A 72,089-nucleotide genomic window follows, 5' to 3' on the forward strand; every position below is an offset into this window, starting at 1 on the left:
CCTCATATGTTCTCCAGATCCAGGATTACCCATTATAATTGCTTGGCTTCATTTTTAACATTCTTTTTATTTAAATTATTGTGGTCTTTGTATACATTGCTTTCTCATTTCTGTTCACTTCATGCTGCAGCAATTCATTCCTAAGATTCATAAGTCTTCCTATTTTCCTATGATTTCATCATATTTTTTTCTAGTAATACAATAATATTCCATTGTCATATATTATAATTTGTACAGCCACTCCCCAGGGACCAGCACAACTTTGTTTCCAATTTTTTTGCTTTTGCGGGGGGGTTTGCTGCTGTAAAAATGCTGCTGTGAATAATTTTGTGTCTGTGGTAGCATCACTATTGTCTTTGCTCTTCTTGGAACATATGCCCAACAGTAGAATATCTTCCAGGCTAAGAATATAAACAGATTAATGCTGTTCCTTATTATTTCCCTAGAAGAGTTGGATAAATTCACAGTTCTAGCAACAATAGTTCAATGTTCCTTTTTTTCCTTTACCTTTCCCAGCACTGACTATTTTGTTTTTGGTCATCTTTGTTAACTGACTGAATGTGAGGTAAATTCTCAAGATTATCTTAATTTTCATTTCTCTTATCAATGATTTGGACCCATCGTTGTGTTTGTTCATGTATTTCCTTGTAACTTTTAAAAATGATCTAGGACAGCTTTTTATTAAGATACAAAGGACTCACAATGTGCTTGAACAAATACAGGAAACAAAAACACTCCAATAGCTCATTCTACTCCTTTCATAAGGTAAAGATACTTTACAATTATCTCATACTACCTATTTCCCTCAGACCTGCACCTGAGCAGCTCACAGTGAAAATCATGGAGTGCTGGCAAAGTTCAGACTCCTGAATCTTCATGGCATGGCTTTAGCCTTTCACCTACAGGGTGATTCTGTTTGGACTCCTCTACAAAGTGTGCTGTTAAGGCAATCTCCCTTTGGGTAGTTGGTGCCACGACTTAGGAAACCTTAGAACTCTGAGGACTTTTTAAAAATATGTAATTTAATTATTTTCAGTCCTTCACATTCACTTCCACAAGAATTTGAATTCACGATTTCTTTCCATCTCCCCCCACTCCCTATACCAGGACAACATGAACCCCATCCACTACTTCTTCCAATCTGTCCTCCCTTCTGTTACCCACCTTTCCTCAATCACCCTTCCTCTCTATTCTCCTGTAGGACAGAATAGATTTCTATACTCCATTGCCTGTATAACTTCATTTCCAGTTGCATGCTAAAACCATTTTAAAAATTCATTCTTAAAGCTTTGAGTTCCATATTCTCTTCCTCCTTTCCTACCGACCATCATTGAGAAAACAAGCAGTTCAATGTAGTTCATACATGCATAGCAATGCAAAGCACTTTCATAATAGTTATGTTGTAAAAGACAAGCCACATTTACCTCTGTCCTACCCTGCCCTCCATTTATTCCATTATCACTCTTGACCTGTCCACCCACAACAGTGTTTGCTCCTGATTATGCCTTTCCCCAGTTTGCTGAGCTTTCTGTTATCTTCCCTCTCCTGTCCCCTTAACCCTAGCCTTCCTGCAGGGTAAAATAGATTTCCATATCCAATTAAATGTGTACTACTCCTCCTTAAGCCAAATTCCATGAGATTAAGGCTAAATTACTCCCTTTCATGTCCCCACTCTTCCTTTCCATTGTAAAAGCTCTTTCTTCCCTCTTTTAAGTGAGATGATTTGCTACATTCTACCTGTCCCTTTCTCTTACTCCTAGTACATTCCATTTGACAGTACATTTTATTTTTTTAGGTATTCTCCCTTTATATTCAGCTCATCCTGTGCCCTCTGCCTATGTATATATGTATGTATGTATGTATGTATGTATACATATATATATATACACACAGATACATATATATATATAAACTGTATGTATATAGTATTAGGATATATAATGTGTGGGGATAAATATTGGGATTTATATTGTATATATCCATATATTAGGATATACATTATATGTAAACTGTATGCCTGTATATATACATGTATATACACATATATGTATATCTATATACGCATACATCCATGTACATATACATACTTGCACATATGTAGTATATACATACATATACACCACTACCCACCTACTGATATATATATATATTCCCTCTAACTACCCTAGTACTGAAAAAGGTCTCATGAGTTACAAATAAAATCTTTCCACATAGGAATGTAAGCAGTTCAGCTTTAATGAGTTCCTTAAGGCATCTCTTCCCTGTTTACTTTTTCATGTTTTTCTTGATTCTTCTATTCGAAAGTCAAATTTTCAATTCAGCTGTGGTCTTTTCAATAAGAATGCTTGGAAGTCTTCTATTTCGCTGAAATTACATTTTCCCCCTGAAACATTACACTTACTTTTGCTGGGTAGGTGAGTCTTAGTTTTAATCCTAATTTATTTGACCTCTGAAATATCACATTCCAAGTCCATTGATCACTTACTGTAGAACTTGCTAAATCCTGTGTGGCCTGATTGTATTTATACAATACTTGAATTATTTCTTTCTGCTGCTTATAATATTTTCTTCTTGACCAGGGAACTCTGAAATTTGGCTGCAATATTCTTAGGACTTTTCCTTTTGGAATCTCTTTCAGGAGGTGATTGGTGGATTCTTTCAATGTTTATTTTACCCTCTGATTCTAAAATATTAGGTCAGTTTTCCTTGATAAATTCTTGGAAGATAGTGTCTAGGCTTTTTTCTGATCATGGTTTTCAGATAGGCCAATAATTTTTAAATTATCTCCAGATCAGTTTTTTTTTCCTAATGAGACATTTCACTGTCTTCCATTTTTTCATTCTTTTAGTTTTGTTTTGTAATTTCTTGGTTTCTCATAAAGTCATTAGCTTCCACCTACTCCATTCTAAATTTTTAAGAATTATTTTCTTTAGTGAGCTTTTGTTCACCTCCTTTTCCATTTGACCTATTCTGCTTTTTAAAGCCTTCTTCTTATCACTGACTTTTTGGACCTCTTTGACATTTGAATTAGTCTATTTTTAAAGGTGTTATTTTCTTCAGTATCTTTTTGGGATCTCCTTTAGCAAGCTCTTGACTCACTTTTCACGATTTTCTTACATTGCTCTCATTTCTCTTCCCAATTTTTCATCCACCTCTCTTACTTGATTTTCAAAATCCTTTCTGAGCTCTTCCATGACCTGAGACCATTGCATATTTTTTTCAAGGTTTTGCATGTAGAAGCCTTGACTTTAATGTCTTCCTCTGATGGTATGCTTTACTCTTTCTCATCTGAAACAATGGAAGAAAATACCTGTTCACCAAGAGAATAACTTTCTACAGTCTTATTTTTTTTTTCTTTTTTTGTGGCATTTTCTCAGTTAGTTATTTGATGATTGAGTCCTTTGTCAAGTGGAGGGTATGCTCTAAGGATCTGTAAGTTCTCAGTTCCTCCAAGGTGGCACAATCAACAGAGAGGTAAACTCCTCTCCTGGCTGGTGCCCTGGTTGAAAAGCAACCACAAACACTCTTTTGTGCCCTGGAAGAAGTCCCTTTCCAGAACCTCCATCAGCTCCACCACTCCAGTGCTCCTCCTCACCCCAGGACCACCAGTCAGGACTGACACTCAGATCGGCTGCTCAATACCCCAGTGTCTTTAGGTCGAGGGCTCCAAAAGTGGATGCCACTGCAGCAGAGCCTGCTGTTAACCTGGGACCAGGGCTGGGGAAGATAGGGTTCCATACTCACACAGGTGAAAGAGAATTCTCAGTGATCTTTGAAGCTGACTTTGTCATTTGTGTATTAAGAAATCTGGGAACCACAGGTGCTACCTTTGATTCCATGCCCTGAAGCCTGCTCCAGTCCTGCCACAGGGCCCAGGCTGGGCTGTGATCTGCACTGAGCCTGGTGTGATAGACCTTTCTGTCAGCCTTCCAAGCTGTCTTGGGCTGACAATCTCTTTTACTCTGTCATTTTGTGCCTTCTGTTGCTCTAAAATTTGTTTAGAGTCATATTTTACAAGTATTTTATGGGCTATGGGGTTAGAGCTAGAGCACGTCTGTACTTCTACTCTGCCTTCTTGGCTCTGCCCCCTCACTGAGGACTCTTAAACTCAGGATTACCCATGCAGTAATCTCAAAACTGGAATATCCACTATTACAATTGCTAGTCTCTGCCCTGTTCTCAGAAAAGGAAAGAGAAAGAAAGACAGAAAAAGTAGCTCAGACTGAGAGGGGGAATAGTTCCCCTCTCATACTGAATGCATCCCATTGCTATGTGTTCCAACTTAATGCTGCTTTTAATATTCTTTTTGTATAATGGGTGGGGTATACTGGTTGTAAACAAGCTATGCCCTGCCTTGGCTCTACTCTAGTCTGGGAGTCCAAAGGAGAGAAACTAAACAAAAATAGTCCCTTCCCATAGCATTCAACTGAAGCTACTAAGACTTAATAAATTCCTTACATGAAATCAATGATCACTATGCTAATTTACAACCCTCTTGACCATGACAAGGAATTTGGGGAGCTGTAACGTGTACTCACCGAAAATTCAGGTGAGTCTTCTGTTGAGTTTGCATATCCTCTGCAACTTTTGTGAGAGACTCATTCATCTCCTAAAAGAACCTGGGTGTCTGTTGCATATCTTCTGTATTACAGCTTTTCATTTTTTTCTTTGGCAAGGCAGTTGGAATTAAGTGACTTGCCCAGAGTCACTCAGATATTAAGTTTCAAATGTCTGAGGCCAGATTTGAACCAAGGCACTCCTGACTCAAGGGCCAATGCTCTATTCACTGCACCACCTAACTACCCCTGCCTGTTCATCTTTTGCTGGACCTGTGCATTCTCTGCAATAACCTGGACATCCTTAATGAACCTGTGCAAACTCTGTAAGTGCTTTGTCTCCTTTTCCTCTTCTACATAACCTGTGCATTCTTTAGAGAGAGATATGGATTCAGTACAAGCACAGAGTGGAGCACAGCCCAGTACGTGGAGTGCAGACCAGTGTGGAGTAGCAAGGACAGGACCCAGAACAGGATTCAGGGCGCCATTGGCAGCAGTTCCCAGATTCCTCAACCCACAAATACCACAGACAGTTTCAAAGGTCAGTGGGAAGGCTCCTTCACCCAGGAGAAAGGAACTTATTCTGGACCTTGGGCAGCCAGAACTGCAGTGGCAGCTGCCATTTTAGGAGCCCTCCACCTAGAGCTCTGGGGAGAATTGAAGGGTTCATGGAATCTCAATCCCGAGTGGCAACCCTAGGAGACCTCTGTCTAAAGCTCCTGGGAGAATTGAGCCACTGATCTGATTCTGAGCCCTGAGCTCCACTCAGGTGTGAGGAGGAGCACTAGTGGTGGAGCTGGAGGCAGTTGTAGTGAGGGAATTCAGCTGCAGATTCTGGGAAGAAAAGTTTTGGGTTGCTCCCAGATCACTTTGCAGGTGAGGAGAGGAGTAAACACCTCTCCCTTAATTGTGCCACCTTGGAGGAACTGAGAACTTACTGATCCCCAGAATATACTCTTCTCTCGACAAAGGTCTCAAAAGTCAAGTAAGTGGCTGGGAAAATGCTCAAAAAATGGATAAAAAATAAGACTATAGAAGGTTACTTTCTGGGTGAAGATGTGTTTTCTTCCATCCTTTCAATATGAAGAAGAACAAAGCATAACATGAGAGAAAGTCAAGGTTTCTGCATCCAAAACCTCCAAAATAAATGTGCAATAGTCTTAGGGCATGGAAGAGATCAAAAAGGATTTTGAAAATCAAGTAAGAGAGGTGGAGGAAAAATTGGGAAGAGAAACGGGAGAGATACAAGAAAATCATGAAAAGTGAGTCAAGAGCTTGATAAAGGAGACCCAAAAAATGCTGAAGAAAATAACACCTTTAAAAATAGGCTAACTCAATTGGCAAAAAAGGTCCAAAAAGCCAATGAGTAGGAGAATGCTTTAAAAATCAGAATTAGCTAAATGGAAAAAGGACGTTCAAAAGCTCACTGAAGAAAATAGTTCTTTAAAAATTAGAATGAAATAGATGGAAGCTAATGACTCTATGAGAAATCAAGAAATTACAAAACAAAACCAAAAGAATGAAAAAATGGAAGATAATGTAAAATATCTCATTGGACAAACATCTGACCTGGAAAGTAAATCCAGGAGACAAAATCTAAAAATTATAGGACTACATGAAAACCGTGACCAAGAAAAGAGCTTAGACATCATCTTTCATGAAATTATCAATTAAAACTTCCCTGATATTCTAGAACCAGAGGGCAAAATAAATACTGAAAGAATCCACAGATGATCTACTGAAAGAGATTCGGAAAGAGGAACTCCTAGAAATATTGTAGCCAAATTCCAGAGTTCTCATGTCAAGGAGAAAATATTGTAAGCAGCCAGAAAGAGAAGATTGAGTATTGTGGAAATATAATCAGGATAACACAGCATCTGGCAATTTCTACATTAAGGGATCTAGGGGCTTGTAACACGATATTGCAGAAGTCAAAAAAAAAAAAACTGTGATTAAAACCAAGAGTCACCTACACAGTAAAACTGAATATTATACTTCAGAGAAAAAAAATGATCATTCAATGCAATAGAAAATTTGACGTTCAAACACAAGAATCAAGACAAGCATGAAAAGGTATACAGCAAAGAGAAAACGTAAAGGCCTTTCTAAAGGTGAATTGTTTACATTCATGCATGGAAAGATAATATTTGTAACTCTTGAAATTCATCTCAGTATTTGAGTAGTTGGAGGGATTATACACACACATACACACACACGCACACACATATATAAACAGAGAACACAGGGTGAATAAGAAGGGATGATACCTTAAAAAATAAAATAAAATTGAGGGATGAGAGAGGAATAAATAAGGTGGAAAAAGGGAGAAATAGAATGGGGTAAATTATCACTCATCACGGAGGCAAGAAAAAGCTTCTTCAGTGGAAGACAAAAGGGAGAATGTGAGAGGGAAAAAGGGAAGCTTAGTCTCTTCACATTTGGCTTGAGGGAATGACATGTTCACTCAGTTTGGTATGAAAGTATATCTTGCAGTACAGAAGGGTAGGGAAGAAGGGGACAAGTGGGGTGAGGGTGATGATAGAAAGGAGGGCAAATGGGAAAAGGGAGTAATCAGAAGTAAGCATTCTTGGGGAGGGACAAGGTAAAAAGGGAGAATGGAATAAATGGAAGGTAGGATAGGATAGAGGGAAATATAGCTAGTCTTCACAACATGACTATTATGGAAGTCTTTTACAAAACTACACATATAACATGCTTTATTGAATTGCTTACCTTCTCGGTAGGGATGGATGGGGAGGGAGGAAGGGAGAGAAGTTGGAATTCAGAGTATTAAGAATGAATCTTGAGAACTGTTTTTGCATACAACTGGGAAATAAGAAATACAGGTAATGGGGTATAGAAATCTATCTTGCTCTTCAAGAAAAGAGAGAAGAAAGGGATAAGAGAAGGGAAGGGTGTGATAGAACAGAGGGCATATAGAGGGAAGAGATAATCAGAATGCAAGGAATTATGGGATGGGATAGGGAAGAGACAGGGAGAAAATCTGGAACTCAAAATTTTGTGGAAATGAATGTTGAAACTAAAATAAAAAAAACATTAAAAAGTATGAGTACATTCTCAGCAAAGCCTGTGTACCCTGTTTAAGAGTCCTCAATATTCTCCATCAAGGGCCTGAGCATCTTTTACAAGACCTGTGCATTCTCTGCAATAATCTGGACATCCTTCATGAATCTGTGCAACCTGTGTAAGTGCTTTGTTTCCTTTGCCTCTTCTGCAGAGCCTGTGCATTCTTTAGAGAGAGATATGCATTTGCTGAAAGTACAAGCACATTCTCAGCAAAGTATGTGCACTCTCTTTAAGGGTCCTCAATATTTTCCATCCAGGGCCTGAGAATATTTTGCAGAGTCTCCCTATTCTCTGTACATCCTCTTTAAGGACCACTACATACATTGTAAAGATACTATGACTCACCAGGGCTCTACCTCACTCTTAAGAAGCATTCTGTGCAGAAATTGTACATCCTCTGTGCACTTCTGTGTGTCCTTGGTCAGGAGCTGTGCATTCTCTTTGTAGATCCACAACTTCTCTACTTGGCTTGTGTAGTCACTGTAAGAATCTGCACATGTTTAAATGCTTTTACACACTTTGCTGAGGTCTGTGAATCCTCCCTAAGAACCTCTGTAGACTTGCCAGGACCTTATTATTCTCAGAGTTTAGGATAGGCGATGTGTCAGTGTGTGACTTGGAAAGGGAGCACAATGATATGACCTCAGAGACACCTGGAACAAAAACATGCCAACAGTTGGAGGGGATGGGGACTGTGGTGGGGACCCATGGGACTTATAATCATGCAGATATACCTTGATGTCACAATATCCCTGAAACCTTGTTCAGCTTGGACTCAGTCTCTCTGAGCCTAGAGCAGCTAAGTTAGAATAGAGGGAACAGTGTTGCAGATGAGAAATGGGGGCCTTGAGGAAGGCCCCCAGTAAGGCAGAGTCCTTGCAAAGCTGAGGAGACCAATATCAGACTTTACACTGACCAATTCATTGGATGCTTCCCAGCTCTTTCCCTCTCCCAAAGTCCTTTTGGACAAGCTACTTCCAGTTCCAGTTACTTGAGATAAAAACCCTTTAAGTAGTTGAAATTTTATCATAGGTAAAAGGAATTAGATTTGGTTCTCTTGGTTCTAGAAGGCAGAAGTGGTTAGAAGGATCAAAAGTGCAGATTTTGACTTATGTAAAGTAAAATGCCTAAACCATCAAAAATGACTGAAATTGAATAGATTACCCTGTGGGATAGTGACATTTTTGTCCCCAGTGGACTTCAAGTGAAAGCTAGAGGGCCAGTCATTGGTGAGGTTATAAAGAAGATTCTTGCTTAGTTACAAGTACATTAACTCCATCTCTAACACATTACTCACAACTGTCCCCTCCTCTCTATTGCGAGACACTAGCACAGGACCACTCAGCATGGTGCGCTCACATTAGAAAGGATGACGTTCTCTGTGAGCAAAGCAGAATTGAGACAGCACAAAGTAAACAGGGTGAGCAAATTTGAAGTAGCCATCCCAAAAATTCATGTGGACTCTCTTTGCCCAACCTATGGTAGAACATTCTGAACTCATATTGATCTGATCAGCCACAGTCGGATGCACTGAAGCTTCACTTGATCATGGTGATGTCATTTTGGTCCTCTTCAAAAAAAGGACAACAACCATAAACATCACAGACGGTTAGGTTTCTTAAAAGTCAACCCAGTTGATAAATATTTTAAAAACTTTGTTTTACTTTGGCTGAAAGAAGGATTGAGTCAAAATCATTCAGCAGGACTCAGCATATCCATATTTTGGGGCCCTGAGCAATCAACCCTCAATATTATGATCCCCTGATCTCATCATATGGTTCTCTGACCTTATCATAGCCATTTGTGGTCACAATACAAAGAGACAGTTCATGGTAGGTCATTGGAGGGCTTTGAGAGCACACCAGGACACAACAAACAGATTTTTTTGAGCTAAGAATGACTTTTACAGGGGGAGAGGAGGAAAGGGAGCAGAGCCAAGACACAGAGTAGAAGGAGACACTACTTAGAGCTCTTCCCCCAAACTCAGCCAAATACCTGTAAAAATGACTCTAAACAAATTCTGAAGCATCAGAATGTACAGAATGACAGTGTGTAGCAAATCTCCAGCTCAAGACAGCCTGGAAGGTCAATATGAAGCATCTATCATGGCATACTGGGAGCAGAGTATAGTCCAACATGGGCCATGCCAGCACAGATGGGACCCGAGCAGGCCTCAAGAAAACTGAATTTCTGGCACCTGTGCCAGTTTCCAGACTTTACAACTCCAAAACACTGAGGACAAATTGGAAAGTCAGTGGGGAAAAAATCTTCCAGACTTGTGTGACAGAGCAGAGTGGTCTGGCCCCAGACCCAGGGATACAGAGGCAGTAGAGGAGTCCACAGAAGCCAAAGCAGAAACAGGGGCAGCTTTACCAGCTGTTTCTAGAGGCTCACAGATTGTGGGCATATCCAACAGCTGACAGTACATCCCTCACCCCCACTGGAAGAACTAACTCGATAAAGAGTTCAAGAGTCAGGTAAATGGATGGGGAAATGAGAAAAAACCATAAAAAGAATCATACTATAGAATCTTACTTTGATGACAAGGAAGATCAAAATATACAAACAGAAGAAGACAACAAAATCAAAGATCTTACATCCAAAGCCTCCAAGAAAAATATGAGTTGGTCTCAGGCCATAGAAGAGCTCACAAAGGATTTTGAAAACCAAATAAACGAAGTAGACCAAAAATTAGGAAGAAAAATGAGAGTGATGCTAGAAAATCCTGAAAAATTAGTCAACTGCCTGCTAAAGGGAACACAAAAAAAATTCTGAAGAATGTAGCACTTTAAAAAATAGTTTAAACCAAATGGCAAAAGAGATCCAAAAAGCCAATGAGCAGAAGAATGCCACAAAAACTAGAATTGGTCAGATAGAAAGGGATGTCCAAAAACTCACTGAAGAAAATAATTTCTTAAAGATTAGAATGGATCAAATAGAAGTTAATGACATTATGAAAAATCAAGAAATTACAAAACAAAAACAAAAGAATGAAAAAATAGCAGACAATGTGAAATATCTTATTGGAAGAACAACTGACCTGGAAAATAGATTCAGGAGAGACAATTTAAAAATTATGGGAGTACCTGAAAGCCACAACCAAAAGAATCTAGACATCTTTCAAAAAATTATCAAGGAAAACTGTCCTGATATTCTATAACTAGAGGGCAAAATAGAAATGGAAAGAATCCACGATCACCTCCTGAAAGAGATCCCAAAAGGAAAACTCCTAGGGATATTGTAGACAAATTCCAGAGCTCCAAGGTCAAGGAGAAAATATTGCAAACAGCCAGAAAGAAGCAATTGGACTATTGTGGAAACGTAATCAGGATAACACAAGTTCTAGCAGCTTCTACATTAATGGACCACAGGGATTGGAATATGATATTCTCAAGGGCAAAGGAGCTAGAACTAAAACCAAAAATCTCCCAGTAAAACTGAGTATAATACTTTAGAGGAAAAAACATCATCATTCAATGAAATAGAGGAATCTCAAACATTCTCGATGAAAAGACCAGAGCTGAACAGAAATTTTGACTTTCAAACACAAGAGTCAAGAGAAGTATGAAAAGGTAAACAGGAAAGAGAAATCATAAGGGACTTACTAAAGTTGAATTCTTTACATTCCCACATGGAAAGATAATATCTGTTACTCTTGAAATTTTTCCCAGTATTAGAGTACTTGGAGGGATTATATACATATACACAAAAGGAACAGGGTCAGTTAAACATGAAGGAGTGATATCTAAAAAATGTAATTAAGGGGTGAGAGACAAATATGTTGGGAGGAGGAGAAAGGGAGAAACAGAATGGGGTGAATTATCTTTCATGAAAGAGACAAGAAAACCTTTTTTCAATGGAGAAGAAGAGAGGGGAGGTGAGAGGAAAAGAGTGACCCTTACTGTCATCACATTTGGCTTAAGGAGGGAATGACATGCACTCTCAATTTGGTATGAAAATCCATCTTACCCTACAGGAAAGTAGAGGGGAAGAGGATAAGCAGAGGATGGGGAGAGAATAGAAGGGAGGGCAAATGGGAGGAGAGGATAATTAGAAGTAAATACTTTTGAGGACGGAGAGAGTCAAAAGAGAATAGAATAAATGGGGTGCAGTATAGGATGGAGAGACATATAGTCTTTCACAACAGCACTGTTATGGAAATATTTTGCAAGACTACACAAATATTAACTATATCGAATTACTTGTCTTCTCAGGGGGGAGAGGGGGAGGAAGGGGGGAAACTTGAAATTAGAAGCTTTTCTTTTTCATAATATGTTTATTTATTGGTTCCTACACAGATGTCTCACAATTGTAGTACCAACAGTGAAATTAAGATGTATAGAAGATCCAAAAGCTGTGATTCTTGGAATTCTCTCTCACTTTCCTTGCAGAAGTGGAAGAGAGCTAAATAGGACCAAGGGCCATTTTGAATTTTTCTTTTTTATTTAATGAGTTTCTAGACAAAGATCACTAAGCAGTCAGTCTACAGTAGGTAATGAGATTCTTTGTACAAGGCTGATCTTCAGGGCCTGTAATTAAAATTTTTCTTTTTTTAATTTTATTAATATTATTTATTTTTAGTGTTCTACAATCAACACCATATTACCCAGATTTCTTTTTCCCCTCCCTTCACCTTCCATCCCTGAGAGGGCAAGCAATTCCGTATAGGCTCTATACATACATTCCCATCGGATACACCTTCACCATGGTCATGTTGTGTAGAAGAACAAAAATGAATGGGAGAAATCATACAATAAACCAAAACATAATACAAAAGAAAATGATCTGTCACATTCTGTGATTGAATTCCATAGTTTCTCTCTGAATGTACAAGCCATTTTGCCTCAAAAGACCATTGGAGATTTTTTTTTAACTCCTTGCATTGTAACGAAGTTCCAAGTCTACCAGAAAAAACTCTTGCACACTGTGGTTGTTGCTGTGCACAAAGTTCTCTTGGATATACTCCTTTCACTCAGTATCAGATCATATAAATCTTTCCAGGCTTCTCTGAAGTCTTCCTGTTCATCATTTCTTATAGCAAAATAGTAATCCATTACATTCATATACCATAATTTATTCAGTCATTCCCCAATTGATGGGCATTCCCTTGATTTCCAGTTTTTGGCCACCACAAAGAGTACTGCTATAAATGTTTTTGTACATGTGGGACCTCCTCCCATTTTTATGATCTCTTGGGGATACAGTCCTAGAAGCAGTATTGCTGGATCAAAGGGCATGCATTTTTTTGTAGCCCTTTGGACATAGTTCCAGATTGCTTTCCAGATTCATTGGATCAGCTCACAGCTCCACCAACTATAAATTAGTGTTCCAACTCTTCCACATTCTCTCCAACATTCATTGTCTTCCTGCTCTGTCATATTAGTCAATCTGATAGGTGTGACATGGTATCTCAGAGTTATTTTGATTTGCATCTCTCTAATCAATAGTGATTTAGAGCATTTTTTCATATGACATAGACACCTTTAATTTCTTCCTCTGAAAACTGCCTGTTCATATAATTTGACCATTTATCAATTAGGGAATGTCTTGTATTCTTGTACATTTGAATCAGTTCTCTATATATTTTAGAAATGAGGCCTTTATCACAGACACTAGCTGCAAAAATTCTTTCCCAGTTTTCTGCTTCCCTCCTAAACTTGGTTGTATTGGGTTTGGTAGTGCAAAAACTTTTCAGTTTAAAGTAATTAAAATTATCCATCTTGCACTTCATAATGCTTTCTATCTCTTCTTTAGTCAAAAATTCTTTCCTTCTCCATAAATTTGATAAATACACTATTCTTTGCTCCACCAATTTGTCCATAGTATCAATCTTTATACCTCGATCGTGTACACATTTGGACTTTATTCTTGTGTATGGTGTCAGTCATTGGTCTATGCCTAGTTTCCACTATACTGTTATCCAGTATTCCCAGCAATTTTTGTCAAACAGTAAATTGTTATCCCAGAAGTTGGTGTCCTTGAGTTAATCAAATCTTAGATTGCTATATTCATTGCCTACTGTGTCTTGAGTAACTAGCATATTCCACTTGTCTATCCTTCTGTTCCTTAGCCAGTACTAAGTGGTTTTGATAATTGCTGCTTCATAATACAATTTGAGATCTGGTAGAGCTAGGCCACCTTCCCTAGCATTTCTTTTCATTAGTTCCTTTGATACTCTGGACCTTTTGTTCTTCCAGATGAATTTTTGTATTATTTTTTCCAGCTCTAGAAAATAATTATCTGATAGTCTGATTGGTATGGCACTAAATAAATTAATTAATTTAGGTAGAATTGTCATTTTTATTATATTGACTCAGCCTACCTATGAGCAATGTTCCTCTTTCTTAGATCTGACTTTATATGTGCCAAAAGTGTCTTGTAATTGTGTTCATATAGTCCCTGGATTTGTTTTGGCAGGTAGGCTCTCAAATATTTTATAGTGTCTATCCCAGCTTTAAATGGGATATCTCTTTCTATCTCTTTCTCTTGGGCTTTCTTACTAATATATAGAAATGCAGGAGATTTGTGCTAGTTTATTTTGTAACCTGCAGCTTTGCCAAAGTTGTTTATTATTTCAAGTAGTTTTTTACTTGAATCTGTGGGATTCTCTAAGTATATCATCATATCATCAGCAAAGAGTATTAACTTAGTTTCCTCTTTGCCTATTCTAATTCCTTCAATTTCTTTATCTTGTCTAATTGCTACAGCTAACATTTCTAGTACCATATTGAATAATAGTGGTGATAATGGATATCATTGTTTCACCCCAATCTTATTAGAAATGCATCTAGCTTATCTCCATTGCATATAATGCTTGCTGAAGGTGTTAGGTAGATACTGCTTATTATTTTATGGAAAATTCCCTTTATTCCTATGTTCTCCTGTTTTTTTTAATAGGAATGGGTGTTGTATTTTGTCCAAAGCATTTTCTGCACCAATTAAGATAATCATGTGGTTTCTGTTAGTTTTGTTGTTGATATGATCAATAATGCTAATGGTTTTCCTAATATTGAATGAGTCTTGCATTCCTGGTATAAATCCAGCTTGATCATAATATACTATTCTCATAATAAGTTGCTGTATTCTTTTTGCTTAAATCTTATTTAAAATTTTTGCATCTATATTCGTTAGAGAAATTGGTCTATAATTTTCTTTCTCTGTTTTGGCTCTGCCTGGTTTAGGTATTAAAACAATATTTGCATCATAAAAATAATTTGGGAGGACTCCTTCCCCAATTTTCCCAAATCATCGATACAGTATTGGAATTAACTATTCCTTAAATATTTCATAGAATTCACTTGTAAATCCATCCAGCCCTGGAGATTTTTCCTAGGGAGTCCATTGATGGCTTGTTCAATTTCTTTTTCTGAGATGAGGCTGTTTAAGTATTCAACTTCCTCTTCTGTTAATCTGGGCAATTTATATCTTTTCAAATACTCATCCATCTCATTTAGATTGTCAAATTTATGGGCATAAAGTTGTGCAAAGTAATTTCTAATTATGGTTTTAATTTCCTCCTCATTGGAGGTGAGTTCACGCTTTTCATTTTTTGATATTGGTAATTTAGTTTTCTTTCTTTTTTTTTAATCAAATTGACCAAAGGTTTATCAATTTTATTAGTTTTTTCATAAAAGCAACTATGAGTTTTATTTATTAGTTCAATAGTTTTCTTAATTTCAATTTTATTAGTGTCTCCTCCGGTTTTCAGTATTTTTAATTTGGTATTTGCATGGGGACTTTCAATTTATTCTTTATCAAGATTTTTCAGCTGCATGCCCACTTTATTGATATCCTCTTTTTATATTTTATTCATGTAGTCATTCAAAGATATAAAGCTTCCCCTAAGAACTACTTTTGCAGTAGCCCATAAGATTTGGTAGGTTGTATCATTATTGTCATTCTCTTGAACGATGTTGATTGTTTCTATGATTTGTTGTTTAACTGACTCCTTCTTTAGAATTAGATTATTTAGTTTCCAATTCGTTTTTGGTTTATCTTTCCATGACCTTTTATTACATATAAATTTTATTGCATTATGATCTGAGAAGGATGCATTGACTATCTCTGCCTTTCTGCACTGGACTGTGAGGCTTTTGTGCCATAGTACATGGTCAGTTTTAGTATATGTGCCATGTACTGCTGAGAAAAAGGTATATTCCTTTCCATCCCCATTAACTTTTTTTCCAGAGGTCTATGTTATCTACCTTATCCAGAGTTTTATTTACCTCCTTAACTTTTTTCTTGTTTATTTTAAGGTTAGATTTGTGAAGTTCAGAGAGGGGGAGGTTGAGGTCCCCCACTAGTATATTTTTGCCATCTGTTTCTTCCTGTAATTCACTTAACCTCTCCTCTGAGAATTTTTATGCTACACCACTTGGAGCAAACATGTTTAGTAATGCTATCTCTTCATTGTCTATGGTGTCTTTTAGCAGGATATATTTTCCTTCCTTGTCCTTTTCATTAGATCTATTTCTGCTTTTTGCTTTGTCTGAGATTAGGATTGCTACCCCTGCTTTTCATACATCCGCTGAGGCACTATATATTCTGCTCCAACTTTTAACCTTTACCCTGTGTGTATCCCCCCATTGCAGTAGAATATATTGTGTCTCAGGTAATATAAGAAACTCAAAGTTTTTTTTTTTTAATTTAACTTTTAACATTTATTTTCACACAATTTTGGGTTACAAATTTTCTCCCCTTTTCTCCCCTCCCCCCCCAAACCCGAGCTTTCTAATTGCCCCTGTGACCTATCTGCTCTCTCCTCTATCCTCCCTCCCTGCCCTTGTCTTCGTCTTCTCTTTTGTCCTGTAGGGCCAGATAGCTTTCTTGACCCCTTAACCTGTATTTCTTGTTACCCAGTGGTAAGAACATTACATTTGGTCCTAACACTTTGAGTTCCAACTTCTTTAGCTCCCTCCCTCTCCACCTCTTCCCCTTGGAAGACAGGCAATTCAATATAGGTCTTATCTGTTTAGTTTTGCAAATGATTTCCATACTAGTTGTGTTGTATAGGACTAACTATATTTCCCTCCATCCTATCCTGTCCCCCTTTACTTCTATTTTCTTATGGTCCTTTCCCTCCCCATGAGTGTCGACCTCATATTGCATTCTCCTCCCCATGCCCTCCCCTCCATCCTCCCCCCCACCCTGCTTGTGCCCCTGTCCCCCACTCTCCTGTATTATGAGATAGGTTTTCCTATCAAAATGAGTGTGCATTATATTCTTTCCTTTAGTGGAATGTGATGAGAGTAGACCTCATGTTTTTCTCTTGCCTCCCCTCTTTATCCCACCACTAATAAGTCTTTTGCTTGCCTCTTTTATGAGAGATAATTTGCCCCATATAACTTCTCCCTTTCTCCTCCCAATATTTCTCTCTCACTGCTTGATTTCATTTTTTTTTTTTTAAGGTATGATCCCATCCTCTTCAATTCACTCTGTGCACTCTGTCTCTATGTATGTGTGCGTGTGTGCATGTGTGTGTGTGTGTGTACTCCCACCCAGTACCCAGATACTGAAATGTTTCAAGAGTTACAAATATTGTCTTCCCATGTAGGAATGTAAACAGTTCAACTTTAGTAAGTCCCTTATGACTTCTCTTTGCTGTTCACCTTTGCATGGTTCTCTTCATTCTTGTGTTAGAAAGTCAAATTTTCTTTCCAGCTCTGGTCTTTTCATCAGAAAAATTTGAAAGTCCTCTATTTCATTGAAAGACCATTTTTTCTCCTGAAGTATTATACTCAGTTTTGCTGGGTAGGTGATTCTTGGCTTCAGTCCTAGTTCCTTTGACTTCTGGAATATCCTATTCCATTCCCTTCTATCCCTCAATGTGGAGGGTGCCAGATCTTGTATTATCCTGATTGTATTTCCACAATACTTGAATTGTTTCTTTCTAGCTGCTTGCAATATTTTCTCTTTCACCTGGGAATTCTGGAATTTGGCCACAATGCTCCTAGGAGTTTCTCTTTTTGGATCTCTTTCATGCAGTGTTCTGTGGATTGCTTGAATATTTATTTTGCCTGCTGGTTCTAGAATCTCAGGGCAGTTTTCCTTGATAATTTCATGGAAGATGATGTCTAGGCTCTTCTTTTGATCATGGTTTTCAGGTAGTCCCAGAATTTTTACATTGTCTCTCCTGATTCTATTTTCCAGGTCAGTTGTTTTTCCAATAAGATATTTCACATTATCTTCCATTTTTCGAATCTGCGCGGTATGTTCTGAGATATCTGTCTTTCTCATAAAGTCCTTAGCGTCCATCTGTACCATTCCAGATTTGAAAGATCTATTTTCTTCAGTGAGCTTTTGAATCTCCTTTTCCATTTGGTTAATTCTGCTTTTGAAAGCATTCTTCTCCTCATTGGCCCCTTGCACCTCCCTTGCCAGCTGAGTTAGGCTAGTTCTCCAGGTGCCAATTTCTTCAAGATTTTTTTGGTTCTCCTTTAGCAGGGAGCTGATCTGCTTTTCATGCTTCTCCCTCATTCCTCTCATTTCCCTTCCCAGTCTTTCCTCCACCTCTCTAACTTGATTTTCAAAATTCCTCTTGAGCTCTTCCATGGCCCGAGCCCATTGGGTGGGCTGGGACACAGAATCCTCGATTTCTGTGTCTTTGCCTGATGGCAAGCATTGTTCCTCCCCATCAGAAAGGATGGGAGGAAGTGACTTTTCTCCGATAAAGTACCCTTCAATAGTTTTATTTCTTTTCCCTTTTCTTGGCATTTTCTCCAACCAGTGGCCTGACCTCTGAATGTTCTCCTCACACCCACCTCGCCTCCTGGTCCTCCCAGCCAGCGTTTGGGGACTGAGATTCAAATGCTGCTTCCCGCCTTAGGGTTTTTGGCGGGGGCAGGGCTGCTATTCAGTGTTAAATTAAGTTCATGTGCTGAGGTCAGGGGCAGGGCTGCCTCTCTGGCTTGGTTCTCTCAGGGGGTTTATGCACAGACCTTCCACAATGGATCCAGGCTCCCGCCCATTTGGGGAGCCCCTGTCTGCAGCCGCCTCTCAGCTTCTATCTCCTGGGGGGGCCCGAGCCATGGGGGCACCCCACTCCCCTCTCAACCCTCCAAAGAGACTCTCTCACCTACCCCCCTCAGTCACCTGTTGGTGGGGGGGCTAGTGCCGCCACTTGAGATTCCGTCTCTGGAGCCTTCTCAGATCTGTGCCTCTCGGAGCCGCGGCCGCCACCGCCGCCGCATGTCCGGGCTGGGCTCCGCATCTGCAGCGCGACGGACCTTTTGCGAGAGGTTTGCAGGTCCCTCTGTGGGTGGGGGGACCAGCATAGCCGTTGGAGATCCCGGCCCAGTAGCCCTCTCGGATCTTTTCCTCATGGTGTCGTGGCCGCGGCAGGGCTGCACTCTGTGCTGCGGCAGGGCTGCACTCTGCTCCCCATCCCAGCGCCCAGTCCATGGCGCGAAGGACCCCCTGCGAGAGGTTTGCAGGTCTCTCTGGAGCAGAAATCTCCCTCGCTCCAATATTCCGCGGTCTCTGGGTGTAGAATTCGCCCTGGCTTGGTCCCCTCTAGCCATTCTGTGGTTTGTGGGTTCGGAGCTATGTGTATGTGCGTCTTTCTACTTCGCCATCTTGGCTCCGCCCCAGAAACTCAAAGTTTTAAAAACAAATATTAAAAAAAATTTTACATCAAACTGGTAATTAAGATATACCTGCAATTAGGTATAGAAATCTATCTTGCCCTAATAGAAAATAGAGGGGAAAGGGATTAAAGAACAGAAGAGTGTGATAGAAGGAAGGGCAGATTGTGTCAAGTGGTAATGGGAATGCATAGTGTCAGTATGGGAGGAGGGGAGAGATGGGGAGAAAATTTATAACTCAAAATCTCCTGGAAGTGAATGTTGAAAACTAAAAATTAGTTAATTTCTAAAAAGAAAAGATTTAAAAATTACTTTTACATTTTAAAATATAGTGCAGGAAATGATCCAACATACCAGAGTAGAAGCAACAACCCAGCTAACTCTTCCGTATTCCCCTCCAAATAATCTTCAAATGACGTGTGTCATTGAATATTTGAGTGGTACTGGAGTACATATGTAACAACATCAGTGGTGGGCCTTAGAGGTAATTGTGACTGTGTCAACAGAAACTTAGGAAATCTCAGTCCAGAGATGATAAGAGTATTGAATAACTGGTCAGAAAGAGATTACAGAGGACACTAAGATGACATTGGGTATAGGATTAGGTTCAATATTGTCTGCATGCATATCTGTGTTGCAGTTCTAAGGTAGAGAAGAGCTGTTGCTGCCAGTCACAAGGGAGTAGAAGCCTTGGGCACAGTTCCAGGTAAGAGTGGAATATAGTGTTTGTGGCTACAGAGGAGGAGGAACCTTGTCTGAGAAAAGATCAGACCACAGATCAGGAGGACTATGACAACCTCCTCCCAGATTAACACCACTTTGGAAGTATCAAAAACCTCCAGCCCTCCAGAACCAGCTCTGAAAACAGCAGCACAGAAAAAAACTGAAGTTTTGAATAGTGCCTCTCCACCCCAAAAGGAACAGAGCTCACAGTTAATAGCATAAAGTCCAAAGTCAAATAATAGCCAAAAAAAAAAAAAAAATGAGCAAACAACCAAGGAACTTGACCATAAAAAACTGCTATGGTGGCAGAGGAAATAAAGACACAAATGTAGAACACAACAAGTGAAATCAACTCTAAGAAAAGCCTCAAAGAAAAATGCAAATAAGACAAAAGCTCCACAAGAATCCCATGAAGAACTAAATAAAGAGATAAGAGAGGGAAAAGAAAAACTGGGAAAAGAAATGAGAGTGATGCAAGAAAATTATGAAAAGAGAACTGTTAGCTTGATAAAAGAGACACCAAAAATACTGCAGAAAATAATATCTCAAATAATAGAATTGGCCAAATGATAGAAGAGGCATAAAAATTCACTGAAGAAAAGAACTTCTTAAAAGCAGAATTAGCCAAATTGAAAAGAGGTATAAAATCTCACTGAAGAAAATAATTGTTAAAAATAATAGAAATGGGCAAGTGGACACTAAAGTCTTGCATTGCTCCCATTTCTCTTCCCAATTTTTCTTCCACCTCTCTTACTTGATTTTCAAAATCCTTTTTGAACTCTTTCATGATCTGAGACCATTGTATATTTTTGGAGGGTTTGGATGCAGAAGCCTTGACTTTTATGTCTTCCTCTGATGTTGTGTCTTGTTCTTCCTCATCTGAAAGGATGGAAGAATATACCTGTTCATCAAGAAAGTTACCTTATATAGCATTATTATGCTTTCCTTTTGGGGGCATTTTCCTAACCTGTTATTTGACTTTGTCAGGTGGAAAGTATACTTTAAGGACCTTTAAGTTCTCATTTCCTCCAAAGTGGCACAATCAAGGGAGAGGAATTTACTCCAGTCCTGGCCTGCACTCAGGTCTGGAAGCAACTGCAAGCTTTTCTGCCCAGGATCTGAGTAGAACTCCCTCTCCAGAGCCTCCACCAACTTCACCACACCAGTGCTCTTCCTCACTCCAGGACTGCCACTCAGGGCTGACAGCCAGATCAGTCACTCAATTCCCCCAAGGTCTTTAGGCCAAGGGCTCCAGAAATGGATGCTGCTTCAGGAATGACTTCCTGCCATGGTGCTGGGGCTGTGGCTGGACCCTGTTCCTTTCTCACCAGGTGAAAGAGCTTTTTCATTGACCTTTGAAGCTGTCTTTGGCATTTGTGGGTTGAGAAATCTGGGAACTACAGTTGCTACCCATGATTCTGCACCTTGAAGTATGCTCCATTCCTGTCCATGCCAGTGCAACCAAGGCTTGACTGTACTCCACTCTGAGCCTGTTGCAATAGACCTTTCCTGTCAGCTTTCCAGTCTGCCTTGGGCTGGAAATCTGTCTCACTCCTTCATTTTGTGGCTTCTGCTGCTCTAGAATTTGCTTATAGTCACTTTTAGAGGTGTTTTATGGACTATGGTGGGAGAGCTACAGCAGGTCCATCCTACTACTCCTCCATCTTGGCTCTGCCTCCGATACTAATGTCTCCATGAGACATCAAGAACAATTAAAACAAAGTAAAAACGAATGAAACAAAATGGAAGAAAATTTGAAGTATCTCATTGAAAAAAAAAACTATCCTGGAAATCAGATTTAGGAGAGACAATTTAAGAATTATTGGACTACCTGTAAGGCATGATCAAAGAGACATCCTAGACATAATTTCTGAAGAAATTATAAAGGAAAGCTGCCCTAATATTTTAGATTCAGATGGTAAAATAGAAATTGAAAAAATCCACCTCCTGAAAGGAGTCCCAAAATGAAAACTCCCAGGAATATTATAGTCAAATTTTAGTGTTCCCAGGTCAAGGAGACAATATTGCAGTCAGAAAGAAACCATTCAAATATCATGGAACCAAAGTCAAGATTACACAAGTTTCAGCAGTTTCCTTGTTAAAGGAGTGTAGAGATTGAATATGGAACTTCTGAAGACAAAGGAACTAGGGTTACAATCAAGAATAACCTGCCCAAGAAAATTGAATATAATCCTTTAAGAGAAAAGATAGATATTTCATGAAATAGAGTGGTTTCAACCATTCCTGATGAAAACACCAGAACTGAATAGAAAATCTGACATTCAAACACATGACTCAAGAAAAGCATAAAAAGGGAAATATGAAAACAGAAATAACAAAGATATAATAAGTTTAAATGGTTTATATTCCTCTGTGGGAAGATTTTACATGTAAATCTTAAGAACTTTATCATTATTAGGGCATTCTATACATACAAAGGGGATAGAAGTGAGTTGATTATGTTGGGATGATGTAAAAAAAGTGAAAAGATGAAAGATGCAATGGAAGAAGAGGAAAAGGAGAGGAATGTGCAGCCTAACTGCCGTGGGCTGCCAGGTCCTTCTTACCTAACTCAGGTCTTTGGTGGCCAACTGGATAAACAAACGAGAGAAGAGACCTCCAAAGTCAAACAGAAGTGTAGGCTTTATTCTGGATATCAGCTACATGTCAGCATGCAGGACGAGTTCTCCCCATGGAGCCCCCTTCTCCTTCTGGAGGAGAGAGGAACCCAACCCTCAGGCCTTCCTGTCCCCATTTAAGCTCTCCCAGCTGCTTAGTTCGCTCATGGACACCGTGCATGCTCTCAGCCCCTAGCCAATTAACCACAAGTGTGCTCAGACCACGGACCAATCTCAAGGGTGGGATGCTCTCCCCAGCAAGTTTCCACTGAGAAGAGGTGGGAAAAACAAGATAGCTCGTGTTTCACTCCTCAATTCCCAGCTGTTCCCTGGGGGGCCTCGTGAGAGCTCTGCGGTTTAGAAGCCCTCACCTTTATCTGACCTGAGACTGTTCACGTGAAAACTGAGCTTACAACCCAAAAGAGGAATAATGGGAAAATTGTGTCACATAAGAGACATGCAAAGAAGAGTTTTTACAGTGGAGGGGAAAATGAGGGGAAGTGTGGGCAACACGAATCTCAATTTATTGAAATTGGTTCAAGTTGGGAAGAATATGTATGCAAACTTAGCTGAGTATAGAAATCTATCTGATTCAACAAGGAAGTATGAGGGGAAGGGCATAAGAGAAAGGAGTGGTGATAAAAGAGAGGATACATTAAGGCAGGCCATAGTCAGAAGCAAAATGGACTTTTGAGGATGGACAGGATAGAAAAAGAGAAGGATAAATAGAAGAAAATAGGACGGAGAAACACACACAGTTGGGAATCATAACAATATGAGGGGGATGAACTCACCCATAAAATGGGAGTGGATAGAAGAATGGATTAGAAACCAGAATTCAGCATGTTCTTTACAAGAAACGTACTTGAAACAGAGAGACGCACATGGAGTACAAAAAAAAGAGCCTAGAACAGAATTGTTTTTCATATGAGGTAAAAAATGGTAAGAGTAGCAATGATGTTCTCAGACAAAGCAAAAGCAAAACTTGGTCTTATTAAAAAAGGGAATATGAGAAACTGCATTTTTCTGAAAGGGACCAGAGACAATGAAATAATATAAAAATTACTGTGATTTTCTCTGTTAAAGACATCATTTCTTGACTACATAGGGAATTGAGTTAAATTTTTAAAAAATACAAACCATTCCTCAATTGATAAATAGTTAAAGGATATGAATGCGTAGCTTTTAGAAGAAAAAATCAAAACATATATTATCATATGAAAAAATGCTCCAAATCACAATCCATTAGAGAAATGTACATTAAAACATCTCTGAGGTAACACTTCATACCTATCAGATTGGCTAATATGACAGAAAAGGAAGATGACAAATGCTGGAGGGGATGAGGATAAATAGGGACACCAACAAACTATTTGTAGAGTTGTGAACTAGTCTAACAATTGTAGAGGATAATTTGGAACTATGTCCAAAACCATGTGTATCCTTTGACCCAACTATATGACTATTAGATCTGTGTCCCAAAGAAGCCAAAGAAAAATGAAAAAAATCCATCTGTACAAAGATAATTTTAGCAGTTCTTTTTGTGGTGGCAAAGAATTGAAAATTGAGGGGATGTCCATCAGTTGGGGAATGGGTGAAGAAATTTTGGTATATGATTGTGACAGAATACTACTGAATGCTATAAGAAATGACTGGCAGGACTAATTTGGAAAAACCGAGAAATAATTACATGGACTGATGCAAAGTGAAGTTAGCAGATTCAGGATAACTTTGTACACAGTAACAACAATATTGTAATTATGATCAGCTGTGAAATACTTAGCTGCTTTGATCAATATAGTGATGCAAGATAGTTCCAAAGGACCCATAATGAAAAATGTTATTCACCTGCAAAGAGAGACCTGTTGAATTCTGCAAATCAAAGCATACTTCTTAAACTTTCTCTTTTTTCTTTTTTTTAATATGGCTAATACATAAATATGTTTTGTGTGATTTCACAACTACAATTTTCATCATGATACTTATCTTCTTAATGTGAGGAGAATAGATAGGAGAGAGAGAAAAAAAATTGGAATTCAAGATCTGAAAAAAAGAATGTTAAAAAATAAAATGAATGAACCACAAAAAAAGGTATCAAGAAGTTTTATTGAGAAGAAAACATAAGTCCTGGATGAGAATTATCTCACATGTGAACTCCTGATGATCAGGAATTCATCAAACTGGAGTTGGAAAACCCTTCCTAAATGCCCCATGAGCATCTGCAGAGTCTTTACAGGAAAATCAGGGTCCTGTCAGTAGTTCCTCAAAATATTTCCAAACATCTTGGGAGAATTAGTTGGCATATATCTTCCCAACTTCCCAGGGAGATACATCAATGCAAATATTCAACAAACCCCTCCTCCTGAGATATTGGTCAGCCTTAATTTGGACACGTGCCCACCAAGACAAGATCTGGAGGAGATGTGTAGCTTAGCCATCTCTGGGCAATCATAGTTGGTTCCTGGGGTTCTCCACTCTTTCCTGATTATCGTTCAGGCTATGACTAGATCCTCTAATGGATTCCAGGATGCTTTCTCTTTCGAGACTTTACCTGTATTACCTGGCTTAGCCCAGGGATAGATCAATCAATCTCACACAATGAAATTGGTAAGGACCAAGGGTAACAAGGTAACAAGGGTAATGCAGCCACCCCAGAAGTCAAGTGGGGGACTGATCTCAGGCTTTGCAAAATTGAAGCCCTTCTCAAATGTCTAGCCTGCCTGGATCCTTGCTGTGAAGTTGATCCAGGATGTATAACTTGAAGTCCCTTGCACTTATCTGAAGACCTGTCCTGGGACTTCATGACCTTGATGAGTTCTCATGGTCTTAACTCCAGGGCCTCTCTCACCTCACTTCCTGTTACCCTCATGTTCCTCAACCCTTCTTAAGGACCACTATCTGGAGACAAGGGTTTAGGTTCCTTCCTGTTTCACAGTGAGTGAGTGGGGAAATTTTGGCCCTGGAACAGAAGTGACTGTGTTGACGTGTAAGTTTCCATGTTTTCAGGGATTGTGTACATGGGTGGGGAAAGCTTGACAGGGGGAATCTCACTCTACTGAATCCCTAGAGAACTATAGGATATGAGGGGAACTTTGGGTTGGGTTGATGGTTCCAGTGAACCTATGTCCTGAGTAGTGGCAATGAGTTTCTGCAACTAACAGTACTTTCAGATAGACACTCTCTCTTGCCCATTCCAGGACCACCAATTCTGTTGATCTCCCCATACCTCTGAACTCCTATCTTCCCTAGCCTTGGGAATCTTCTGACACTCAAAACCTCTGATAATTTGGGAAGCCTCTGGACCTAGGGAAAACTCCTATGATCCCAGGACTAACCTTGGCCCCTGTGATTCCCTGGATCCCGACCAACAACCTTGGCCTTTCCTGCTGCCCTGGGTTCTTCATCCCCCACATTCCATCCTCTCTCAGTCTGGGGTGGAGGTAGGGAGAAAGGTTAAGGTTGGAATGTGAGGGAGTTTAGGGGAATCAAAGCTCTGTTTCCTAGGAGCAGGAATAGATGGACTGCCCCTATTTACTCTACCCCATCTCTGCTTCATTCAGTGGAAAAGACAGTGCTGACAGAGTCAGGGGGAGGCCCCCACCAAGCTGGAAGGACCCTGAATCTTAAATGCCAAACCTCTGGTTTCCAGTTCAAGACAAGCAAACTTGGCTGGTACCTTTGGATCCCTGGCCATACTCCACTGTGTTTGACCAGTTTCGATAGTAGTTCGACAGATGCCACTGAAGACCGTATTACCACCTCCAGGAACAACACTGGCAGCCAGATTTTCCTACAGATTAAAGCCCTGGGGCTCAGAGATTCTGGACAATACCACTGTGCAAGGAGGGTGGGCAATGGAGATGACAGAGACAAGTTGGTCTTTGGTCGTGGTACAGAAGTGACTGTGGAGCCTGGTGAGTGCTTCTACTATCCCAGTCTTAAGAAAATCACAAGGGTTCAGGTCACATAGTCAGTGTCATGACTAGACTAGAAACACAGCTCCCTATCTCCCAGTCCCCTTTCTCCACCACAGTGTACTCTGTGACCATGTACAACAAACATTCCTATTCTGAGTTGAAATCCCTGGGAATGGATTTCAGTAGATCAATTAAGTTCTTTGGGGTCACATCATAAGAAGACCTATGGACTTGGAACACTGACCAATGGAATCCTGAGGCTTGTTAATACCAGTGACAACCAGTTGTTGGAGGATTTGGTAAAGAAGGAGATGTGGTCTGGTGAGCAGAACAGACATGTCAGTTGGAAACATGGGGACCAGGATGTGGCTGGGCCTTGGGGCAGGAAATGAGGCTGAGGTTTGTTTTTTACAGTTACATGTGTATTTGCTCCTTACCTATAGAACCAGACTGAGGCTAAGAGGGGGACAGGAAATTTGGAGGTAAAATTTGTTTTTCACAGTTAATATGTTGGTCAGATGAGTGCTTTTCCTACATCTGGAGTTAGATCCAGATAGGGGAAAGGAAACCATCATTTGATTGCAGGACCTCGAGCTCTCCTGTCACCTAGTGTGTTCTTGATGAGGGATCATGATGCTGTAGCCTGCCTGATCAAGAACTTCTACCCCAAGGAACTCAATATATCCCTGGCCTCCCCTATGGCTTTGATCACAGCCCAGACTCTCATTCTGGTTCCCATGGCTAATGGCATCTACAGTGCTGTCCAGATTGGTAGGGTTGGTGAGAATGATACAGTAACCTGCTCAGTGAAACACCTTGGAAAAGAGATACATGTATCCTATCACCCAGGTATGATAAGCCCCTGGCTGGCAAAAGTTGGAGGGGAAGCAGGTAGAGAAGAGGGATGCTTCAACTTAAGAAGGGGCATTGTGGATTCACTGAAGGACAGGGACAGGGATATAGGCTGCATCTGGAGAAGTGTATTACAGAGTGCTAAGTAAAATTTTCAGCTAGGTAAAAGGGTCTTGGTATTGGAATGTGAGCCCTAGAATACCAAAGAGTATCTTAGGAAAAGAGTTAATAATGCTGCGAATAGGAATCCTTGTCTGAGGACTAGGTCTTGGAGTGAAGGGGAGCAGCTAGGATCAGGACATGATCCTAGTCTGGGAAGATAGTTTCTGAAATCGAGGTGGGGGGTGGTATATACTGGTGAGGCCAGTCCTGGGCTCACTGAAGATCAGAGCTGTGTCTGAGGACGTGTTTCTGGTTTCAGATCATACTGGACCAGACCCTGGGATTGCTTCTGAGAAGAATCAGTCTTGTCCTGAGCAGGATCTTGTAGGTGAGTTAAAGACTCATGGTGAAAATGTAGAGCTGATGAGGTTGAAACTGAGAGTCTCATAGGAAAGAAAAATGCAACAGCAAAAAGAAGGGAAAACGGACAAAGCTTGGAAGTTACTAAGAGGCTAATTTAGCTTTGATCATGTAAAGAACAAATTTGTGAATATTAGGACTGTTGAAAGTGGAATGTGCTATTTGAGGAGGCCATGGGACCACCTCACTGAAGCACTTTCAACAAAGTCTGGATGAGACCACTTAGAGGTATGTTGTAGAGGGAATTCCTTTCAGGCACAGATTGGAGCAGTTAGCTGCTTGAGTCCTTTCTAAGTGAAGTTCCCTGAGTCTATGACCCTGTTGGTCTCCACATATCCTATTTTGATAATGGGATAGCTCAGGGTTGGTTAAAAGCAACAATCAGCCTAGGTATGGAGTGTGTGATGTTCCACAGTTTGGGTGTGTCATAATTCAGGATTCAAAGTATATAATGTTACCCAAGGCTCAGGAAATGCAATACTCCATAAACTCAGCTGATCCCCGCCTGCTGCTCCATAGCTTACTCTCCCAAAAGTTATTCCAGCGATTGCTCTAAGTATCCTTTCTCTCCTCTCCATACCTTCATCTTCCACAGTTGCAGCAGACATCCTACTTCAAACAGAGCTTGTTATCATTTCCTTTAAACTTGTTCCTTCTGTTGCTGCATCATTATTTCTGTCACTGTTGCATTCAGTCCATGCTTGAATTATTCAAGTTATTTTTAATCCTTCCACCTCTTTCAAATTTCATATCAAATCCAGTACAACCTAACAAATATTAATGAGGACTGACTTTTTGAGGGATTCAGGGGAAAGAATGAGGCATTCCTCACCCTCCAGGAGCTTGCATTCTACTGGAGGGGAGATACCACCTACAAACAGATCAGTATATACATGATTATACGAGGAGGAAAAGAGCACCAGTAAACGAGAGGATGAGACAAGGCTTCCTTCTGGAATTGATGCAAGATCTGAGTCTTGAAGGACATTAGGAATTCTAAGTATGTAGGTGAGGAGGGAATGTACTCCAAATTACGGGTGGGATGAGGGGAGATGAGAGAGAGAATTCAAGTTTGAGCAGCAGCAAATAGGCAAGATGGTTTGGAACATGGAATGTGTGAAGGGGAAATAACATGCATTAAACATGGAAAAGTCAATTATAACCAAATTGTGAAGGAGTGTGGTTCATCCTGGAGTCAATAGGGATTACTGAAGATTATTGAGCTGGGGAAATGACATGATCAGACTTGTGTTTTAGGAAGATAGTTTTGGCAACTGTATAGAGGGTAAATTGGCACAGGGGAGAGACTGGAAGCAGGAAGATCAATTAGAAGACTGTTGCCATAGTTTAGGTAAGAAATGATGGAACCCTGTACCACAGTGGTGACTATACAAATGGACAAGAAATACAGAATTGAAAAGACCTGATAATAAAGTGGATTCATGGGGTAAGGGAGGGGAAAAAATGAGGATGCTGCCAAAATTGTAAATCTGGCTGACTAGAATGATGGTGGTTCCTTAAAATAGAGAAGTTTAGAAGAAAGGTAAGCTTAGGGGGAGAGTTGATCAGTTTCATTTTGATCATACTCAGTTCGGAATACCTAGGATATACTTAGTTGGAGTCAGAAGATCTAAGTTTGAATCTCATCTATGATATCCATTAGCTAAGTTACCATGGAAACATCACTCAAACTCTCTGAGACTGTTTTCTCATTGATAAAATGACCGTAATAACTGTTGTACCTACCTCATGGTGTTTTGGTGAAAATCTCATGAGATTTTGTTTAGATTGTTTTGCAGATCTTATAAGCACTACATAAATATTAGCCAGGATTAATATTTCCACTGCTCAGAGTGGGCCCTTAGAATCCAGCCTTCTTCTCCTTGACTTTGACTGTGACTATGTCCCCCCGGCAGAAGGACCTGAGCAGGGGAACAAACTACTCCTCAGTGTTATGGGTCTGAGGTTGCTATTCATGAAGACTGTGGCCATCAATGTCATCTTTACCACCATTGCCTTTATCTTCTGAGGTAAATGTCTACCTTTGGCCTATCTTCCATCCCTTCCAGATTCTCTCAGATCATTAATCCTGGTCTCCTTCCTGTCTACTCAGATTCTCCTCTGTACTCCCAGCCACAGTTCAGTCTCACTCTTTTCCTCAGTCTCCATTCTGTCCCCTCAGATTCTTCTCTGTCCCTCAGACCCCTCCTTAGTCTCCTTCCGATACATCTTGTTCATTTCTCACAGAATCCTCTGTGATCTTTCAGAATTTCCCCATGATTTCCTCCTCACTCACTGTGCCCCATTTGTCTTTCAGCTGCTCTCTGCTCTGGTCTATTCTCTTTCATCTCAGATACCCTTTCACCCTCTTTCAGCTTCACTCAGGCTCTGCTTCACCCTGGTCTCATCTCTGCCCTTCAGTATCCCCTCTATCTCCTTGCCTCTCCTTTTTTATGAGACTTGACCTTGAGGGAAAAGCTAAGGGCCAGAGCAACAGGACTGGCATCTGACTCCCTGATTTTTTATTTCTCATTTCTGTTTCTCTAGGAAGAACTTGAGGAAGAATATCTGAGAAATTATCATTTGGATTCTGGATCTTTCTGGGGACCCCAGAATGACCTCTGGATAAACTTGACATAACTCCAAAATGAACCCAAGGACCCATAATTATCCCAGTTTATGCTTATTCCCCTTTAAACTACAGACTCTTCATTTCTGGGTCCATATTCCCCATGATACAGCTTTCCTCATCTCCTTAATCCAACAATAAAGACAAAAAAGCCTTGCCCTGCTCCAGACTTCTTTGTATCATGATGGGGTGGGGTATTCAAAGGTCAAGTATATTTGGATCTGACAGATTAGCCTACTGTGATACCGCACTCTCCCTTTCTACACCCCCCCACTGCCTTCTTTGCATTGGAGGCTGTGTTTGAGGCTGATAAGGGGATGAATTCATGCCAATGGGAACCTGACCATGGGTGCCAACAGGGTCCAGGAGTAATGCCTTGGGAGCCAATGGGTGGATGATAATGATGATGGTAATGATAACAATAACAATAGCTAGAATTTATACAGCCCCAAGTTTTGCAAAGTGTTTTACAAATATCTTTTTTTTTTCCCTCACAACAGTCCTGAGAGATAGGTGCAACTATTATCTCCATATTTTGAAACTAATTCCAAGAAACTAGTCCTGGCTCACATAGCTAGTAATTGTCTGAGTTCAGATTTGAACTCAGGTCTTCCTGATTCTAGGTTCACTACTGGGTCAGGTAGCTGTTTCTGTAAGCTGCTTGGGGTAGGGGTCTGCTAGTAGAAAGTGTGCTTCAACATCTTCCTCTGTCCAACTCACTTTTTCCCTGTTAGTGTGTTTCCTCACAGAATCACTTTCAGAGTTAAAAAGTGGTCATAGCTGAGAGGTTATTCAGTTGAACCTGTGCCTGAAAAAGAATCCCCTCTATAATCCACCCAGTAGCTGGTCATCCAGTCTCTGCTTAAGGACCTCCACTGAGACACATCTTATTAACTGGTCATCCAATTCTGGGTTTGCAAAGTCCTAAATGTTAGGAATTTTTTTTCCCTTCTGTGTAACGTCATATTTCCATTTGGCATAAAATAACTGAACATCAACTGTACCTAAACTTCCTGATTCACTGAGTGGCTATTAAGAAGGTGCTTTGCAAATTCTAACCTGCTGCAGAAATGGGAATGATGTCAGGGCCTGATCTCTCTCCTGGGCTGCTGACACCCATTGCTTATTGCCCTTTGAATGTTTCTAGCCGGATGTCATCATAACATTTCAAAGAAAATGAGTACAAGCCTAAACTGATGACCTTCACCCCCAAACCAGCTGTAGACCTCGTATGACTTAGGCAGAAAGGTGCAGAACTACAACAACCCAAGTAAACATGGATACACACACACACACACACACACACACACACACACAAGCACACACAACTTGTTCTACCGCAAAATAATAAAGGAGTCAAAGGCATCTGCAGAGATCACACTCAGCTCCCTCAGCTTGGTTTCTATCCTTATCTCAAAAAGCCTTTGTCTTCCCTAGACACCTGTCAAGTACAGAAGGGCAAACTGCAGTGGCAACCTAGGAGGAACCTACTATCTCATACGAAAAGAGGCCCTCCTTCCTTCCTCCTCATAACAAGAGGAAGCACTGACTGTCAGTTCCTTTATTTACATTCTTCCTTCATGGATCAGCTTAAGAGGGAAAGCATCCCCTATGTTTTTTGTAGAAGTGCTCCTGAAAGAAAAAGGGACTGTATGGTCTAGGATCTGGGCTAGCTAGATCCCAGGGACAAAGAAAAAGCATAGCAAAGAATAGTCCTTGCTTTAATAGAACATACAAGTTACTGGGGAGGGACACATAGAGGTGGATAAGGGGAATGCCACAGATAAACAACATAATGTGAAGGGGAAAGTGCCCTAAAAATAGCAGTATTTCAAAGGTTTGTCCTAAGAGATGTCACCAGAGATGAACCTTGACAGATACAAAGAATTATAAGACCAGAAACTGAGGAGAGGAAAACTTTTCAAGCACCAAGGACAACTTTTACAAAGACATGAAGACAGGAAACAGAATATTGCTTTCAGGGAATGGAAAGCAAGTCAGTTCTATAAAAATGTGCATAGCCTTTGATCCAGCAATACCACTTCTAGGGCTGTATCCCAAAGAGATCACAAAATTGGGAAAATGACACACATGTACAAAAATGTTTATAGCAGCTTTCATTGTGGTAGCCAAGAACTGAAAATTGAGGAGAGACTCATAAATTGAGGAACAGCTGAATAAGATGTAGTATATGAATGTAATGGAATACTATTGTAGTATAAGAAATGATGGAACAGAACCAGGAGAACACTGTACATAGTTACAGCCACATTGTACGATGACTAATTTTGGTAGATTTGCTTCTTCTCAGCTGTGCAAGGTTCTAAGACAACTCCAAAAGACTCATGATGGAAAATGCTATCCAAGTCCAGAGAAAGAATTACAGAGTCTGAATGCAGATTAAAGCATTGTATTTGCTCTCTCTCTTTTTTGTTTTGTTTCTTCTTTTTCATACTCCATTCCATCGGTTCTAATTCTTCTGTGCAATATGATTAATGTGAAAACATGTTTAATGTGAATGTGTGTACATATATATACATATATATTTATATATATGGAGAGAGAGAGAGAGAGAGAAAGAGAGAGAGAGAGAGAGAGAGAGAGAGAGAGCCTGTATCAGATTGCATGCCATCTTGGGGAGGGCGGCAGAGGTGATAGAAGGGAGGGGGGGAAATTTGGAACTCAAAAGTTTGTGGAATTGAATGTTGTAAACTAAAAATAAATAAATATCTTTTTTTAAAAAAAAGTAAGACAGTTCACATAGAAGAGAGTGAGAGGAAGTAAGTGAAATGTCTGAATGTGAAGGGCTTTAACTGCTAACCTAAGGCATTTGTTTTGTATCCTAGGAAAAACGGGGAGCCGCTAAAGTTTCTTAAGAAAGAAGGTCAGATGTGCACTTTGAAAGGTATGAGAACTGATTGGAGTAGGAGAGCCTGGAGGGAAGGAGATCAAATAGAAGGTTTTTGTAATATTTCACGTGACAGGTTATGAAATCTCAAATGCAGATGGTGGTTCTCTGACTGGTAATAGATATGAAAGATGTTAGGGGAGTAGAATAGGCAAGGCACTATAAGTTCTTGGAGGACTTAGTGAGGTGATGCAGAGCATGAAGTGATGAGGAAAGGCCACAGACTTGAATGCTTGTGTCTCAAAAGACATAAGAAAACTTTGAGTTGCGACAGGTTGGAGGAGAAGGTAATGAGCTCCATTTCAGATAAGTTGAGTTTGAAATGCATCGTGAATATCCAGGTGGAAATGTACTTCAGGTAAATTGTACTCTGGAGCCTGAGTTCAGGCTGAGTTTAGGAAAGAGATCAAAGCTAGTTATATAAATTTGAGAGTACTCTGTAAAGAGAGTTTAATTGAGCCTGTTAGATCTAGTGAAGTCACCCAAAGAGAGGTAGAAGAAATAGAAGAGGGTCTGGGATAAATTCAGGCTTATCTGAGACTGATTACTTATTAGAGATGTTTCCGCATCTGCAACAGGAGGATAATGGTTGTACTAACCAACAAAAAAGTTATTGTAGGGAAAATGTGCTGCAGATCTTGAAGCCCTGTAAAAATCTGAGGTATTAGCATCCATACTATCATTACCTCAGATAAGAATTTGGAAATCTGCAAGATTTCTGCAAAACCAAGAGAAAAAGGTTTTTTGTGTCCATAGTGAGACTGTGACTGGTGGAAATCCCCCATGAGCCTTGCTTTTTTTATAGCATGAATCAATATGATGACATTACCCCCTAGCGATAGCACTGAGGAAACACCTGGCAATCTGTTGGTTCCAGTCTTTAATCCAGATGTGACCTTTGAGATCATCTAGTCCAATACATTCATTTTACAGATAAAGAAACTGGTGATCAAAGAAGAAAAGTGGCTTGTATAAGATCTCAAAATCAGTGAATGGTAGGACAAGGACTTGAGCCCAGATAGATCAGTTGTCTCTTCATTTATCTGGTCACTCCAGCATGCCACTTTTATGGGAAGATATTTTTCTTAGTAAGCATGGAGTATAGAGCCTAGAGACGGCCATTTATGTTATTTGCAGTGAAACACAAGCATCCATAATAGCAACACTGGTTATTGTTATGTTGCTTCAGCAGTGTCTGACTCTTTGTGACCCCATCTGGGCTTTCCTTGGCAGAGATACTAGAATGTTTTGCATTTCCTTCTCCAACTCATTTCACAGGTAAGAAAACTGAGGCAAACAGAATTAAACGACTAGGTTCACACAGCTAGTAAGTGTAGGAGGCTGGATTTGAAATCAGGAAGATGAGTCTTCCTCATTACAAGCCAGTGCACTATCAAAGTGCCACTTAGTTTTTCAGTGCAAAATCTGCCTAGGCACAAATAACATCATGGTCAAGGTCCCTTCTCCTGGCTCTTTCCATCTGAAGAACATAATGATAATAATGATAGTATCTAATAATTTCTAACATTTATGTGCAAGTATGTGGGGTGTTCAAGGAGGACTAGCACCTCTGGCTTGCTGAGCCCTTTTTAGAGCTGCTCATTCACTTCTGATTTCTACCTTTTACACAACTCAGCTGTGGCTTTAAGAAGCTATAGCATACATCGACCACACCTGGTCTCAGCAGATGGTCTAAACCAGGTTGAGGGTAACTGGCAGGCCATAAGCCCCTGGCCACTCAGGAGGATGTCTATGCTAAACATATTAAGACTTCCCCTGGCAGAATGGGCAGATGAGAATGATGTATTCCCACAAACGTTAAGGTAAGCAAAGCAGGTGCTGAGAGTGCTGAGAACTTGGGCAGACATCAAAGAACTCAAAATCATCAAATACATCCCAGGACATCTCCAGTTTTTTAGACTTTTGTCTTTCCACTGCACTTAGGACTCTGGAAGTGATTACTTTGCACAACTCTGCCTCACAAATCCATTCCACATACAAGTTAAGAAGACATCAACCATCATCCAGTATTTTACCTTCTAACTATTTTTTACTTTCTTATAGTTTTACCTACCTTGAAGTTCTGTGGTGATAGGTGAGTGCACAATTCTGTATACATGTGACTGAGGGAATTGGGTTATTTTTGCTGGACTAAGGAGCAGTGGGATTTTACAGTCCTTTGAGTGTCTCCAGGAAGGCATCTTTTAACTCCATTAAAAGTAAAGTGCAAGCAAAACTTGGAGAGATGCAGGATTCTTGTTTCAGTAAGAAAGTATATGAAATTCAATTTCACACTAACAATAACAATCCAGAAGTGCTTTTACAAGGCCATGAAGACAATTTATGGGTCAAAGACTTCTGGTGCATCTCAACTCCTCAGTGCTGATGGAGCCACACTGATCTGCTTTAAGAGCATGATTCTGGGGAGGTGTGCTAAACACTTCCCTAGTGCTCTCAATATAGCATCATTAACTAATTCTGAAGCCACAAACTATGAGCCTCAGGCTGTCATCAATCTGCTGTAGCAGATTTTCCACCTGAAGAAGAGGTAGCGAATGCCATCAGGTTTCTCTCAAGTAGTGAAGTGCCTGGTGCTCATTTTATCCCATCAGAGATGTATAAGACAGGAGTTCCATTGCTCATAGAGAAGCTAATTGAAATCCTCTGGATTATATGGCAAGATTTACCCCATTGATTTCCTATCAATGATGCCTCCATTCTCCTACTCTATAAAAGAAAAATAAACAGATTGTCCTGTGACAATTCACAGGGTTTTCTCTATCTTTTAGTCACAGTTGGCAAGAGTCTTGCCAGAGTCATCCTTAGTTATCTGATCCTTCATATGGAAGATAGTCTTCTGTCCTAGAGGCAATGTGACTTCAGAAAGGGCAAAGGAATGGTTGGCATGGTGTTTACTGCCTGACAACTCCAGGAGAAATGTCATGAGCTGCACAGAGGTCTGCACACAGCATTCATTGACCTGACCAAAGCCTTTGCTACTCTCATTTGTGAGCGACTGTGGAAGATCACAGCAAAATTTATTGCCCAGAGTTCATCAGTATTGTATGCCACCATGGCTTGTCTGCATGGGATCAGGATGAAGGACGATGTTCTCATGTGTGATGCAGACATGTGTGCTTCCTCCCATGTTTTTCAGCATAATATGTTTAGCACTGTTGTTGGATGCCTTCATCAAAGACGAAACCATCATCAAGTTCAGGTACCACACTGATCGTAAATTATATAACTTACAAAGGCTACAAACCGGGACTAAAGTAGAGGGAGAATTGGTGCAAAACGTTTTGATTGCATATGATGGTATATTCAATGCAACCTCTGAGGCTGAGACACAACAAAGTATGGATCAATTCTCTACTTGTTTGTGCCAAATTTTTGTCTGATAATTACCAATAAACAAGAAAACAAAGGTTCTTCACTAGCCAACACCACACCATCCATATATAGAATAACTGGTTATGGTAAATGGTGAAATTTTGAACCCTGTGGTTAAGTTCCCTTACCTTAGCAGTATGCTTTCTGCACTGTCTGAGAGCTTGGCAATTCAGCTCCAGTGAGGGTCTCAGTGTCTGGTACCTTATCTTGCCAGGTCATCTTCAGAATATTTCTAAGACAATTCAAACTTACATCTTTCAGCTTCCTAGTAACGATAGACTGTCCAGATTTCACAAGCATACAAAGATTTTAGCACAATGGGCTCTGTCTACCTTCAGTTTAATAGCCAGTGTAATACTTCTTATCTCCAACACTTTCTTTCAAAGCCCCCCAAAGCATCAGATAGCTCTGCCAAAATGCTTATATCAACCTCATCATCTATATGGACATCTTGGACAGTATGTTGCCATGATAAGTGAACACATCCACAGAAATTAACATTTCTCCATTTGCTGTAACTAACGATTCTGTGTATGGATGATGCAGTGCTGGCTGGTGGAGAACGTCTGTTTTCTTGGTGCTAATCATTAGACCAACATGTAGCACAAGCAAACAGAGAATCAATCCCTACCTTGTTTCATCTCGGCCTCAGAGGTTGCACTGAGTATATAATCATCTGCAAACAAAGTCATGCACCAACACTCCCTTCCCTTTAGTCTTGGCTTGTAGCCTTTTCACATTAAATAATTTGTCAGTCTAGTAGCTGACATTGGTGATGTTTTTGGTGTGGTAGCTGACCATTTGTCTTCATTGAAAATTTCTGATAACACTGCAGAAAACACCATGGTATCTAGGATGGAAGGAAGCACACAGCTCTGCTTCACTCAGTTGGTGAGTGGGAAAGTATGAGAAAGTGGCCCACAATCCAGAAAGCATACAACCATGACCTGGAGCACAATACTGATGAACTTCTCTGGGGAACCAAATTTATAGTGCCTAGAACATAATAAGCATGTAATAAAATGCTTTAGTCTAAAGCTAAATATGGAGGTAAGTGAAGCCAATGAACATTTATTAAGCACTTTACTGCATTCAAGACACTATTCTATACATGGGAATGGAAAGAATCTAGAACAAAGGAAAGCCAAAGAGGCCAAGATAGACTGGGAGAATAGGGATGTCTTATTGCATCCCTTATGCTATTACAAACTCTGAGACCTCAGCCATTGCAGATTCTGATACTCTTGACTGAGCTCTTGACTGTTACACACTTTGTACCATGGGGTAGCATCCCTCTGAGTCATGAATTGTATCACATCAACAGAGTTAAAGGCATGGAGATTTTGTAGGTGTATTTAGCAGCTTTTCTTTTGCTGTCTTAAGAAGTCCTTTCTCTTTTAAGTGTTAAATCCATGTGTAAGTTCCTAATTGGTGCAGGATGTGACCAGCTCAGGGGACATTCTATGGACTGATCCAGGGTAATCTCAGTCTCAACCCTCAGTGAATTGAAGCCTGCTTTGCTCAGCCCAGGAGCTCTTTCCCAACTGAAGAGTTCTTCCTCAGCCTAAGATCCTCCTCTCCTGTCCTGGACCTCCTCCTTATCCCAGGACCCTCCTCCCCTACCCAGAGGCTCTTCCCCAACCCAGGATGCTTTCCTATAGTTTGAAACTTCCCTCACCTTCAGGACTTTCCATACCTGGCTTGTAGGACACATATATTTCTGTCCTAAGGTATTGAACCCAGTGCATAATACTGTGCAAGCTTTGCCAAACCTGTCAACCTGGATATCACTAAAATTAATTCTGAGATTAAGGGTCTGTCCAAATCCAGTCACAGATTAAGTACCTTGAGGTAGAAATCCTTGACCAGTCAGGCCATGCCCTCCCAGCTTCAAATCTTATACACTGAGTGACAGTGAGGCCTGAGATCCTTCAATTAGAACATAATTTCCTGTCCCCCATTTAGCCCCCAGTTCCTATTCAAGTGTGGCAAATGAATATATTTTAACTAAGAACTGGGAAAGGTGGGCCAAACATTTCATCCCTGGCTTCCTTCCTTAGCTCCACCTAAATCCTTTGAGTTAGTCCTGTTTATAGAATGAAATAATGTAATCACATAATGTGAAAACTGACTCTTTCTCCACATTTGTCCCTACTACCCCAGCTTTGTTCCCTTGTCCAAACTTATGCTGTCAGAAGACCACAGCCTCACCATTTTCTGATCTGAGTTCCCTCTATATCTTCCCAATGTTGTATCCTAGGCATATAGGCCAGAGAATTTTGAGTTTAAGACTTCTAAAACTGTAGGCATTGTTATTGTGTGACTCTTTGAAATCCTTCAAAGATCTGTCCTAGATCATCCTTTGAGTCTAAGGCTCAGAGACAGTGAAGAAATCCCTCATGGGCACACAAAGCACAGTAGTGGAAAAGGGGTGGAGAGACCAGATTACTTCTATACTGAGCTTCTGCACTGATTAGATATGTGATATAGGAGTAGGCGAAGACTCATGGGACCTGTATTTTCTGAGATTAGAGGGATGAATGAATGTGTGTGGGGTGGGGGAAACTTACCAGGCTTCATAGTCGCATCTATCCTCTCTTCACAGACTAGCTAACCTGTGGCTCCTCACATAGTGGTATTGGCCAGAATCCTTGACAGAAAGTAATCTAAGCTCTTTATTTATGAAGAAGTGTCCTTGGAAATTGTGAGGTCAGGCAAGAAATTGAAAAATGAGGAGTAGCTTAAGAATATAGTGTATATGCCTGTAGTTACCCAGAAAAGACAGGACAACTGTCTTCCCTGGAGACTACTTTAGGGAGTCTCCTTAAAACATATGATGGGGGGTAAGGGCAGAGGCACGATGGTGGAGTAGAAGTAGAGACCTGCTATGGCTCTCCCCCCAAACCCCTCAGAAAAAAAAGAAAAAAATACTGTAAACAAATTCTAGAGCAGCAAAAGCCACAAAATAACAAGCTGAAGCAAATTTCCAGCCAAAGACAATAAGGAAGGTCAATAGGAAAGGCATATTGCATGAAACTGGGAGCAGAGCACATTTTGGAGTGGGCCATGCCAGCATGGACTGAGCAGGAGTAGGCCTTAGGGGACTGAATCACTGGCAGCTGCTGTGGATTCCAGACAACACACAAATACTAAAGGCAACTTCAAAGGTCAATAGGAAGGGTCTCTCTCCTGGCTGAGACAGGAGCATGGTCCAGGTCTAGCCCGAAGTCCCAGACTCAGCCCAGGGTGACTGCAGTCACTGCTGAAGCAGAGATTGTTTCTAGGGCCTTCCATTTAACAAAGCACAAAGTCAAGTAATTTGGCTGGGAAAATGAGCAATCAGGGGAAAAAATAAGCTATAGATTCTTACTTTCTCAGTGAAGAGGTATTTTCTTACACCATTGGTGACAAAGAAGATCAAAACATACTGAAAGAAGACAACAAAGGCAAAGTTCCTGAATCCAAAGTCTCTAAGAAAAATATGAAATAGTCTCAGGCAATGCAAGAGCTCAAAAAGTGTTTTGAAAGCCAAGGAAGAGAAAGAGAGGAAAAAAATGGGAAAAGAAATGAGAGTGATACAAGAAAACCATGAAAAAACAAGTCAACTGCTTGCTAAAGGAAACCTGCCCAAAAACTGAGGAAAATAATACCTTTAAAACTAGACTAATCCAAATGGCAAAGAGGTCCAAAAAATCAATGAGGAGAAGTATGCCTTAAAAATCAGAATGATCCAAATGGAAAAAGAGGCTCAAAAACTCACTGAAGTAATTAATTCTTGTGGGCAGAGCCAAGATGGTGGAGTAGACAGACTCATATACTCTAGTGCTTCCCCCACAGCCCACAAAATACCTGTAAAAAATGACTCTCAACAAATTCTAGAGCAGCAGAAGCCACAGAACAAGAGTGTGAAAGAGGTTTCCAGCCAAAGGTAACACGGAAGGCCAACAGGAAAGGTCTGTCTCATGGGACACTGAGCAGAGCAGAGTCTAGTCCTGGCAGCACAGAACTGGGAGCAACAGGATCTGAACAGACCTCTGGAGCAGAATTACCAGCAGGGAGGGTTCCAGATCCCTCAACCCAAAAGCGACAAAGAAACCTCCAAAGGTCAGTATGGCAGGGCTTTTCCAGCTGGGAGAGAGGGGAACTGGGTTCCCTCAGCATTGGCCCCAGGCAATGGCAGCAGCAGGAGGTAAGCAGCTACATGGAAGCAGCCTGGGTCCATTGTCCAGGCAGCTCAGTTTAAAGTTTCTGGTAGAATTGAACAGCTGATCAATACCTCAGCCCTCAGTGGTGGCCCCAACCCCACCCAAAGTCCCTGGGGGAATAGAGTAGCTGATCTGAATCTCAGCCTTGAGCACGTTACTTCGGGGAGGAGGAGCGCTAGTACTTTCTTCTTGACAAAGGATTCGGAAGTCCAGTAACTGGCTGGGAAAATGCCCAAAAAAGGGGAAAAAATAAGACTATAGAAGGTTACTTTCTTGGTGAGCAGGTGCCTCCTGTCATCCTTTCAGATGAGGAAGAGCAAGGCATACTGTCAGAGGAAGTCAGGGTCTCTGCCTCCAGTACCTCCAAAATGAATATGAAATGGGCTTAGGCTGTAGGAGAGCTTGAAAAGCATTTCAGCAACCTGTTAAAGGAGAACCAAAAAAAAAATGCTGAGGAAAATAACACCTTTAAAAAGAGGTTAACTCAATTGGAAAAAGAGATCCAAAAAGCCAATGAGGAGAAGAATGCTTTAAAAAGTAGAATTACCTAATGGAAAAGGAGATTCAAAAGCTCACTGAAGAAAATAGTTCTTTCAAAATTAGAATGGAACAGATGGAGGCTAATGACTTTATGAGAAACCAAGAAATCACAAAACAGAACCAAAAGAATGAAAAAATGGAAGATAATGTGAAATATCTCATTGGAAAAACAACTGACCTGGAGAATAGATCCAGGAGAGACAATTTAAAAATTATGGGACTATCTGAAAACCATGATCAAAAAAGGAGCTTAGACATCATTTTTCATGAAATTATCAAGGAAAACTGCCCTGACGTTCTAGAACCAGAGAGCAAAATAAATATTGAAAGAATCCACTGATCACTACCTGAAAGAGATCCAAAAAGAGAAACTCCTAGGAACATTATGTCCAAATTCCAGAGTTCCCTGGTCAAAGATAAAATATTGCAAGCAGCTAGAAAGAAACAATTCAAGTATTGTGGAAATATAATCAGGATAACCCAAGATCTGGCAGCTTCTACGTTAAGGGATCGAAGGGAGTGGAATGTTATATTCCAGGAGTCAAAGGAACTAGGACTAAAACCAAGAATCATATACCCAGCAAAAGTGAATATTATATTTCAGGGGGAAAAATGGTATTTTAATGAAATAGAGAGCTTTCAAGCATTCTTAATGAAAAGACCAGAGCTGAAAAGAAAATTTGACTTTCAAACACAAGAATCAAGAGAAGTATGAAAAGGTAAAGAGCAAAGAGAAATCATAAGGGACTTACTAAAGTTGAACTGTTTACATTCCTACGTGGAAAGACAATATTTGTAACTCTTCAAAACTTTTTTCAGTATCTGAGTAGTTGGTGGGATTACACACACACAGACAAACACACACACACAGACACAGAGATAGAGAGACAGAGAGCACAGGGTGAATTGAATAGGATGGGATCATATCTTAAATTAAAAAAATGAAATTAAGGGGTGAGAGAGAAATATATTGGGAGGAGAAAGGGAGAAATGTAATGGGGCAAATTATCTCTTCGAAAAGAGGAAGTAAATGACTTTTCAGTGGAAGGAAAAGTGGGGAGGTGAGAGAAAAAACATGAAGCTTACTCTCATCACATTCAACTAAAAGAAGGAATAAAATGCACACTCATTTTGATATGAAAACCTAACTTGTAATATAGGAGAGGGGGAGAAGGGGATAACTGGGGTGGGTGGGGATGATGAAAAGAAGGGAAATGGGAGGAGGGAACAATTAGAAGTCAACACTCTTGGGGAAGGACAAGATGAAAAGAAAGAGCAGAAGAAATGAGGGACAGGATAGGATGGAGGGAAATATAGTTAGTCTTATACAACACGACTATTATGGAAGTCATTTGCAAAACTACACAGACATGGCCTATATTGAATTGCTTGCCTTCCCAAAGGGAATGGGTGGGGAGGGAGGGAGGAAGGGAATGTGAAACTCAAAGTTTTAGGAACAACTGTTGAGTATTGTTCTTGCAACTAGAAAATAAGAAATACAGGTAATGGTGTATAGAAAGTTATCTTTCCCTACAGGACAAAAGAGAAGATGGGGATAAGGGAAGGGAGGGATGTTAGAAAGGAGGGCAGATTGGTGATAGGGATAATTAGAATGCTCAGCATTTTAGGTTGGGGGGAGGGGAGAAACGGGGAGAAAATTTGGAACTCAAAATTTTGTGGGAATGAATGTCAAAAACTTAAATAAATTAATTTTAAAGAAAAGAAACTGGACAGGTAGGCAATGAGGATTCATTGGGGTCGAGAAAAATCTGTGGTTCCCTTCAGATGTTGCCAATCTTTCTGCTGCCTATTGGCAGGCTGGGGCAAAACAGGAAGGTCTCAGGTTCTGTACCACTGGGCTGGCGGAAGTGATCTCTCCTAGTCTGTCCTGCCAGTGGAACAGGGGAAAGGAAGATTCCCAAAATGAATTAGGTGCTGCCGTTCTCTGTGATCTATAAAAACAACCTGACAAACGTGTTCTCACTCTCTCTGGACTTCATTTTTGTCTTCAGAAGACAGACTAGTGCACAGTTGAGCAAATTTGAGTTCTAAGACAAGAGGGTAATTGTGCCCATATACAATCTGTTCTTTCAGGTACTGAAAATGGCTACATTGTGGGTCAGACACATGTTGGATTTCTGACCCATGGGGGAGGAGAGATTTTTTTTTGTTCCCTAAACTACAGAATTCTAGATTTGGGACTTTTAGTCTAAATAAGATTTCCTAGGAAGCTACAATTCAAGATTTCCAAAGTTCAAGAGTTCAGGGAAGTGCCGTTTTAGAAAGAAAAGAGGATTTCCTGATAGTGAGTGCTTCTTGGAGAAAGACAAGCACTCTCCACCTAGTTCTCTAGCATTATACTACTTCAGTACAAAGTCAGGTGGGAAGGGGATTTGCTCCCACATCTCCCAGAACATGGTTTCCTTCCAGAATGACTCTAAACCACATGACAGTATAAGCTTTAAGGAGAAACTATAGGATTCCATGAGAATGAGGCATTCACTGGGACCACAAAGGGTTCCCTCAATAAAAGACCAAATTCAGCTCCTTTTGGGGGTGCAGTGAGGAGGGACCTAAAACACTTGACCACTTATGGGGTTTTTTAATATCTCTTCATGGGCTTTTGTAAGTCTTTTGCATTTTCTGAAGTTTCTTGGAGGCAAATAAAGTCTATTCCACACCTAAAAAAAAAATAATTGCATGCATTCAAACAGTATCCATAATCATTGGTAAATAATCAACAGAGGGAAGGCACTAGAATTGAGAGGGATAAAGAAAGGCTTCCTGCAGAAGGCGGGATTTTGAACTGACACTTGAAGGAAGCCAGGAAAGCCAGGAGGTGGAGATGAGGAGAGTGGGACCCTAAGCATGCAGGCAAGAAGAGAAAATGCCTGGCCTCAGGAGATGAAATGTTTTATTTGAGAAACATCAAGGAGGTCAGTGTCATTGGATTATAGAATATATGTGTGTGACTTCCCAAAAGAATTAATCTGGGAGGGAAAGGCTCTCAGAGTTTTTGACCACAACAGAAACAATGCTATTTCCAATCACTCTCAGCCCCCAAAGGCCAAACAATGAGCAAGTGAGGTTTGGACTGGGACCTATCCATGGCCAATCAGTGACAACCAAAGTGATTGGGGTTTAAAGGTATAGTCAAGTAGCTCAATTTGAATCCCAATAGACTTTGTAAAAAACCTTGTTTACCAAAGCTATATTTGAAGAAATCAGGAATGAAAACTACCTGAGACAAAAGAGTTAATGTCCCTGTTAAAAAAAAAAAAGATTAGATCAGATAGATGGATAGATAAGAAGAAAAAAGTCTAGGCCCCAATTATCAAGATACCTTCTGAAATATAAGCAATCAGCAGCACATGTAAGGATTTGACTCCCCAAGTGGACAGAGGGCGAAGACAAGAAGGAGTGGGGAGGGAGAAGAAGAAAAAGAGGAAGAGGACAGAGGAAATAGCAGCATTACCAAACTGGAACTGTTTAATTGGGTCCTCGAGGGGGCAGGTTAGAGCTACTCACAGATTGTTTGTTCTTCATTCTCAAAGAAGACCAGTGACATCACGAGTGTGATGTCTTGACTTGTAAGTAAATTGGATTTAAGTTTGCAGGGCTGTGGAAAGTCATCAATCTCACTCTCTCCTCCACAGGCAATGGAGTCCAGGGGCAAAAGATAAGTAAGGATGACTGGGATGGCCCCCACCTTTTTGAGGAGTTTAGCCACAAAAGAAGGGAAGAGATAAACAAAATGGATGAGTCAAGTGAGGGGTTTTGTGGATGGGTGTTTTAGGCAGTAAGGAAAGAGCCACTAGACAGAGAGAGCTTGAAGATGAATGAGAAAGTAGGGATAATAGAAAACAGCAATCTGCTGGACTAGAACAGGATCAGTTGTGCACAGAGAGGTTTGTCTTTGCAAGAAATAGCATGGAGATGGTAGGTAGTGCACCATCTGAGTGGTGTGAAATAAGGAAGAGGAGTAAAAAGAGAGCTATCCATGAATGACCTCAATTTTTGTTAGCAACATATGAATCAAGGCTCTCAGCTGGAAGAGTGAGGGAGGGGAGCCATGGGAGGTTTGAAGAGGGATAAAAGGTTTGGAAGAGCCAATGTAGAGAGTGGGATAGTGAGTGGATATGGCAGTTCTAAAAGGATTGCCTTATTTATAGCCAAGTTAAGATTACATAACACAAATTTTTAGTGGCTCTGCTCAGCACCATTTCATCATTTTCTCCAGCTTCATTCGGTAGCACTGTATAGCAGACAAGGAAGCAAAGAGTGGGAGTGATCCAAAGCTGAGGTACAGAAGGGCAAGATTTACAATAGGATGAGGTGATAAAGGGCTCAGGAGAAGAGGTCAGTATAGACTTAAATCAGTTCACCAAGAAATCAGGATGGGGAAAGGAGGAGAGTGTAACTAGTAAAGAGGTGATTGCCTGAGAGAACTAAGGGACTGAGAGGTTGGGGATCATGATGTGGTTGAAGAACAGGGTTTAGAGATTCAAGGCAGAAGAAACAGACTGTGATCAGATAAAGGAATTTCAAAGCTCATGAACACAGAAACAGTACACCTGGGGATGTGGCAAGAATAAAGGTACAATCATATTTGTGGGTGGCTTAAATGGAGTAGAGGAGTACCTGGTCAAGGGGAAAGAATAAGTTGAGGATCTAGGAGTCTATGATATCTGAGGAACTGTCTATCTAATAATGTGTGTGAGTATGTGTGTAGGGAGGGGGGGCCGTGTTTCCATCCCTTAGTGTGAAGGCAGGAGTTGAGGAGAGACTGTGAGTCAAGCATTGAACTGATGAAGTGAATAAAGGGAGTGATGTGGAGGTCTGTAGACAACAAGTACCTGAAGAGATTCAGTTGTAAATACAGATTGAATGCACCTTAAAGGAAGAGAGATTACTGAGGGACAGTAGTAGAGAGAAAATCTGTAGAAAGCAATGGGGAGTACGAGTATTGCAACTCTCCCATCTTGACCAGTGAGTTAGAGAAATAAGTGACAGTGCAGCCAGTGTTGGAAAGAGTGCCCAGGAAGATTCTGTTATCAAGAGAGAGCCAGGTCTCAGTGAGAGCAAAAAGATGGAAGGAGTGGAAAAGGAAAGGTTTGAAGATGATAACAAGTTTGTTGTCTCTGGAACAGACACATCTGAGATCACAGTTGAAGGAATGGGTAACTGTAGAATGGGTCACTGGTTAGGACTGAGGAGAATGGAAATAAGGGATCAGGCAGTGAGGGGTAGAGAAGAGGTCTGAATGGTGATCAGGGGGTTTAGAGTCATTAGAATGGGAAACAGTTATGAGTAGAGGGGTGTGAGGAATGAGTTTACATAGGTTTTCATTTTACATTTGAAGAAAGGAAAGAAGCATTTATTAAGTACCCACCATGGGCAAGACATTCTGCAAAGCACTTTGCAGATATCTCATTTGGTCCTTACAACACCTTTAGGAAGTAAATGTCTATTTTACATTTGAGGAAACTGAGCCAGAAAAAGGTTAAGTTATTTGCCCAGGTTCACCTGTCTAATAAGTCTCTAAAATTAAACTGGAACTAAGAAAAGCCTGTATCTTCTTGGAGGACTTCAGGTCCAGGGCTGTATCCACTGAACCATTCAGGTGCCTCTGTTCACACAGAGTATAGAGTCCCTTGAGGCTGAGTACTTTAAAAGAGGTTAGGAAAAGGGTGCTTGGAGCTGAAGGCATCATGTTATTTCCCTTCCTCAAGGCAGGAGACCAGGCTGGAGATTTGGTGGAATGACCTCCAGGGGGCACACAGCTAGGATCTCTTGATCAAAATATACAAAGCTGGACATGATAACTCTAAAGACCCTACCTGCTCTTAGAATCTCATCAGCTGGTCATTTCAGCCTGCTTCTCACATTCAAAGGATGCAGTTACTCAGCATACCATGGTCAGATTGTTTACTACACATAGCAAAAGTGAACAAAAAAGCGTTAAATGTTTTCACATGGAGCCCTCTATCTTCCAATCTCTTCCACACTCACAGGTAGTGAATAGGATTAAAGGCTGGGATTGCATGTCTAAGACCTTAGGAAAGCACAGTGGCGGAGAGCTTCCTCTTCTATCATTTCAGCAGTTAATGTCATTGTCAATAGTTGCCAGGTCCAGCTACTCTAGTTTTGATCTCCATGTGCTTCAGATTCAGAGTAGCATGGATCATGGTCCCAGCTCTTTCTTCCCTGGCCCTATCACCAGAAGAAAGAGTCTTGGGCTAAAGCTCCACTCCTACATTTACAATTCTAAAGTGTCAATCTCATGACAAGGGTATTTTGATACCCCTGCCCCATGGGGCAGCTTCAGGGTGTACAAAACTGAAGGGCAAAATAGAAATTGATTTATTTTATCTAGAGAAATCAGGCTTAACAAAACTACCTTTAAACATTAAAAGAGCAGCTTAAATAGAACAGGAAACTTTTGATTTAAGTCTTTGCCCAAAATGATGAAAGAGAAGAGGAAAGGGACAGTGGGAGGAGAAAAATATCTTCATTCATCTGGATTCATGGCTGGGGATGAGAAGGACATCCATAATAAGACTTGTCTTCTACTTTGATGCTGCCATCCCATGTCCCTGGGGTAGATGATGGCCATGCTCACCATCATTTCCACCCCATCTTGCCATAATCAGTGTCTGCCTCTCTATCTCCTTCCTGAAACTGCTGACAGTTATCGTTAAGCTGTCTCTGGGGTTGCATCATTCTCATCTGTTAGTTCTCAATATTTCCCTTGGCAGGAAAATGAACAAAATTCCAGAATTGTTAGAAAAGTTTTAAAGTACTTCCCCACAATATCTCCAAAACTGTCCTCCTACTTGAGAGGGATTCGACGTATCATTACTTTTTTGTTTGTTTCACAGGGCCTAATTAAGAATGGGATAGGAGAATCACCGAAAGCTGTAAGAGGATGGTGTGAGTTCATGTTCTTTTTCTTTCCCATGAACTTTCAAGTCTTTCAATTTCTTTTTACCTAACAATTTTCCCAGTAACTAGTCTTGGTTTCCTTCCTTTGCCTCTTCTTTCTTTCTTCATGATTTCACTGACCCTTATGAAGCCACCTTTTTTGCTGCTTCCAAGACCTCAGACAATTGGAGAAGATGTTTTGTGGAGTCCTTAGGATCTAGAATGCTTACAAGGCTTTGCCATTTATACAATTATATTTTGCCATTATGCCAACTGAGAACAGTTATTATTGCTCTCTCATATTAATAGCTAATTAATGTTCGGGAGATCCAAGATGTTTTCCCTTCTTATGTCCTCACTCTCTACTAGGTCAAATAAGCACCTGAAAAATAGGGCTGATAATGAGATTGGATTTCACATTCTCCTCAACCTTGTTCAGACTCTACTCAACTAGGTAAGCCAATTGTGTTCCACTCAGGCTTGGGGGAGGGGAGCAGATCCTGTCTCGATGTCGCTGCCTGAGGGTGGTCTGGGAATAAGAATAATAAACTCATGTCTCCCAGACCTTCATTACAATAGGTCCACCTTTCACTATAATACACATTTTTCTCATTAATTGCTAGTCAGTCAGAATTAATTGCCATCTGTCAAGAACATCCATTCTTCCAAGAGCATACAAGCATCAATAGACTATGAACCATCGTTAGTTTATTAAAGATGTTCAAATGGCCATCCTTTTATTAATTGTTCTCTAGTTATAATTAATAAAATAATTACTTAGAAATTACATCTCTTAATTTTTTTTACATTGCGTGAGAATGAGGGTAACACATTTATTCTAATTTCTGGTGAGACAAGACTTTGAATTCTGCTTCCCGGTAGCATGAGGTCACTAGTGATTAGGCCCATGTATGCTCGCAGAGGAGAAAAAAAGGTATTGTTCCACTCTGAGAGAACGTAAAAAGTATGTTGCACCACAGTTGCAGGGGTAACTAAATCCAAGGGCTTAGACCAGTGTGGGAAAGGAGTTTGTAGCTTTGGTCTGAAGTTAAGAAAATTAGTCCAAAGTAGGCCTGGAAGAACACACCAAGAAGGATGTGTTCTAGGTAAGATGCTGATTTGTCCTTTTCTTCACCCAAGACCTCTTCTTTATGTAGAGGGAAGATTCTATCCCCAGTTCTTCCTCACTGTTGTGGTGAGTTCCAATGCCAATATTTCATGTTTCAAGAGAAGGGGAAAAATAAAGGAAGTGGGACAACTGGGAGGGAGAGACCAAAAAAAGGAGAAATGAATGAACAAAAAAGAAAGTAGAAAGGGAGGGATGTTGAAGAACCATCATTTTGCCCAAAGAGATACTTTGGGTTTTCAAAGACATTGATAGTACCCATAATTCTAATCAGGATGGACCATGGAATATATATGGAATTAAGGAAGCATTGTGGGAGACTGAGAACAAATTTGGCAACAAAATGGGTTACCTTGATGTTATTCTGATGTGGGAAACTACTGCATTTATTTGACACATACATGATTTTAATGCCTAATGAATTAATCGGAAAAATATCACTGGTTATAGTATTATTACTTTGAACCCCTCCTCATGAGGTGCCATGGAACAAACACATTTAAGTGAGACCCTGAGCACAACATGGTCCAGAAGGAGATGGTGATGCAGTGGATGTTCACAGTTAGAGTCAGAAAGAGTACATCAGTTAGAGTTCACTTTATTCCTCAGACACTTACTACCCGTCAGACCCTGGCCCAGTGCCTTAACTTTCAGTCTCAGTTTGCTCATATGTAAAATGGGGTTAATAGAAGCACATGTCACATAGGATTATTGCAGAGGATTAAGTGAGAAAATTTCAATTCAACAAACATTTATCAGGTGTCCCCTACATGTCAAATACTACGCTTGGAAAGCATTCAATGGAAACTATAATGGAAAGAAGGAAGGAAGGAGGGAGGGAGGGGCAGAGGGTGGAAAAGAAGAAAGGGAAGAAAAGGAGAGACAAGGTAGGGGAAGGAAGGGAAGAAAAGAAGGAAGAGAGGAAGGAAGGGAAAGAGGGAGAGAGGGGTGACAGAGCAAGAGGAAATATTGGAGGGAGAGAGCAAGGAAGGGAGGAAGGAAGGAAGGAAGAGAGGAGGAAAGGAGAGAGGGAGGGAAGGAGCAAGGGAGGGAGGAAAGAAATGAAGAAGGAAGGGACAAAGGAATGGATAGCGGAAAGGAAAATGGGAGGAAGGAAGGAAGGAAAAACTCTTTCCTTTTTAGCTTCAATATAGCATATTTGCACATAGCTGTTGGCAAATTTTCTACCTCATTAGGCTGTGAGATCCTTGAGAACAGAGAATGTCTATTGCTTTTTTTTTTTTTTAAATACACAATCCAGAATTTATTACAAACCAGGGGCTCGCCCGCTGTGCCCCACTGGGCACCCGGGCAATAAATAACCAGAGAGGGCACAGCTTCAGGGATGGGGGAGGGGTGGCGCTAAAAACAAACTAACTGCTAGCTGGGCTAACTCCAACCCCACCTCACCTCCCTATCGCTCTTGGGATGGGGGCCAAGCAGCTTGCCTTGCTCCCCAGTATAGTAGAATGGGCAGTGGGGCCAAGGCAGCCAAAGGAAAGGAGACAGCTCATAGAATAATTTATTTCAAGCCCTTAAAGACCGCAGTGCCTGTTTCCCCCCCTCCCCATCCCCCAGAGGGGTGAGGGGAACTGGGGGAAAAAACACCAATGAGAGGCACCTGAGGGGGGAGGAGGTGTACATGGCAGGGGGGCACAATGTGAGCCCAGTGGGCAGGGGAGAAGGGCAACCTGGCCTAGTGTGGTGAAGGGGGGAAGGTCAAGAGAGGGGGGACCTGCCCCCACCCCGCGTCCCTGTTCCAGGCTACAGGGACCCCTGGCCAGCTTAGTGCTCAGCTCAGGATCTTCTTGGGCAGCTCAGCTGAAGCACGGATGAAGACGGCGTCATCACGCACGTAGCTGAGCTTGCGGGTGTCCTGGTGGGAGATGAACTTGGGGTAGCCAAAGCCCAGCGCTCTCTCATCTACGGAGCCCCTCCAGGTGCCCGGCTTCTGGAAGTTCTTCCAGTGGGGGTCCGGATGGAAGGTCTCCGTGACGTGCTGGGGTTTGGTGACTGTCAGGTCACTCTGTTCCAGCAGGGAGAAGGTGACCCGTGGAGCCAAGGGCCACTCCAGCAGGTTGTCAAAGGCTCCGGGCAGTACCCGGATGTACAGAGACAGATGGTTCACCTCCCCACTGCCGTTGCCATTGAGGAAGGCGACACCTGGAGCTTGTAGCCGTACTTGTGGGTGTAGAAGACTGGGCTGAAGCGTTCATGGTTGGAGCGAGCCTTGGCTTCCTGAAGGCGGAGCCCATAGCCGCCAATCTTCCAGATTAAGACTACATCACAGCCCAAGGACAGCTCCTCTACATTGCTCCTCTACGTTACTCCGCAGCTCCTGCAGCTCCTGCCGATGCCGGCTCACCAGGGCACACATCAAGGCCAGGTGGGGCTTCACGCTCTTCTCCGTGTGGCGGCCCATCGCCAGCTTGGGGCACCGGTGTTTGCAGCCTGCATCTTTGAATGGGCACAGAACCGGGGCTGAACTGCAGTTTTCTTTCAGGTGGCTAGCCAAGTCCTCTCGAGGAATGCTCCCCATTCCACACTGGTTGGGGCACGGTACAGGGTAGCGGGGGCAGTGGTGCTGGTGGTTCTGGATCGTATTAAAGACAAACTCCTTGGTGCAATAGGCACAAGGCTAGGTCCGCTTGGAACACCCCGCTATCATGTGTTGCCCCAGCAACCGCCGCATCATTCGGGCGCCACACTTGTTCTCACAGTACACGCTCTCTTGCGGGCAGACCCCCTCGTGGCTCTCATAGGCTTCCCCCGTAAAGTCGATGCCACGAAAGTCACACTTGAGCCTCCTCTTGGGGCATTCGTGCTGAAGATGGGTAGGCAAGTCCCTACGGCTCAGCTTGGCACTGCACGGGTTGGGTCAAGAGACCACGTTGTATCCGCAGGAGCTCAGATGGACCTATAGGTGGCGTAAGGCTCCTGCCCAGCCGCAGCCCTCCTTACTGTGGATACAGCGGACAGCTAGACTGAACACCTGAACTTCCAGTTCTGGATCTGGGTAGATCTTAGCACAGTCCAAAGGTAGCTGATCCTCAGGACACTTAAAAACTCCTTCACTGAGAAACTCCTGCAGGCAGGTGTCGCAAAAGCTGTGGCCGCAGGTTGAGACCTGCACGGGCTCCCGCATGGCGTTCCCGCACAGCGGGCACAGCAGTCGCAGCTTGGGCTTCTCCAGGAACTTGTAGTAGAAGCCGGGCATGGTGGGCGGCCGGGCAGCCGGGGTGAGTGCCGGCCCCGGCGCCCGCAGCCAGCCGGCTTCCCAGCGAGGTGCAGCGTGGCCGGCCCACTAATGCTCTATTGCTTTTTTTTATCCCTTGAACTTATGCCTAGCACATAGTAGATACTGAATAAATGCATATTGACTAACTGATTGACTGACTCCCCAAAATGTACAAAGCATCTCATGTTCACACGTATCACACTAATACTCTCTTTGGAGCCTCCTCTGTAAAGTTTAACTTTGTTCTAAATAAATATGCTCTCGTCCAAAGGTGATAGTTTCTGGGGTTTGAGGGGAGCAATCTATGGGTGAGGAATGAGTTCAAGGAATAAAAGAGGAAACTGCAGGGACCAGAGAGAGCCAGGGATGGGGCTAGTGGCTGGAAAACCTGGAGTATATGGCTATGGCCCCTGTTCTCTCTCCTCTGTGCTCAGCCATACCTTCATCCTCCTCCCTTATCAGTCCCAAGGATGTCCCACTCCTTGGGAAGGATGTTCTTATAACTTACATTCTTCTACTTAATGAGGAGATTCCTAAAGACCAGTATGGAATGCCTTTTCCTGTGCCAGGATAGAGTATTCAGGTCAGATTCTCCTGAATTGGCATGATGTGTTTCAGGTGAGGATGAGACAATTCCAATGGATCTCGAGATCAGCTTGATGATAAGGACCATCAGCGGTTTGTGGATAATGTCAATTTTATCTTCTACGTATTACTTTCTCAGATGCAAAAGTAAGTATGACAAAAAGTTAGGGCAGGGAATTCCTCTTAAGCCCTATGGGTCAGTTTGAGCAGGGAATTTTCAGGGATAAGAGCATTTGGTGCTTCCACCTTTTCCCTAATCCACTTAACCCAACAGTAGCACCAGTAACCCTTACAATAAACACTCTTTGGGATTTTCTGGGGTACTTTGATCATAAGCTAGCACAAACAGAAAAGTTATAGGAGTCCAAGATGTATCTCAGTCTCAGTGTTCTTTCCCCTAACACTTTCTATCCCTGAGGTTGGTTGTCTCTGTCCTCTTCTTGAATGTTCCCTGTATGAGGAAACATGGGTGTAAAAAAGTGGTAATGAGCTGTCTTTGGGGACCACAGGATGACAAAACATTCACATCTTTCCACCTCTGTACCTTCTCTCTTCAGCAGGAGAGTTAGGCCAATGGTCATCGTCCATGAGACAGATTTAGTAGGAGTAAACACCTACTCCCAGGCTCTTGGGAACTCCTTCAGTTAGAGCTGACAGTCCAGAGGGTAGGGGAGAATCTGAGTGGCTATGCCCATAACCCTTGGTGTTCTTTTTCTCCTTTCAAAGACAGGTGTGACTCACCCCAGGTTCCCACAGAAGCACGTGAATTTCTTCTCTGCATGTGTAGTGACCCAGAGTTCTCTTGAGGAATTTGGCAATGGGGAGAGGGGAGGGGCCCTGAGGATGGAACAGGTTGTGTATAATTCGGTGTGTCAGGTAATCCAGAGGTGGACTGGGGATGAGAGAAAAGACAAGTGATTCCAGCCATCCTAGAGGAGGACTCAGGGAAGGGAAACTATAAAGTCTACCTTGGATGAGTTTCTAAGAGGTGACAAGCCTTGCTCTGTTCCACAGGGTTTGTTCTCAAGGAGGACTGGATAGCCTGGTTTCCCTGGAGCCTCATGTTGATCTTCCTCACACTCCTAGGAATAATAATTATGGAAATTCTACCTGGATATGTTACATTCTATGTTATGATAATGCTGTTTTCAGTGAATTTTGTCAATATTGGGATCATCATCCTTGTGTTGCCTGTACTAAAATTATTTTTAACCCGGATTCAGTTTATCCTCATAGCACAGTGACTCAAGTAACTAGGGCTTGTCCAGTAGACTAGCTGGCATAAAGAAAATGGCCAGATTGCACTGGGAAAGAAGTTAAGAATGATCCTAGCCTAAACCCAGAAGGTCACTGATACTCAATTTGGGGAGGGGGGGGGCAGAACAGGGAGAATGGTCACCAGGGGGAGGTTAACTAAGATGAAGCCAAGGAAGAAGTTGGGCCAGGAGGCTTAGGACTAGACCTGGAAGCATCTAAGGAAGAAGGTGTGGGCTGTGACAAAAAGCATGATCACAATCCCTTTTTCCTCCATCTCTAAATCTTTTTTTTCTCTCCCTCTAGCCTCTTTCTTTCTTTTCTTCCTCTTCATTCTCTCCTTCCTTTTTTCTGTCTAAAAATAGAACTAGCACCCAACTACCAGGACAGTGACCCTCATTCCAACATTCTCCCTTAGTAGGGAAGACATGTTGGTTCCAACCTTCGGTTCTTTCTTTCTTCTAGTTCCAGCTGGTGCACAGCCCCACCATCCCTCCAACTCCCAATGCTTCATGATGATCATGCTCCTTCCCTGGGAAGTTTTCTAAAGAGAAAGAGAGGATTTGACTTTTCTCCCTTTGCCTCAAGCAAACTGCTAGCCTTAGGATTCATGCTTCTGTCTCCAATCTATATCAACAATGCATAGGAGTAGCTATACCCTAGACTTGACCTCCAAGCCACATACACCTCCTGTCTCCATCTCTTCCATGCCCAGTGAATTTGTTAGGGCATTCTTTGCTTTGATCACTCTCTTCTCCCTTCATCATTCCCAGTATGTATTCCCCCAGTGTCCTTGTTAGAGCCAGATTTATGGATAGATCTTGGATCATATCCTGAGGAACCTCAGGTCTCATGTTTTTTCCCAGGACAGTTCTGGCTTTCCCATAATGATGATGCACTGAGATCATTACTGACATGGAACACCAAATGCCTCCTGGAGCCTATCCTGATTCATCCCTTGCAATCTGATGTTCTATGAGAATCTTCTGAGTCACAGACTTTATTCTTTATCATCTTTACTCATTCCCCGCAGTGAAGAGAGAGAAGGGAGCCAGGCTTCTCATTTTACACCTTAGACTACAAGGTTAACCAAATTTCTTTCAGGTATTACACAGCTGAGTGATATGACTACTTTTTATAACTGAATAAAAGTGTTGGCATGTAAACTTGTTTTCTGTAGGCTCACTGATGATATCTTCAGGATATCTCCAGCAGCAGACAGAATGATGAGAATTATACATATTTCATCTTGTTCCAACATGGTTCAGATGTCTTCCACTAAATTTTTATGTTTTCAAAGTTTTCATTCAGTGTAGTTAAGATACTATGATTATTTGATAGAATAACATTAAAAATTTATATATACATTTTAAAATATTAAAAACATTGTTCTTAAATAGTTGTTATTACTGTTGTTGTTGGGTTTTTTTTTTATCACAAAATGTCAGAGCTGGAAGAGACCTCAATGAGATTAGATTTATTCAGTCTGACCCCATGGGATTGAACTAGAAACAATGGAGTAGATTTTACAAAGACGCAAAGTTAAGCTTGATGTCAGAGAAGACTTCCTAACAATTAAAGTTGGCAAAAGTGGAAAGAGCTACCTCCGAGCAAGGTGAGTTCACCATGGCAAGAGGTGATTAAGCAAAAGCATACTGGGTACACTGTAGTAGGAATTGTTTTCTAGGCGTGTGTTCCACTAGATGGTCTCTGAAAGTTCTTTTCACTAGAACATTGTAATTCTATGATTTAATACAACCCATACTTGAAAAAGAAATACCAGCTACACTGTGCCTGACAAGCAGCCATTCAGATTCTGCTTGAAGACTTCAGTGAAAGGGAACCAACCACTCCCTGAAGCAACGACAACTCTAATTGGCAGGAACTTTTTTTGACCTCAGCCCTAAATATGATTCTAAATAATATCCACCTATTGATCCCAGCAAAAGAAGAAATCTAATCCCTTTTCAATATGGTAGACCTTCAAGTAGTTGAATACTGCTCTCATGTATTCCTGAATCCAGATCTAGCACTTCATGTACTGCATCATTTAGTGGACCCAAGGTGCAAAGACACCTAACGAATCATTTCCTGAATCAATTTAAGTAAAGGAAAACGTGCTTCAAAGTCTAAAGCATACAGTGGTCAAGTTGCTTTATATTTTTTATCAATTGTTTATATTTTGATTTTACATTACCTTCATTTCCCACTTCACCTATTTCTCTTGGCTAGCAAGAAAACATCTGCAACAAGAATAAGAAAAAAGAAAAAAATCATCTCAGCAAAACTAACCAACACATTAACCAAGTCTTCCCATAGAAATGATATTCTGCACTGGTAGTCTTAAAAATTACAAAGAAATATATTGTCATATATCTTCTTTTAGAACAATTTTCATCAATAAATTACACATAGTTCAAGGCTGTTTTTGTTGTTCTTTCCATTTGTGTTACTGTAGTCATTGTATGTATTGTTTTCTTGGTTCTCCTTAAATCACTTTGCATCAATCTATGTCTTCTCATGTTTCTCTCTATTCTTCATAGCTATAATTTCTTGAAACACAGTGATACTCCATTGTATTCATGTTTCACAATTTTTTTCACCCATTATACAATCAATTGGCTCTCCTTTGTTTCCAGTTCTTTTCTCCTACACAATTCTACTGTAAATATCTTGGTGGATTGTGTGCCTTCTTTTCTGTCTTTGCCTTCCTTATTCTATTTGCTAGCAGTGAAACCTCTGGGTTAAAGACATGGTTCCAAATTGTTTTCCAGAATATTTGGACCAATTTTCAGACCTACTAGCAGTGCCTCAACGTGACTATCCTCCCACAGTTTCTGTAATATTGAATATTCCTAACTTTTGTCATCTGCCAATTCACTAGAGCGAACTTGATTTGGAGCAAATATTTAATCATGTTCAGTCATTTACCATTCCTTTGCTTTATATTCTTTGACCATTTATCCATTATGGAATGGCTCTTGGCTACATATACTTTTATTAGTTGCATATATGTTTGTCTGTGTATGTGTGTTGGACAACATACCCACAAAAACAGATATTTGTTGCAGATCTTTCCAACTAGGTCACTCACTTTGTAATCCTGGTGATGTTTATTTTATTCACACAAAATATTTTCAGTTTCATGTAATGACGATTATCTTTTTTCTCTTTGATGATCAGAATGATCTCTCTCTCACTCCCTCCTCCTTCTCCTCTTTCTCCTCTCTCTCCCAGCTATAACTGTGAAACATAGCTGGTTCTCATTTTTTAATGACATGATCTTTAATATTCAAGTCAATTTTTCAATTTCAATATTTCAAGCTTATTAGGGTATATGGTATGATTAGATTAAGCCAATATTTTCCCCAAAATTTCTGTCCAATTTAAACTCATGTCTTCCGGAATCCAAGTCCAGCATTTTATCTATTCACTGCAATGCTTCATCTCCTCAAATAGCTAGCATTTAAATACCACTTTAAGGTCTGCAAAGTCCTTGACTACTACATCATTTGATGAGACTGTGTAAGTATAGTTTTTATCCTTGTAGTCTGAGAATGATCATTTATCATTCCTTATCTTCCCAAGACTCAACTCAATCACTACTTCCAAAAATTTTTCCCTGATCCCATGAAGTAGAAGTTGTCCATCTCTCCATAATCTCTCATTCCTCTGCTTGACCTCACACATGCACTTATTTGCTCTATCTACCCATCGTCTAGCTAGCTAGCTAGCTAATCTATCTATCTACTTATCTCTACCATTGTTGACAACAATGCCTTTCCTATAGAAGTCACTTAATACATGTTGTCTTGAAGCTTTTATCACTGATTTTCCTTCCCCCATTCCCATGACCACATGACCTGGTCTCCATGTTAATTATTCCTTCTACCCCAGTTAGTAATGTCTGCAAAATTTTTGCAGTTTTCAAATTTTTTTTTTATTTTTTTTTCCATTTTTTTTTTTATTTAGCTTTTAACATTCATTTTCACAAAATTTTGGGTTACAAATTTTTCCCCTTTTCTCCCCTCCCCCCCAAACGCCAAGCATTCTAATTGCCCCTATGACCAATCTGCTCTCTCTTCTATCATCCCTCTCTGCCCTTGTCTCTGTCTTCTCTTTTGTCCTGTAGGGCCAGATAGCTTTCTATACCCCTTTACCTGTATTTCTTATTTCCTAGTGGTAAGAACATTGCAGTTGATCCTAACTCTTTGAGTTCCAACTTCTTTAGCTCCCTCCCTCTCCACCCCTTCCCTTTGGAAGGCAAGCAATTCAATATAGGCCAAATCTGTGTAGTTTTGCAAATGACTTCCATAATAGTTGTGTTGTATAGGACTAACTATATTTCCCTCCATCCTATCCTGTCCCCCATTACTTCTATTCTCTTTTGATCCTATCCCTCCCCATGAGTGTTGACCTCAAATTGCTCTCTCCTCCCCATGCCCTCCCTTCTATCATCCTCCCCCACTCTGCTTATCCCCTTATCCTCCACTTTCCTGTATTGTAAGATAGGTTTTCATACCAAAATGAGTAGGCATTTTATTCTTTCCTTTAGTGGAATGTGATGAGAGTAGACTTCATGTTTTTCTCTCACCTCCCCTCTTTATCCCTCCACTAATGAGTCTTTTGCTTGCCTCTTTTATGAGAGATAATTTGCCCCATTCAATTCTCCCTTTCTCCTCCCAATATCTTTCTCTCTCACTGTTTGATTTCATTTTTTTTTAAGATATGATCCCATCCTCTTCAATTCACTCTGTGCACTCTGTCTCTATGTGTGTGTGCGTGTGTGCATGTGTGTGTGTGTAATCCCACCAACTACCCAGATAGTGAAAAGTTTCAAGAGTTACAAATATTGTCTTTCCATGTAGGAATGTAAACAGTTCAACTTTAGTAAGTCCCTTATTACTTCTCTTTGCTGTTCACCTTTTCATGGTTCTCTTCATTCTTGTGTTTGGAAGTCAAATTTTCTTTTCAGCTCTGGTCTTTTCATCAAGAATGCTTGAAAATCCTCTATTTCATTGAAAGACCAATTTTTCCCCTGAAGTATTATACTCAGTTTTGCTGGGTAGGTGATTCTTGGTTTTAGTCCTAGTTCCTTTGACTTCTGGAATATCCTATTCCATGCCCTTCGATCCCTTAATGTAGAAGCTGCTAGATCTTGTGTTATCCTGATTGTATTTCCACAATACTTGAATTGTTTCTTTCTAGCTGCTTGCAATATTTTCTCCTTGACCAGGGAACTCTGGAATTTGGCCACAATGTTCCTAGGAGTTTCTCTTTTTGGATCTCTTTCAGGCGGTGTTCTGTGGATTCCTTGAATATTTATTTTGCCCTCTGGTTCTAGAATCTCAGGGCAGTTTTCCTTGATAATTTCATGAAAGATGATGTCTAGGCTCTTTTTCTGATCATGGCTTTCAGGTAGGCCCATAATTTTTAAATTGTCTCTCCTGGCTCTATTTTCCAGGTCAGTTGTTTTTCCAATGAGATATTTCACATTATCTTCCATTTTTTCATTCTTTTGGTTTTGTTTTGTGATTTCTTGGTTTCTCATAAAGTCATTAGCCTCCATCTGTTCCATTCTAATTTTGAAAGAACTATTTTCTTCAGTGAGCTTTTGAATCTCCTTTTCCATTTGGCTAATTCTGCTTTTGAAAGCATTCTTCTCCTCATTGGCTTTTTGAACCTCTTTTGCCAATTGAGTTAGGCTAGTTTTCAAGGTGTTATTTTCTTCAACATTTTTTTGGGTCTCCTTTAGCAGGGAGCTGATTTGCTGTTCATGCTTTGACTTCATGTCTCTCATTTCTCTTCCCAGCTTTTCCTCCACCTCTCTAACTTGATTTTCAAAATTCTTTTTGAGCTCTTCCATGGCCTGTGCCCATTGAGTGGGCTGGGACACAGAAGCCTTGATTTCTGTGTCTTTGCCTGATGGTAAGCATTGTTCTTCCTCATCAGAAAGGAAGGGAGGAAATGCCTGTTCACCAAGAAAGTAACCTTCTATAGTCTTATTTCTTTTCCCTTTTCTGGGCATTTTCCCAGCCAGTGACTTGACCTCTGAATATTTTCCTCACACCCACCTCACCTCCTGATCCTCCCAGCCAGTGTTTGGGGTCTGAGATTCAAATGCTGCTTCCAGCCTCAGGGCTTTTGGCGGGGGCAGGGCTGCTATTCAGTGTGAGATTAAATTCAGATGCTCAGGTGAGGGCAGGGCTGCCTCTCAGGCTCAGTTCCCTCAGGGAGTTTATGCACAGACCTTCAACAATGGATCCAGGCTCCTGCCTGCTTGGAGAGCCCTGGTCTGCTGCTGCCCCTCAGCTTCTGTCTCCCGAGGGGGCCCGAGCCATGGGGGCACCCCACTCCCCCCTCGACCCTCCAAAGGGACTCTCTCACAGACCCCCGTCACCTGTGGGTGGAGGTACTTGTGCAGCCGCTGGAGATCCCGTCCCTGAAGCCTGCTCGGATCTGTTCCTCTCGGTGCCGCAGCCACGGCAGGGCTGCACTCAGCTCCCAGTCCCGGCGCCCAGTCCGCAGCACGAAGGACCTTTTACGAGAGGTTTGCAGGTCTCTCCGGAACAGAAATCTCCCTCGCTCCAATGCTCTGTGGCCTCTGGGTGCAGAATTCGCCGTGAGTTACTTCTTTGTAGTTGTTCTATGGGTTGTGGGTTCGGAGCTATGTGTATGTGCGTCTTTCTACTACGCCATCTTGGCTCCGCCCCCCGCAGTTTTCAAATTGTGATACAAAAAGTTTGTCACTTGTAATTGGATAGAAAGAACCAGCTATTAAACCATTCTCTTTGTGAGACACAAGGTCACACAATATCAGACACCTCCAGATGGGTACAAAATATGAACTCTGACCAGTTTCCCTGTATCTTTAGGGTTAAGACAACCTCCATATCCCTGTTACAGACATTGACCAAGCCATGTTCCATAACATTCAATGACACCCCTTCTCCCATCATAAATACTGACTCTGTGTTTCTATCACATATCTCCTTTCTCCTTCCTGTATGTTTCCTTCAAATGTGATGGAGACCATCAGGTCCACAGGCTTTATTTTCTCACTTTTCTCAGTTTCCTTCCTCCTCTTTGAGATGCCCAAATTGGCCTCAGGTCAGATTGTTTGTTCTTGTTCATTTCCCAGAACTTGAAGGGTGGGTCCTGAGGACTGAGGCATGATGCTACCAAGATTTTGTGCTCTCCTCTGAATGATCACTTATTGCCCAATCCATTCTCATATTACAAAAACTACTGAGTTCTTCCCTGTTTCCCTTCTCTCTTCCTCCCTCCCTCTTGGCACCTTCCTAGTTCACTGTCCTGCATGGAGCCTCTGATTTGCTATATGGGTAATGCTGCCTTACATAAAACAAGCCTGGATTTCAATGAATGACCACTATTTCCCCCTGAAGTATTATAGTCAGTTTTATTGGATAAATGATTCTTGATTTTAATTCTAGCTCCTTTCACCTCTGAAAGACCTTATTCAAATCCCTGTGATCCCTTAATGTAGAAGCTGTTGGATCTTGTTCTTATCCTGATTGTATTTCCACAGTACTCAAATTGTTTCTTTCTGGCTGCTTGCAATATTTTCTCTGTCACCTGGGAGTTCGGTAATTTGGTCAGAATATTCCCAGAAGTTTTTCTTTTTTGATCTCTTTCAGGAAATGATTAGTGAATTCTTTTAATACTTATATTACCCTCTGGTTCTAGAATAATAGGGTAGTTTTCCTTGATAATTCCTTGAAGGATGATACCTAGGTTCTTTTTTTTTAATCATGGCTTTCAGGTAGTCCCATAATTTTTAAACTGTTTCTCATGGATCTATTTTTTCAGGTCAGTTGTTTTTCCAATGAGATATTTCACATTGTTATTTTTCATTCATTTGGATTTGTCTTGTAATTTCTTGATTTTTCATAAAGTCATCAGCTTCCATCTACTCCATTCTAATGTTTAAGGAATTTTTTTCTTCAGTGAGCTTTTGGACTTCCTTTTCCCTCTGGACAGTTTTGCTTTTAAGGGCATTCTTTCTTCATTGGCTTTTTGGATCTCTTTTGCCATTTGAGTTAGTCTTTTTTAAAGGGTTATTTTCTTCAGCATTTTTGGTGTCACCTTTAGCAAGCAGTTGACTCATTTTTCATTATTTTCTTCCATCACTCTCATTTCTCTTTCCAATTTTTGTTCTACTTCTCTTACTTTATTTTCAAAATCCTTTTTTTTTTTTTTGAACTCTTCCATGGCCAGAGACCAATTCATATTTTTCTTGGAGGCTTTGGATGAAGGAGCTTTGACTTTGTTGTCTTCTGTTTGAATGTTTTGATCTTCCTTGTCACCAAAGTAAGATTCTATAGTCTGATTCTTTTTCCAATTGTTTTCATTTCCCCATCCACATACTTGACTTTTGAGCTCTTTGTCACGGTAGTTATCTGCTTCCAGTGGGGGTGAGGAGTGTCCTGTCAGCCACTCAATTTCCCCCATGATCTGTGGGTGTAGAGTTCCAGTAACTGTAGCTTCAGCTGCTCCTGCTGGTACGGTGGCTGTCTTGGGTTCCTCTGATTCCCCCACCCTCTGCCACCTTGGGGCTAGAATCAGGCCACTCTACTCTCTCACAGGGGTCACACAGATTTTTTTTCCACTGACCTTCCCATTTGTCTTTGGCCCTTTGGGATTGTGAAGTCTGGCAACCACCACAGGAGTGAGAGATTCAGTGTCCCCAAGGCCTGCTCAGGTCCCCCCTTGTGTTTCATGACCCACATTGGACTGTGCTGTGCTCTTAGCATGGTGCAATAGATACTTCCTGGTGAATTTCCAGGCTGTCTTCGGCTGGATATTTGCTTCACTCCATCATTCTGTGGGTTCTGCAGCTCCATAATTTCTTTAGAGTTATTTTTACAGGTATTTGACTGGGCTTGTGGGGAGGCCCTCTAGAAAGTCCGTACTACTACTCCACCATCTTGACCCCTCAACAAACCTGGATTTCATCCTAATATTTGACCAATTGCACCATGACTCTGTGTGGGCAATCTGGAGAGATATGGAATGGGTATCAGATAGCAGAGCTCCTTCTCAGAATTCATCCAGGAGATCTTTTTGGAAAGTTTTCACATTTCACTAATTCCCTGGTCCCTGAATTCCTCCTCAAGGTCACAGTCATTTTGTACCTTCCTGGACCCTGAGCTTCCTTGGCTCCCTGGACTCAAAAACTGGCCATATACCATTCTTAATTACCTTTTCTCTTCCTCTGCTATTGCCATGGTAATTCATAAATGAAAAGGATTGTCTGGTATCTACTCCCTCTTTTACTTCTCTCTATTGTCTCTCCACATTCCAGATTATCTTAGTGATTTTTTTCTAACTGCTGAATATAAGAAATCCTACATAATATAATAGAAAGTGGTTATTGGAATTCACAACTAAAATAAATATATGCAGACTATATGATATTTAAGTTTCTGGCTATTTTGTCTAGCTAGAATTCTTCATCTCTATTTTGCCTCCTTCATGACATGGAATGATTACTCAAGAAGCTTCATACAGTGGAATGACTAATAGGACCTGTATTCAAGTCAAATCTGTGATATTCACTTGTCTACTTAACTTGAATCTCTGTTTCCTAATGAGGCAGCTAGGTAGTGCACTGAATAGCATACCAGCACAGGAGTTAGGAGGACCTGAGTTCAAATCTCACCTCAGATACTTGACACTCATTATCTGTGTGACCTTGGGCAAGTCACCTAACCCCAATTGCCTCATCCTGGGTCATCTCCAGTCATCCTGATGAATATCTGGTCACTGTATTCAGGTGGTTCTGGAGGAGAAGTGAGGCTGGTGACCTGCACAGCCCTCTCTCACTCCAAGTAAAGTCAAGTGCAAGTCATGTCATTATTTCTCTGATGGCATGGTCTTCTTCAGTAATGAAGGATGAACACACACAGTTTGCTAATGATTATAGGCAGGGGTTGAGATGGATGGTCTGTGAAGTCTTTTCAGATCTGGCTTTTTAGTCCTAAGAATGACCTCTTCCACTAAAATACCTCCAAGTAGTTCCAAAACACACAGAATAGAAGTTCTTCACCCATTTTTCAATCCTGAATTCAATAACAGACAATCAGAAAGTGTCAGAATGGTATTAAGTGTTCAAGTAGCTTGCCCAATGCCAGGGTAAGCTTTGCATGCTCCTCTCATATTATCACCCTAGTATTATGGAAATCCTTTGGTAAAGAGATAATCTCCTTCTCTTCCCCCCATTAATCTACTCAAGTGAGCAAGGGCCCAGGAAAAAGCTATGAAAGGTAAATTCTTCCCCCAGTACCACCATAGTATGATGCTTGGGCACTATGTAAACATTCTAAATTGGCTCTTGTGCTACTTTTCCTAAACCTTCATAAAGGCCAGGTGGCATGATCTTACACAGTGAGGCAGTGTCCTATCTGATTTATCTACCATGTAGCACTCTATTCAAGCCAAAGAGGCTCTTGAGAGCTTCAGATTCATGGATGAGACATCTTTCCAAAAGACTGAAATATCCCCTCTGTCAATCCTTAGTTATTTATTAAATATCTACGTTGTATTAAGGTCTGGGGATACAAAAGAAGGTAAGAGACAGTTCCTTCTCTCAAATCTAAGAATGGAGACAACGTATAAATAATCATGTACATACAAACTATAACCATAATAAATGGAAAATAATCAACATAGGGAAGGCACTAGAATTAAGGGGGATAAAGAAAGGCTTCCTGTAGAAGGCAAGATTTTGAACTGACACTTGAAGGAAGCCAGGAAATCCAGGAGGTAGAGATGAGGAGAGTGAGTATCCCAGGCATGCAAACAGCCAGAGAAAATGACTGGAATCAGGAGATATAATGTCTTTTTTGAGAAACATTAAAGAGGCCAGTGTCACTGAATTGTAGGATGCGTGTGTGTGTTTGTACGTATGTGTGTGTGTGTGTGTGTGTGTGTGTGTGTGTGTGTGTGTGAGAGACTTCCCAAAAGAATCAATCTGAGACGGGAATATTCTCAGAATTTCTGGCCAGAACAGAAACAATGCTATTTACAATCACTCTGAGCCATCTGTGTGTTTGTCCTTTGTTGTGAAAGAAGACCATGCCGTTAGAGAAATAATGACATGACTTACACTTGATTTTGTTTTGAGTAAGGGAGGGCTGTGCAGGTAATCAATCTCACTTCTCCTCCAGAGTCACCTGAATTCAGTGACCAGATATTCATCAGGATGACTGGAGACGACCCAGGATGAGGCAATTGGGGTTAGGTGACTTGCTCAAGGCCACACAGCCAGTGAGTGTCAAGTGTCTGAGGTGAGATTTGAACTCAGGTCCTCCTGACTCCTGCACTGGTGCTCTATCCACTGCACCACCTAACTGCCCCTAAAATCCAAACAAAGAACAAGTGAGTCTTGGGCTGGGACCTGTTCAGGTCAATTAGTGAGAACCAGAGTGATCTGCATTTAAAGGAACAGTCAGATGCTCTATGTGAATCCCAATGGGCTTTGTCAAAGCCTTATTTCCCGGAACTGAATTTCAAGAAATCATGATTGAAAATTATTGAAGACAAAAGAGTTAATTGTCCAGCTTTTAAAATGATAGAATAAATAGGGAAGAAGAAAAAATTGTTTAGCACCAATCCCCAAGGTATCTTGTGAAGTATAAGCCATCACATGTAACCTCGTAAACCTTGTAGATCATAAGAACTCCAGAGACTATCTTCTGTAATTGTCTGAAGTCTTAGAAGCAGCAAGAAAGTGACTCCACAATGGTTAGTGAAGACATGGAGAGTGAATGAAGAGCCAAAGGAATTAAATCAAGAGTAGGAACTGGGAAAGGTGTTAGGTTGTTTTTTGTCCTTTGTTCCTGAAGAGGATCATGACATCAGAAAGGTGAAGCCATGACTTGCAAATGAATTGGATTTAAAGGCTATGCAAAGTCACCAACTTTACACTCTTTTCTGGAGCCTTCTGGTTCCAGTGTCAACATATAGATCAGGATGACTGGAGATGGACCTGAATGCAGTAGGAGACTGCTGAGGGCTAGAATGGAGTGCAGTGGCAAGTTCAGGATAGAACTTTGGGAAAACCTGTTCTTTGAGACTATGCTCATTATCATCCAGAATGGCCCCCCAGGCCCCCCTGGATGTTGCTGTCTCCATGAGATAAACAAGAGAACTACAGAATACAAGGAATAATGAAATAGATGATGCCCTTTAGGCTAACATTCTTTAAGACATTAAGATTGGTCAAATTACTAGGACAGGAGGTGAGCAGATTGTCAGGTAAACTTGTATTTTCTGTCTTTAAATACCCTGACCCTCTGATCAATAAATGGAGTTACTGTATCTTCCCCCACCTGCCAGTGTCTTTGCTCTTCACCCTTTCACTGAGCCACGTGAGAATGCTGTCCATCTGCCACAGGAGACCTTGGCTTGTTGAAGCTAAGGTCTTTCTTAAATCTCAGTTTGACTGAGGCAAAGAACTGCCTCATTTACCTAGTTAAAAAAATCAGTCTAGGAGTGGAAGACCCTCAGGGTTTCTGGCCAAAACATTAACAACTGTTATTTACAGTCACTCTGAGCCATCAGGGCCCAAAAATGGCCAAATGAAGTGTGGGGTGGGATCTATTATTGGCCAAACCAGGAGCACCAGAGTGATTTGGGTTTCAAGATCCATTCTTAAGAAAGAAATCAATGTAGAAAACAATAGCACCAACCTCACAGGGTTGTTATAAATATCAAATGAGGTCATATGTGTAAGATACTTAGCACAATGCTTGACACATAGTAGTTACTTAATAAATGACTTTTCCTTCTCCCCACCACAGATATTTTAAACTTAACAAACTCAAAATTGATCTCATTATCTTTCCATCTAAAACCTCCCCTCTTCCTACCAACCTATTACTATAGAGAGTACCAGCATCCTCCATGTCCTAGTCTAGAAACCTCAGTTTTCTCTCTTGTCCACCCCCAAGAGCAAAAGTCTTGCCAAAGCCTGCTAAATATACCTTAAAGATTCTCTCCTGTGACAATGTCACACCGCTGATGCAGGTCCTCATTATTTATAGCCTACACTATTGCAATACCTTGTTATTTGGTTTCGCAGACTCAAGTGTCTGCCATCTCCAGTTCATCCTCCACTCAGCTGACAGTGTAATCTGCCTATAATGCAGTCTGACAACCTCCGCCTCGATCCTTGAAAAACTCAATAAACTTCAGTAGCTCCTTATCACTTTCAAGATTAAATATAAAATCCTTTGTTTGGTGTTCAAATATCTTAATAATCTAGATTCATCTTTTTCCAGTCTTCTTACCCTTCAAAGCTTCTGTCTGTCCCCCTTCCTCCACTTCTCTTGGAGCTTTTTTGTCTAGTGTCACTGGATATCTTGGTTGTGTTCATCCTTAATTGCTGAAGAAGACCATGCCATCAGAGAAATGATGAAATGACTTGCACTTGACTTTGTTTTGAGTTGAGGAGAGGTTGTGCAAGGTTACCAGCCTCACTTCTCCTCCAGAGCCATCTGAATCAGATATTAATCAGGATAACTGGAGATGACCCAGGATGCACCGGGAGACCTTGGCCCCTTTATGGTAAGGTCTATTCAGGTACTCACTTAGGGTGAGGTAATGCCCATTCATTGAAAAGGCCTGTTTAAGAAGTAAGCAGGGGATGGCCCCTTCCAATGTATGAGTTTCAGAGAGCAGTGGTGGGAAGGAAAGGGAAGGGAAGGGAAGGGAAGGGAAGGGAAGGGAAGGGAAGGGAAGGGAAGGGAAGGGAAGGGAAGGGAAGGGAAGGAAGGAAAGGGAAGGGAAGGGAAGGGAAGGGAAGGGAAGGGAAGGGAAGGGAAGGGAAGGGAAGGGAAGGGAAGGGAAGGGAAGGGAAGGGAAGGGGCATCTTCTGGCCATCCAAATTTACCTTCTTTTGGAGAGGAGAAGAAAGGGGAGGGGAAGAGAACAGGAATTCGAGGAATGTTAAAAAAAAAAAACAGAAAAAACTTAGAGAATAGTATAAGAGAAATTAAATTTAAAATCTTGTGATCTTAAATAATTCCACAACTCAGAATTTACAAAGAAAACACATTTGCTGAGCCTGAGGAAATTTCAACTAGCCAAAAGCTAAGTCTGAAGTTTGGGGGTATCAATCTGTGAAATTGATTTTAATTTTAGTATATAATAAAGGCATACTTAAAAATTGTACTTAAAGTTGGGTTGAGCTTTTAACAGGAAGGAATTCTTTTTATTAGAATAAGGAAATTTCAGACCATCTTCAGAAAAGAATAAAAGTGGGTAGAACTGGAATTCATTTACCCTTTTGTTGTTTGCTGCTTTTAAACAACCATCCTGAGGGTGCCAAACAAGTCCTGAATGGACTTGTTTGAAAATCAATCCCATTTGAAAATGAATCCCAAAATGCTCTCAAAAAAAAAAAAAAAAGGAGAAGTTTTCAAATCAGAAAGCAACTGAAGGTAAGTAAAATTTCATTATATTACTGCAGTTTATATAGATTGTTTAGGTAAACTAGAAACATAGTAAAACTTGTGATGAAATCAATTGTTTAGGGAAAATGTGCTCAAATTGCATAAGGATATAGTAAGAGAAAGAATTAATGAAAATAGAATTAAACAAGAATATGAATAAGAAACAGATATAAAATAAAGTGAATGCACACATAATAGACGGTGCTCAGATCAGAAAAGATCAAATTAAAATGAGCATATGGTTTATAAAGCTATAAAATGCAAAAATTTTGAGATAGAGAAAAGAATTTGCAAATTATGTAAAAAAACAAAATGAATGGACTTAATTTTGAGTGATTTGAAAGGAAATAAAGAAGAATTTACATCCTAAACCTTTCAGAAAGTTACAATCTCTATCAGATAGTTTTCCAATAATGCAATTCCTATTACGTTGTTGTGCCACAGTAGAATTTTGGTTGATTTCCTTGGGCAATGTGGATGAATAGCTCTCCAGCACAGAAGAGTGCTGGGGAAGGAAGCTCAATTCCATGTGGACAGTCTCGGGCGGGTAAAGGTGGGAACTTCTAAATCTTAGAGTTCTCATGAGGCCCCCCATAATACAGCAGGGAATCAAGGAGTGAAACCGAGCAATCTCGTGTATTTCCGCCTCTTCCCATGAGAAACGTGATGGGAGGAGCATCCCCCTCGAGACTGTCCCGGGTCTGGGCACACCTATTGTTATCTAACAGGCATGGTATTCAGATGCAAACTACGGGGCCGGAGAGCTTAATTGGGATCAGGAAAGCCTGAAAGCGCTCTTAGCGCGGGAGGGGCATGGACAGGACAGAAGGCTCCGTTTTTCCTCTCTCCGCTCTCCCCTCCCCCTCTCTCCCCACTTACACTTCTGCTTCCAATCTCTTATTATAAGATCTTTGCCTCCTTGGGAGATTCCTCGCTCCCTCCTAAGGAAGAATTCCCCTGCACTTGTAACCAGAACCCTGAATAAAAGCTTAACCCTTGTTCGACTCTGGGAGGTCTCTTCTCTCATACGACTATCCGGTTTGGCCAGCCGAAGACCTGCGAGAGGTAAGGTAAGAAGACTCGGGTAGCCCTCAGGCCTCTAGGCCTGGCAGAAGAGGTTAACTTTGTGGAGATAAATGGTACTCTAAAGTCATCCTCCTTACTAAAATCTGGGACACCCTAAAATAAGGAACTTCTTGTGGTAAGTGAGTTGTTTTGGGGGTCTATTTGCCTATCACAAAAACAATGTGATTGCAACTAATTCTAATTGCCCAAAGATCCTTAAAGAAATTGGTATGAACTGTGCATTTGTAACCATTAAAGAATCAAAATTACTAGAGGACTTAACCAAGTAGAAGAAAGTAAGAATAGTATTGCATAAGGAAATAAGAATGAGTCAATGGCAAAAGGTAAAGAAAGTTGGAGTCTGCACTAACATAGCTTAATTTCAGGGTTTGAAAGTAAAGAGTTTTGGAATTTTGAAAAGGAAATTTCAGGGAGGGTCTTAATACTACTGAAATAGAAAAGATTTAGGAAGTTTTTAAAGCATTGCCCCCTTTGACAGTTGCTACATGTGTTCCTTCTTCAATCAATATAAGACTGCAAAATAAATTTCATTGAGTGCTTGTGAATTAACTCATTGATAGACAAAGAATTATTTCTTTCCCCTGCTTTAAATAGTCATGCAAAAGGATTAGTCATTTAGAAAATTTAAAGGAATTGGTGTGGTTATTTGGGTAACTAAAAGAAACAAAATAGCAGTAATGGGAAGTTGGGAATGTCACCATGAATTGTTTTGAATATGAAAGTAATGGAACCTTGTGCAAAATGAAGTTTAGTTATTGCCACTAGTCATTATCAATCAAAACTGATTGGGTTAAAAATATTGTAATGGTAATAAATTAGATAATCTAATCTGTCCTTGTATGTACAAAGGGAAAAATAAATATTTATACCTGTTTCCCAGAGCTGTTGGGTAAAACACATAGTTGTGAAGTGCTTAACATAGTGTCTGGCTTGAGTAAGGGATGAGCACTGTAGTGTTTAGATCTTGCAGAAATACAAGTAAACAAAATGTTATCTCATTTATAGGTACTTTTTCTAACTACATGGAATGTTAACAAAAAGTAGGAAATTAGAGAATATACATTTTCAAATATTACTAAAAACAAGCTTATGCAATTTTGAAGACATAGAAATAAACCTGGCACATGGTAGGCACTACATAAACTATTATGATTAACATGAAAATGTCAGGGGTGATAAGATAAATGACTTTCTAGAAATTGATAAAGTTGAAAGGAATTTGACAAATCATTATCACCTGACTGGTGATGTTTTAAGTACAAGAAGGCTAAGAGGAGCAGCTAAAGCAAATTTCTTCCTTTTCATCTGAATACAGTTATATTATAAATATATCTATTATATGATTATTAGAATATGTATTTTTAAAACTAGGAAGTTAAAATAATAATAAATGATAATGTTCAGAGAAAAACATGGTAAATCCTCTTAGGCGGTTGTTGTCTCTGAGGTTCCTTAGCATGAGCCCTACAAACAAGGTATTGTGAAAGTTGGCAGCACTGCCATTTGAGGAACTAGGACCTCTCCCATCCAAAGTGGAGAAATGAAAGTTTTGAATTATAAGTGTCATTTGGTATTATAGGGAAATTCATGGACTTGTATCTGTTTTTGCTATTATTTTGAACCAACTATTCACTGTGCATGAACTTATGGTGAGGAGGTCGAAAGAGCAGTACAATGCTAAATAAGTCTCTTGTGTTTGGGTAACTGGGGTAGGAAAGCCATCCCTCCCCAGGAATACTTTTTTTTAGTTCATAAAGGGGTCATTGTATCACAGAAGGGATAATAGATTTAAATAAGGAAGAGTGGGTTACTCCAGACATCACCCCAGTGGCAACTTGCATGATAGTCACTTATCCAACTTGTGAAG

General features: G+C 40.9%; 1 protein-coding gene and 1 pseudogene across 1 annotated transcript; one reads left to right on the forward strand and one right to left on the reverse strand.

Moving 5' to 3' along the window:
• The first annotated feature begins 4,501 nt into the window (after positions 1 to 4,501).
• Positions 4,502 to 30,642, forward strand: LOC140502270 (Ig heavy chain Mem5-like). Its single transcript, XM_072606547.1, has 7 exons — positions 4,502 to 4,549; positions 25,483 to 25,552; positions 26,127 to 26,480; positions 27,069 to 27,332; positions 27,757 to 27,825; positions 29,774 to 29,887; positions 30,405 to 30,642. The coding sequence occupies exons 1-6, from the start codon at positions 4,502 to 4,504 to the stop codon at positions 29,884 to 29,886; spliced, it is 918 nt and encodes a 305-aa protein (XP_072462648.1). The 3' UTR covers position 29,887; positions 30,405 to 30,642.
• A 19,046-nt stretch (positions 30,643 to 49,688) lies between these two features.
• Positions 49,689 to 53,123, reverse strand: LOC140500226 (TNF receptor-associated factor 4 pseudogene; annotated as a pseudogene).
• Between the last annotated feature and the right edge of the window lie 18,966 nt (positions 53,124 to 72,089).

The sequence above is a fragment of the Notamacropus eugenii genome, chromosome 4 (genome assembly GCF_028372415.1).
Source record: "Notamacropus eugenii isolate mMacEug1 chromosome 4, mMacEug1.pri_v2, whole genome shotgun sequence".
NCBI classification, from domain to species: domain Eukaryota; kingdom Metazoa; phylum Chordata; class Mammalia; order Diprotodontia; family Macropodidae; genus Notamacropus; species Notamacropus eugenii.

Coding starts and splice junctions, on each gene's coding strand:
- LOC140502270 (XM_072606547.1), top strand. CDS start 4,502: ATGACAAGGAATTTGGGGAGCTGTAACGTGTACTCACCGAAAATTCAG. Junction 4,550..25,482: donor TGTACTCACCGAAAATTCAG/GTGAGTCTTCTG, acceptor ACAAGGGTTTAG/GTTCCTTCCTGTTTCACAGT. Junction 27,826..29,773: donor TCCTGAGCAGGATCTTGTAG/GTGAGTTAAAGA, acceptor TCCCCCCGGCAG/AAGGACCTGAGCAGGGGAAC.